This window comes from Pieris brassicae, chromosome 10 (assembly GCF_905147105.1).
Source record: "Pieris brassicae chromosome 10, ilPieBrab1.1, whole genome shotgun sequence".
Lineage (NCBI taxonomy): Eukaryota > Metazoa > Arthropoda > Insecta > Lepidoptera > Pieridae > Pieris > Pieris brassicae.
Window position 1 is genome coordinate 16,097,870 of NC_059674.1, and position 56,722 is coordinate 16,154,591.

The 56,722-nt window shown below is 32.5% G+C and overlaps 4 protein-coding genes across 4 annotated transcripts; 1 reads left to right on the forward strand and 3 right to left on the reverse strand.

Annotated features, from left to right (window-relative positions):
• Positions 1–2,530: 2,530 nt before the first annotated feature.
• On the forward strand, positions 2,531–7,365 carry LOC123715724 (cuticle protein 3-like). The gene is made up of 4 exons (XM_045670972.1): positions 2,531–2,587; positions 3,023–3,211; positions 5,689–5,887; positions 6,795–7,365. The coding sequence occupies exons 1-4, from the start codon at positions 2,579–2,581 to the stop codon at positions 6,893–6,895; spliced, it is 498 nt and encodes a 165-aa protein (XP_045526928.1). The 5' UTR covers positions 2,531–2,578; the 3' UTR covers positions 6,896–7,365.
• Positions 7,366–10,199: 2,834 nt separating this feature from the next.
• On the reverse strand, positions 10,200–12,227 carry LOC123715354 (pupal cuticle protein 27-like). The gene is made up of 4 exons (XM_045670328.1): positions 12,203–12,227; positions 11,811–12,015; positions 10,729–10,977; positions 10,200–10,355 (listed from the first exon to the last, which is right to left on the reverse strand). The coding sequence occupies exons 1-4, from the start codon at positions 12,221–12,223 to the stop codon at positions 10,252–10,254; spliced, it is 579 nt and encodes a 192-aa protein (XP_045526284.1). The 5' UTR covers positions 12,224–12,227; the 3' UTR covers positions 10,200–10,251.
• Positions 12,228–14,682: 2,455 nt separating this feature from the next.
• LOC123715324 (pupal cuticle protein 36-like) lies at positions 14,683–15,904 on the reverse strand. The gene is made up of 3 exons (XM_045670289.1): positions 15,831–15,904; positions 15,329–15,653; positions 14,683–15,144 (listed from the first exon to the last, which is right to left on the reverse strand). Exons 1-3 carry the CDS (start codon positions 15,837–15,839, stop codon positions 14,732–14,734), a joined length of 747 nt encoding a protein of 248 aa, XP_045526245.1. The 5' UTR covers positions 15,840–15,904; the 3' UTR covers positions 14,683–14,731.
• Positions 15,905–28,977: 13,073 nt separating this feature from the next.
• On the reverse strand, positions 28,978–36,850 carry LOC123715143 (pupal cuticle protein 36-like). The gene is made up of 4 exons (XM_045670003.1): positions 36,791–36,850; positions 35,317–35,651; positions 34,860–35,134; positions 28,978–29,978 (listed from the first exon to the last, which is right to left on the reverse strand). Exons 1-4 carry the CDS (start codon positions 36,797–36,799, stop codon positions 29,641–29,643), a joined length of 957 nt encoding a protein of 318 aa, XP_045525959.1. The 5' UTR covers positions 36,800–36,850; the 3' UTR covers positions 28,978–29,640.
• Between the last annotated feature and the right edge of the window lie 19,872 nt (positions 36,851–56,722).

Consider the following 56,722-nt stretch of genomic DNA (forward strand, 5'->3'; position numbering starts at 1 on the left):
AACCTAATTTAAAAAAAGTTTGGTCCCTTTGGCATTTCCTCGCTGTATTACGATACGTATTACTTACTTAATTAAATATTAATATTATGTAGGTAAAGAATATTGTAATTGTGTATTGCTGATTACAGCAAGCTTAAGTTTGCTATACTCTAACTCTTAGCCGCGGCATATTTAAGAGGTCGATAAAATAAGAATCTATCTAATTTACATAAAGTAAGTTTATACATATGCACGGGCCATAGTGCCTAGTTTTCCCCTGTTTAAAAAAATCAAAAGAATATAACTAAGCAAGAAGCACGTTTGAGCTGAGAGCATATGAATGCTGCATATTTTACCGAATTTTCCATGGAGTGTCTTCAGAGAAGTTGTTCGGATACGAAATTCCACCCGCCTTACATAATTTTTAAAGGAGTTTTTGCCGCACATCACCATTATGTGGAACCAACTGTCCACCGATCTTTATCCACACAAATTCAACTTAGAGCCAACAACGCAATTGCGAGACCCTGGAGAATGTAAGTGTCAATGTGGGGCGGCATTACTTAACATCAGCTGAGCGTCCTGCCCGTTTGCCCCCTGTTAAATTTAAAAATATAAAGTGTGATACAGCCTTCATAAAAGTGTTACAATAAGTCTAATTTGGATAAGCAATGAAACAAAATACGATAGCTCTTTTTTCATGTTTGACATTATTTTATGTTCTTATTATAAGACATTATAAAAATGTATATGACATTTGTATGCCTATTTATATATGGCTGATTGTGCGGATATTTGTAGTTGATCGATCTAACCACTGTTCCACTATATTGACAAATAAACGATTATTATTATTAATTTTATTACTTAACTATAATGTGATTATAAAATAATTGCTATGTGCGCATCTAACATAGTGAGGAACTGGCATCCCTTAGACTCAAAAAGGCCACATCGTAGTCAGGCTCCGAAGGCCGATCACCCAATTGCCAATAAGAGAAAAAATCACTACATAGATACAGAGATCTGAGGCCAAGACCAAGGGTAGACGACCCACTGTATTTATTTTAATGAAACGCTTTATTGATATCATATTTTAATATTTAATACAATAATTTTATCCGTAACATATAAGAATCCCGGAATTCCTATCACGTATCGTATTAATAAATCTAACGTCACTATGGTCTAGGTGAATGGAAAAGCTGACATTGAACTTTTGTTTCAACAGATGATACGATGACACCTGCCCTTTCTAGAATTATTAATATAATATGATTTAGTGGTAGATACCACTGGATTCGAAACAGCATAAAATCTTCTTCCTAATCCATGTTGTAATAAATTCCAACACTCTGATTTTAAAGAGGAATCTTTGAATATACAAAAAAAAATCAATGGCGCTACAACCTTTTTAGGTCTGGGCCTCAGATTTCTGTAACTGTTTCATGATCGTTTGTGAATTGAATAGGCAAGTAGGTGATCAGCCTTCAGTGCCCGACACTAACCGTCGACTTTTTGGTTCTAAGGCAAGCCGGTTTCCTCACGATGTTTTCCTTCATCGTTCGAGCGAATGTTAATTGCGCACATTGAAAGAAAATCCATTGGTGCACGGCCGGGGCTCGAACCTACAACCTCAGGGATGAGAGTTGCACGCTGAAGCCACTAGGCCAACACTGCTCTCTTTGAATATAAACGCTTAGATAAAAATATCCTTCATTTAGAACGTCCTGATGGCAATATCTTAGCGAATTAGTTTTTTTTAATTCTACAAAAAGTTATTTCATGGCATGACATATTTTTTTAATAAAACTGAACTTCCTACTAAAAATCCACGGAGCACGTTAGTAAAGAACCTTAAGCAAAAAGTATGCCGGTGATTATGAATATTCACCTATGGACGCGGAACAATTATTATTTCTCCGGTAACAGAACCAAGATCTTACGTGGGGCTTAATAGGCAACATGCGCAAGCCACTATTTCCAAGAATCTAAATTTACTATGAATAAGGGTTCATTGCATTTGTATCTAATATAGATTGTATGGTTTCTAGATTTATTTATTTTAAAAAGGTACAATAACGAACACAGAGAACACTAATATATACATGTTCATCAATGACAAGTGTGCAATGCATATAAAGGGAAACATATTAGTTATAAAAGAGAAAAGAAACAATAAAAAATAACAATAAACTAGATTAAGAAATAAAAATATTAAATCAAAAATGCAATTTTAAAATGTAATATATTTCTTCTCTGAAATTGTCATTGCTGACGGAACAATGGCAATAATTTATTATTAGTGTTACTAAACCCCGTACAATTATTAAAAAGTGTATCTGGTGTAGTATTTACCAATATCGTTTTAAAATTCTAGCCTTTGACACGTAGGTGCCATCTTCAAGGCTACAATTTCTTAGTATAAGCCCACATAAAAAAAAACTTACGCAAAACTGTCTAAAGTTCAGTTATTTATTGAGAAAAGCTGTTTCATTATAATCTAGTATAAATTTTGTAACGAATCGTATGTATAAATATGAGAGGAGGCGAAACAAGTCATCATTCGTGTCTCAACTTCGACCTAGCTCGATTCAACATGCAAGTTGTGAGTAGCCAATCGACTTTTATTAGTTTTTCATTATCATCAATTCTTGTTCATTTTACGTCGTTATTAAGTGCATAACACTGTTTATCATATGGGATAAATGAGGATAAAATAAATAAGAGTTATTGATCTTTTGATAATATAATCTCTTTTAGATTTCCTCAATTTGTATTTATATACATATTTGCTGAAAATGATTCAATCCTTTGAATTATTTGGAATTTGACATCATCATTTTTTTGATCATTAAAAATCCAAAATTTATAATAAATTATCACATTAAAAAAATATCATCCATATATATAATACTATAAGTGTTAGTAGTAAAACAAAATGTCACAACCAAAGAACCAAATATTTGGTACTTATTCGAAGCTAATGCGTCAAATTTTAATTTACTTCTGTTTTCTTGATAACATAAAAAATCTTTTCCAGCTCATCATCGCCTCGTTTGTCGGCTTCGCCGCTGCAGCTCTCCTGCCAAGCTATGACTCGAACCGCCCACAAGCCAGCTTAGAGAAGAATGCGCGAATCATCGCTCTAGACTCCGATGTTAAAGAGGATTCCTACAGGTGGAACTATGAAACCGAAAACGGCATTAAAGCTGAAGAGCAGGGTCGTGAGGTATGTATTATTTGTATTTTATTTTCATTATCTATATGTTAACGCTAGTACAAAACAACAGTAGTTTTAAGGACTTAAAGGGCATTCTAAATCTTAATGAATAATAATAATATTGTATATTATTGATTATATATATTAATAATATACTTATTGCTGTATAATATTGGTATTGATCTGATTCTGATAGTTGTTAGGCCTCTAAATTTTTTGTCTCTAAACGTTTTGCCACCGTAAAGTTGCAATAATGGGGAAAACGTAGACAAATATTTTAGATTAATATCACAGTACACAAATATATAATATACCTTGTAACAATATGTATTTGTCTGTATTCATAACGTAAACATCGTTCAGTTAAAAGGCACGGAATAAGTATATTAAGCGAATAGCCGTGCTAGGATTTTCTCTAGGCTAACCGAGAGAAAAAAAAATGTATAATTTATTTATCAGACATCCATAGACATAGTATGAAAGCATCAATTTACGACAATTATTAGTGTATTTTTGAGATAAATACTGCGACTATAAAACTGAAAAAATATGAGGCACATTTCATAATATAAACGTGAATAATATTAGTATATTTTTATACATTAAATTTGCCAAATATAAAATCAATACAAGCCAAACAATCATCTTTGTTAATACTTGTAAATTTTGCATTTATAGGTAAAAATCCAATTACCGCTTCGGGGCTACAAATCCCTTTTTATTCCAAATAAAGTTGTTACAAACCTTAAAATGTTCAAGGAAAATAATATTGTAAATCATTAGTCATTAGAATTCACATTTGATAAAATCTAAATTACTCAGTAATTGTCCAAAATAGCAACGTTATATCATATCCTTAGCGCATTCAATTTAAGTTAAAGCGCGATCCGAGCATTAAAGAGGCGTTAAACAATTTATCATAAGCCTGTTAATAGTTTATCGAACGCTTGACTTATAACGGTTCAGACCTAGACTCCCCAAGGCCATTTCCTATAATTCATAGGCAATCTCTGAAGTTGACCACATTGCGACCTATACAAAATGTCGATTTACACAACCTTAGCATTTTGTGATGTATTGTAACACAAGGGACGTATATTAAACATAATTTATTTTAAATTATGCCTAGTTGTGTCGTCATTATTCTATATGTCAATGTGATTAATTATTTTCGAAGGTTAATAGTGTTTGTTGTACTAGGTTAGGATTTTGGGTCAGACCGTTGACCAAGTTTAGTAAACAGGTACATTATTTCATTGCTTACATTTGAAAGCTTACAAATGTAGACAAAACATAATCACATGAGAATTTTACATTTTTCAAGAAACTTTATGGACTTAATCATGAACCTAGAAGCGAGCTACGAATTTATTATTCGTCTAAATGTAATTAAAAAATATATGCAATTAATAAAATGAACAGCTAAAAGGCCTCAGATAAAAAGCATTTGACCTAGTCTCAGTATTGTCTGTAATCTAAGTATCAAGTTGTTTAATTCTCGCAATAAATCATAATAGGTTTTTGTTTCAAGGACTTTAAGGCGTAAGAGTAAGATTGTGCACAAGTTTTTTATAGCGTGTACGGTTTCTAGCATAGCATTGCAAAAATAGTATAACAGATATATGAATGTTAAAACAGATCGTGTTTGAATTAGATTTCATTCTACGGTCTAGACTAGTTAACATTCAATCCTCTGACTATGAACTTTGTCAGCCATGACGTAACAGAAACATTTAAGAAGTTTAGGTTCTCGTAGCTGCCTGACTGAATCGGAATTAGTCGAAAAGACAGGTGTTGTTTATAACTAAACGTACTTACTCTCAATAAGTTAAATAATGAAATTGGAAATAGAATATAATTTTGAGAGAAGAATTTACTCTGCTGTCATCGCGCCCAGTCTAGGGCGAGTTTGGTAGAGTTCTAGGGGGTTTGAACAGATGGAGACACATAACCTTCTGCACCAAGCCGTCGTGCCGCGTTTAAATAATCGTGACCAGAATAAAAATACAATAGCTATCGTAGGTCAATTAAAGTAATTGTGTGATGCGAAGTTAACTTGTTACCATTTATAGCCTCATATTTGAACTGGAAATCGATCCTTTTGAAGAAAACACACAGCTTCGTAATCGTGGGAACAATGGGATCTTTACAAGATTCTTTATATGTTCATTTGACTAGGTCATTCCAGCAACTTTGCATATTATAAAACATTTTAATTTATATTGAAACAACGTAATAATTTAATGTGTTTAAATTAGAACTAAATGTATACAAATAAGCTCAGAACATATTAAAGAGCCAGAATATATTAAAGAGTCAACATTTAGAAATTGCATTATTGACTTTAAAGCCTAAGTCTAAATTTTGATTGAGGTCCTTTTAATCCTTACCTTAAAAATCTATGAAAAATATGATTTTCTATTTACATATAAACTTGAAAGTTCGATAAAATACAAACATTTTCATAAATTATTCAAATTTTTCAGGCCGATGGTATCGAAGCTCAAGGTGCCTTCCAATACACCGGTGATGATGGTCAGGTCTACTCCGTGAGCTACCTTGCCAACCAGGGTGGTTTCCAACCCCAGGGCGCTCACTTCCCCACCCCTCCTCCTACACCTGAAGCCATCCTTAAGGCTTTGGAACAGAACGCTCGTGATGAGGCAGCTGGTATCATCGATGACGGTAAGACATAACAGATGCTATGGTCAATCTAAGAAGTCCAAAGGTCGAAACATATCGTACCCTTCTCCAATTCTAATTCTTACGCCTTGATTAGCGGCCTATTCTTTTGTAAAATACGACATTTATTTATTTAGATATAGCTTTTATTGCTCAGAGATAAAGCATATTTGTGAAACAGTTTTACTAATTGGTCTAGCAATTTATAAGTTTATTCACAATGATACAAACCTTTCCTCTTTATAACAAATTAATGTTTCATATATTTAAAGGATTACAACTCACTTAACATATATTATGATATAATGTCACCTTTACAGTGATTTAATTCGATTCAGTGATATTTGTTTAAAGTGTAATGTTAGATGCAATTTATTACACTAGGATTGAACCCTATTGCCAATACTATATCGTTTATCAATTTAGTCATAATTTATTTGATACCCTCTAAAATACGTATATCGCTCTTCAGATCACGTCGGAACACTATTCTTTTGTAAGATTATTGAACATATTCAAATCTACGACCAGCAGATTTTAGACTGTATTAAAATAGCATAAAGTCTGTTTTTGTTCAAGTCTACGATGTGACGGTTCATGAAATATTTGGATTTAAAGTTCATGTGAAATAGCTGATGTTTCGTAATTTTGATAGCGCTATACAGAATCACACGTTTTTAGAATTTAATTTTATCATTAACGTAAAATTTCACAGATAATTTATAATTATACTGATGTAGTCTCTAATAAGTCCTCTATCAATACCTTTTTGATAGTTCGGCTTTCGGTATTATATTTGTGGATTACTATTTGCATCGTGACCTCTGAATTTAACATTTGTATCAAAATTAAAGATGATTAAAGATCATGTTATCTTTTCAATTTCTATAATCAATACTGTTTATTACAGGTCAATACAACGCTGCTAAATACGGTGCTGCTCCAGCTGCTCCCGCCTACCAACAGAACTACGCTCGTGCCCAGGCCTCAGCTGGATTCAAACGTTTCTAAACTAATTAAGCTCAAAACCTATACATTAGATACTATGTGGTATTACTTTTATACATTTCAATATTCTATGTCTGTCTAACTGTCAAATGATCGTGACAACTTCAACTGTCACTCGATTTTGACAGCTGACAATTATATGAATTAAGAAATTTTTAATTGTAGGGTTCTGTGGTACTTTTGTAATTATCTGTTTATAATCTACTTGATCTCTCATTCCTCTTCTCAACTGAATACTCGTTTCCCAAGCTCATGATAACCCAGATACTATATTTCCACTTTTTTTATCTTATTTCACAAATTAACAAGGATTACACATATTATCTAAATGTAAAAGAGGCTTCCCAATCGTGATATTTCAATTATAATTAAAATGTGATAGAAAATAATCTTACTCTACTAGTATACTCTATAGTAGTCATTGATCCAGTGATCGAAATAATATTTATTCTATGAATAAAATCAATTTCTTTTATAAACTTATTTTTATTTTTATCCTCCTAACGTGTGTTAATTTTTTTGCATAAATTACCAAATATAACCAAGAAAAGCGTAAATAAATATGCTGGCTTGCATCGTTAGCTGTGTGAGTAACGTAACGTAAAATAACGTTCAGCCTTCTGTTTGTCTACGGTTCAAATATACGTTAGGTTCTTGCAACATTAAAACAATTTTAAAATTCGTTTTTGTGCCGAGAAAGTATACCTTTCTAATAATTATAAGGTATATTTTAACTACCAAAGTGATTATATCAAGGAAGTAGTAGCAGAGCATAGAAAGTAAATAATTTGTCTGTAACAAGGTTGCTCGAAAATTCTATCAGGTACAAAAAATGTATACCAACACCATATAGCTTCTAGCAGTAAACAGCTGAGTACATTACACAAAATAATATCGTGTAACCAATTATTCGTTACTCGATTTTAAACGCAACGAAAAAATTATTCGCAATCAATGTAATAAATTTGCGCCTGCTAGAAATTTAGAATAAACTTCAAAGCACTAAATACTAGGAATTTAGAAAACGAACCCGCATTCGTCATTTCTGCATTTTTTTTTGCGTAGGAGTAAGTTAATTCAATGATAATTTTATTTCCCACAATATTTTTTCTGTAGTTTGTTTTCGTTCTTTTACGATTTTACTACGTTTCTACGTTAGACGTCATATATCATAGATGGCACTATGTAAAACTACCATCATACAATTGACTTTCGCAATGGTGAAAAACGAATACATTGCTATCAAAAAATTAAATGTATACGAAAATTTTGTAGTAAGCAAAAGACACTTCTCAAATGTTGACAGAATCAATTAGTACGCACCAAAATATTTCTTCACCCATAGCCAAAAAGCCTTTACAATATTTGTAGTTTTACACCAAATTTGTCATTTTTCAACTAGATTTTTATATAACTCCATATATTTTTATTGTGGTAATCATTTAGTTACAAAAAAATATAGAAAGTTTATTCGTCCGTCCACCCTGCAAGGTCTTTTAAAAAATCTAATGCGGAAGGATCTTTGACAAACCCAACAAACAATATTATTAAGGATAAATGTTTGAAATGTTTTTTCTACGAATTAACAAAAAAGTTTTATGCTCAAGTTTTAATCTCCCCGCGATCACCTCCATAAAGGATTTATTTGTTCTAAAAATACTAGAGATAACAAAAAAAAACTAAGAATCTTATAATCAAAGTTGGATGTTTTTATGTTATTAGTACGTTAACATGATACGTATTATGATTCGTAACTAAGTCAAGGCTAAGATTTGATTGCTGGCGTCTAATGATATTGCATTACGTGTTTTTACCTCTAATAGATGATTACGACATCAATGGTGTTTTTTGTCCTTAAAAATTTGAAAAGTGTTGGATAAAACCTGCAGGTGAATTTAATCATCGGACGTCGAGGCATAATACGAAATTCCATCCGTAAACCTCGACGTCCGTTGTTCCACAACAGAGCGTTTTTTTAAGGCAGTGTTTGCCGCACACCACCACTATGTGGAACCAGCTGCCCATTGAAACATTTCCGAACCAATTCTTAAAAGGCCATGTACTTGTGAGCCCTCTGGCATTGTGAGTGTCCATGTGCGGCGGTATGCACCACACAAACCAACCGCTTGAGGGGCCAATGACCTGTCCCCTGTTCTATAATTTTTTTTTGCGTGATATAGGTTCCACCGCCTGAATATGTCGCTAAATACGACCGAATTAGTTATTGTAATGTAAAATTATTATTGTATTGCCGGTCGTACTTTTGCACGGAAAACGGAAATATCCTATTATATCAAGATACGCAACGAAAGATTAAAGTACGAATACGTATATACTGCATTAATTTGTTTGTCAAGAGAATTTCAGTTTAATTCACAGACAGTAGAGACTTTTAACTAATAATAGTAGTCGCAACCCTTGGTCTCACATTTCGGTAACTGTTTCATGATCATTTGAATTTTTTTTCATAGGCCAGTCAGCTGTCCATGTCGGACACAAGCTATTTTAGTGTAAGGCGAGCCACTCTCACATATCCTTCTCCAGGTAATGTTAAATTTGCACATGAAAGAAAAGTCTTTGTTCTCCAAAGTTATTGAGTTCATTATATTCAGCCTGCGGTATCAAGAGGAACACAAGTTGATTATGACCGTCACCGTCGACTCAGCAGGCGATAGAAGAATAAGAATGGCGAATAGTGACGGTGAATAGATCGATAAGCTTTTGTCCGATGGGAACATCATGTACATGTTCGGACTTTACGGGTACATGAAGGATAAATGCTGGAGTTCCTCAAAGCTCTGTACTGTATCACTGTTCGCCCTGCATATCAATGTATGCAGGCAAGGAACGTTCATTGCTATGCGGATGACTGCATTGGGGATACCTTTTATACTGGCCGTGCAAATAATTCTCGGGTTGATGACGAGCACTGTCGGACACTTGTGACTGATACTGGGACTGGGATCAATTTAATTTAGTCAAATTAAACCCAAAGAAGAACCATGTTTGAGCATCAACATTATTAAAGCCTCAGCTAGTCTGTAAGGATAAATTCGCCCCTAAGAAGCTTGGTGTGTTCGAAATGATACTTGACTCCGGGTCACCGCTTATACTTGTGTTATACAAGTGTAAGTGTATTAAGTGAAAATTCTGCCCCGAATCGGTACGGTTCTCACGTCCAGAAGGAAGCTTTGAAGATTAATTAATTTTATAGATTAATTCACACATTCAAGATTCTAGGCCTACACTCCGATAATTGTAAGGGACACTAACAAAGATAATTTTACTTCAAGACATACATTTATTATCGAAAATTATTACATGATTAGCTTTTAGATATTTATTAAATACCACTTCACTTAATATGAGTAACCAGAGTTAGGTTTAAAATTTCCCTGTCTGTTTGCAGAACCGAAGTCGCCTTGTTTTCCATTTGACCCTGAGCTCTCAGCACGGTACTGTCCTGTAATGATAAAATTAACATTAAACGCGATATTTCGTCTTACCTAGTTCTGTTTTTATTAAGACATTTGAAAGATGATATAATATGATAGACAACATACCCTTTCTCAGATAAAATATAACTGGTTTGCATGAAATTTATAAACAAGAAAATCTTTCACAAAAATAACTGCATAATTTATATGTAATGGATGAAATTTTTTATAGTAATTTATAGTTAAATTAAATTGCGCCTAATATTTTCTGAATAGCAATTTCTTAAGAAGTATTAGTGTTGTTATTTCCGAATTCATTTTCAAGCTAAGTCAGGTTGTTTGGATAGAGAATGCCGAACTCTATCATCTATCTATTATCATTATTAACATAAATATTACCATCATCAAATATCCCAGCCGCCTCATCCTTGGCATTCTGCTCCAATGCTAAGAGGATCTCTTGTGGAGTTGGAGGTGGCACTGGCAGGTGGGCACCTTGTGGCTGAAAGCCACCTTCGCCAGCAGTAAAGCTCACACTGTATGTGACACCATCATCACCCTTGTATGAGAAACTACCACGACTTTGCGACAAATCACCAGCCTCTTCAGCTTGAATTCCATTAGAGGTTTCAAAGGTGTACCGAAAACCTAAAATTTACAAAAATATTATATATAATATCTACATTATTTGCAAGTAATATTAAAAAAAAACAATACGTTGAGAAAAGTGTGTGTAAAACATAAATGTAATTTTTCTTCACACTCGGGTGTGTTTTAACTTTAATTCAATACAAAATAAATATAATGTACACGAGTTATTGTTCGCGAGATGTCGCGAGGAATCAGTGTTGTCCTTAAAAGCGAACATACCATAAGGAGCTCCTTTGTATTACACTATATTGAGATAATTTAACATATCATTTGAATGGCTCTCTTATTAAGCATACTGATGGTGGGAAGCAAATTATTTTCTGTATAGGCATAATAACGTTATGGTTATAATCAATGGACTACTAACAATTTTAAGCGTTGTCGGAACCTTGTAAAGGTTTTTAATGTAAATTTAATAACTCTGGAGGCTTTTTCTCGATTACCGTCGTGATTCACGGTTAATTGCTTTCATCGATTAGTTATCTTCCTCAGTCGTGATGAACCAATATATAGTGAGTTCGCGTTCCTACCGGTGTTGTAATTTGAATAAATAAAAATATTATTTAGGTAGGAAAATGTAAATTACGTCATATGTAAAGACAATAAAAATTAGCCGAGTCTAATTACCCACAGTAGTTATTTGTATAAGTAGTATTCTACATATATATTTCTATTTATACTATCTCTATAAGTTTTTGTTAAGAAATGTATACGAAGGCCAAACGTGTTTTTTTGATGTTGCGTGATACCACAGCCCAGGGACACACAGAGCCAGTGGGCTCGTAAGTACGATGCCGGAATTTTTAGTTTAACTTACTTTTACAACTTACCTTGTTCACCTACATCTTGGTCGAGTTTCAAAATGGCTGCACTCCTCTCAGCAGCTGCTTGTGGGCGATTATTGCCTTCCGACCCAGATGGCCCAGAGCCAAAAACCGCTGAACCTTGTCCTGGGGGCAAATATGTGGCACCCTTTGATGGTGGAAATGGTGGCAGCTGAGCACTGTAAGCGATGCTCACAACTGATAGTAGGACCTGAAAACATTTAAAAACTTGTTACCTTTGAAGTTTATCAGGGACTTTTAATTTGTTTATAAATATTGCGAAATTTTATATTAAATGGAGCTTTTTTCAAACCAATTCGTGATCTTTTATTTTCTTAAAAAAATTAAGCAATACTGTATTAAAATTTTGAATATTTACTAAAATTTTATTAACTCACCAAGCTGAACATTTTAAACATAATTTGTATTGTTTGTTTAAAGTAAACAAGTGCACTGCGACATACTTAAAAAAATCAGGCTTTTATATGCGCTAAAATAATAATAAAAAATATAAAATTACTATATTAAAACAATTGAAGATGTCCCTGAAAACATTTAACTTTCTGTAGGATCACGTACACCAGTACAATCTTTGACCTTAGCTACTATATTTGTATTTTTATTTTTATTGGACTGATATTCGTTGTTGTTTGCTCTAGAGCGGTGTTCTCTTTAAACACCATCGCTGTTGCTATTACATAGAACATCTCGAAGATGTGTACCTCTGAAGCCACCACACAGTTTCTAAGAAAAATCGATGATACACTCCGAAATATACTAACTCGACACTCTTGTTTTGAAATGGTTAAAGAAATCTAGTAGTTATGATGACGTTTATTTTTGATAGAATCTTAATAACCGAAGGTAGAATTAAACGTGTAAGTAATTTTTAGTTTTTATTTAATTAATTGAATGTAATTAATACCCATTGTCAGAGGATTTTGAAGATGCCGAAACGTCAAATTATAACACCTAAAATAATTGAATCATGTTCCGTATTCAAGCTTCAACTTGACCGCGAAAACTTACGGGCAATTACTATTAATACACTAAATGGTTGTAAAAACTTTAAGCTTTGATAACTTAGGAATATTATACGCAAGACGATTTAACCGGTAACTCAATGCGAAAGCTAAGATGGTTGTTGATGTACGGATACAGATCTAATTCAAAAAAGCAATCGTGCTGTTTGATTTTAGCTTCAAATAACTAGAAATTTATTTAAGAAGACATTCGGAAGTAGATTGGGTTATTTTTTTATTAATTGAAGTGGGTGCAAACGGGCAGGAGGCTCCTGAGACCTGATGTTAAGTGTCGTCAAATCTCAATGCCAAAGGGCTCCGGAGGTCTAGGCCTCATAATTCTATCTGTTTCATTATAATTTGTCAATCTAATAGGCAAGTAGGTGATCAGCCTCCTGTGCTTGATACGCCGTCGACTTTTTGAGTCTAAGGTAAGCCGGTTTTCTCACGATGCTTTCCTTCACCGTTCCAAAGAATGTTAAATGCGCAAATTAACATAATGTGCACAGCTGGGGATCGAATCTATGACCTCAGGGGTGTGAGTCTCGAGCTGAAGCCACTAAAGGAAACACAGCTCAAATAATTATATTTTTTTAGTATTATACTTTATAATATAGTCCTAAATATTATACAAGTAAACGAGGTATATTCCGTCTTAAAAAAAATGTGTGCATGTACTAGTGTACACAGGAATAAGTGAAACTACTTTATGACCTTATTGTTGGAAAAATGATTTTCAGAGTTGGTTAAATAAAGTTAGATAAGATAAAGTTTAATAAAAGGCCTTTATTATCATAGACATGAATAAAAATAATACAATTATTTCAATTTACCTTATTATTACAGAATTTCATTAATTGTAATATAATTATTATTATCATTGTTATCGTTATTATTTATTTTTATTATTAATGGCTTCGAATCTCTTCGAATCAACCGTGGTAGTGACAGAAAAAGAAGGCGCGTGACGGAAAAATGTGACGGTAAACATTTTTCCAACGCCGATAAAGAAGTTTCACTTCAAAATGCATAAATATAGTAGTATAAATTTATTTATTTCACAAGATTGTAAAATTTCATGTGTACACGGCACTACAACCTTTCAGATCTCTGTATCAGTATCTGTTTCGTGATCATTTTTTTATTAGCTTTATTAGATTTAATAATCATTTCCATGTTTACAAAATATTGTAAAAACTATTTTAATAGATTTCATTTTGGACACAGCTACGTTCTCGGGTATCAGAGTCTACTAGGTACTGCAATTAAGATTGTAAAAAGCAACGATAGTATTGCTTTTTTAATCTTACATTTTGAAGAAGGGCTTTTAAATTTTGAAAACTATATTGCCAGAACTTTTTCATGTTTTTTTTTTGATTTTTTACAATTTGTAGACATTGTATTGACTGCCTGCTTCTGCGTTCACATGTAAAACACAGCGCGTATAAAAGCCTAAATCTTATTTTAAACCAGTTATTAAATGATGCGTATCTAAAAGTAAATAGGCGTATTAAATTTACGCAAAAATTTGAATTCAACATTTATAAGTTATTTAAATTAAAGCAGAATAGTACTAGTAACAGCTAGTTTTCATATAACTTTTATTATAATACAATACAGTTTAATCTGGCACCTTCGCGACATTAGTCAATTGTTTAGGATAATTTTTAGTAAGCTAAGTCCTAGATTAGACAAATGTCAATTTAACGTGTTTTCCCATACGTTATAATGTTTTATATCTTATTAATCAATACATAACATCCCAGAAGCAAAGAAGCCAGATTTTTTAAAATCAAATAACTAATGTAGAAATGAATTTAAAAGTTTTCGTGTACATAAAGAATACTAAATTATTTTTAAATATTCAATCATTTATTTACATTGAAAGATACATTACATACATTTTTAGTATTGGTAACCAGTTTGTTCGTCAAATGGCTGTTGAGGGATCTCCTGAGCCTTCGGTACCAAGTATTGGCGGCTGGCGGCAGAGTTCTGCCCGAAGCGGGATGCAAAGCCGTTGGGGCCAGTGGTCGATGGAGCTGATTGAGGCTGGTTGTATTGGGAATTGGCACCAAATTGGTTTTGGGAGCTAGATAATCCAAACTGATGGGAAGGGCCGCCGATTGGCTGGCTCTGGTGGTTAGGTTGGGTACCGAATTGGGGTTGCCCATATTGGTTGCTAGGTTGAGCAGCGAGTTGAGGCTGGCCGTATTGGTTGCTAGGTTGAGCAGCAAATTGAGGCTGGCCGTACTGAGTGCTTGGTACCTGGGCTCCGAATGATTGTTGACGTGCGAATCCACATGATGAACAGGCAGCTGTACAGTGACAATTTATTAATTCACGATTCATTAAAAATATTGACTAATTTCAAAATTATCGATATTTAACAGATGTTAACCGTAGAGTTCATAAAATTTAACTTCTTTCATAGACGTAACATCTGTTGTACGGATGATATATAAAGTTTTAAAGGGTAGCGCATGAATTTAAAATCCTTACGTTTGATAGCAGATCCACCGAAGTTAGATCCAGATTGATGAGGAGGCAAGTATTGTTTCAAACCGTCGACAGCACCGTTGTTGCTTGATCCAAATCCATTCAGAGATCCAGAGAAACCACTGTCCACCCCAGCTCCAGCATTACCTCCGTTAAAGCCTCCTTGGGATCCTCGAGCACTAGCGCCAAAGTGGCCAGATCCAAATCCATTGGACCCGTGGGATCCAAAGCCTCCAGATACAGAGTTGGAGTCTGGTGGAAGGTAGGACCTTTCCAGATGTTCAAGACGGGCGGCTGATGATACAGCGATGACAGCGGCAATCAAAAACTGAAATGCATAGATTGTTATAAAATTGAGCAAAGAGGTATACTGGCATTTATAAAGTTCGAATATTTTTTTCTTATATATTCATATTATAAATACTTAGTTAGTTAAAGTTATAAAACTTTACAAATTAAATAATAAAAAAATTCAAACAAAATGTACAAAGCAAAATTTCGTTACCAATTTCATTTTGGGTTCTTGGAGGTGTAGTACCTAAACAGAGGCTCACTTAAAACTGTGACTCTGTGAAGAAGCTGACCTATTATATACCAAATGACCTGCTTCTAATCCTGATACATCTTGCGCGTGCTCTGACGTCATGCAATAACTCCAAGATATCACATACGTGGCCAAGTAATTAGCTACCATCGTTTTTTGGACCCGACCTCGTCAGTCAATTCAAGGGTACTGGGCTTAATTAATTTCAGCGCAATCCGCATTCGAATTCATTATGAAAGCTTTTGTTTGTTGCAGTAATGACGAGATTGTGATTTGATTGTGTATTTGTGAATAGGAGACCATTAGTTGAAATTATTAATTCGCTGGTAGGATTTTGCAATGTCAGTTTTTGTATTGACGGAATCATACGTGATCGTTGTGTTTCTGGATATGAGACATACTTTATGATATATTTTGATAATGATATTTGACATTTAAGCTAATTGAACATGTCAAAGCGTTTATGCGTGTTTGTTAAAATGACTTGATATTGTAGTTGACAATTTGGGACTGTAGTCAAAATAAGGAATTATAAATGTAATTAAACTATAATAAATTTATGAATTTTTGTCAATAATTAACATGTTTAATAACGTTGACAAGTAAGTTTACTAGTAAAAAAGTCCGTATTTTGAGATCTATGAATTGATTTATATTCCTATCGTCGTGTGGGTTAACACGTAGGGCAGTTCCTTGTTTCTGGGATCCCAATTTTTCTGATTATTAGCAACTAAAGGCTAATCCTCATTAAATTCTTCCCCTATCTTGCTTAATAAATTTTTGATACGAAAAGTAATATATATGTGTTTTTTAAAAATGTCTAAGATACAATTCGGACCAACAGGTACCAACGTAAATGTAGAATTAGAAGCATTTAATATCTTTATAGACGTTTATAAGTGTGCATTGCGTTACCGAAATGAATAAATAATTTTAATTTTTTTAATGATAAATATATAATTGTAGAATAAGTTAGGAGTTTCTGTAATATTTAATTATAAAATAACTAGCGAACCTGAATAGTAAAATCCTGTTTTTCAGCTTTCTAATAGAAATATTAAACCTATACGAAATAGCTATTTTTTATTACCCTCTTTAAATACTGCAATAGTACTGGACCCCATAAGCTATAAAAATCAGCCTTCAAATCGTTACAAAATACAGTACATCAAAAATGGTAATGATCTTCATAAAAGTACTTACAATATTTTATTACATAATACATAATAGTACTCCTAAGGCTATCATGTAAATTGATCGTGATGTGCGCATACGATGCTCTTGTTTCTACAATATTTTGACAGCGCACGTCAAGCATATTAGCTAATATTATATATTTTACATTTTATATATTAACTATGTCTTACCGTCATAAAATATATATTTAAATTAATAATAATTAAAAATAATTATTAATAATTAATTAAATTTATATTTTTAGCGAAAACGTTTTGGTGTCTAGAGAGTGATTTTATGTTTCTTTGTTTATTTTTTATTTATTTATTCACAGCCCATGGATAGCCAAATTCTAACTAAAAATAAAATAAAATATCATATAATTAAGTTATTTTACAAAATTGACAGAAAACCTCTTCTTATCCGCTTAACTTTTCCAAGTATAATTTTAAATCACAGTATATTAGCCCCTATTTGATAGAAGGTTCTCGAATGTATTTGATAATAGCACTATATTTCTAAAACTTTCCCTGCTACATGCACATTCGTTAGAAGTAGGAATATGTACAAACGTCAATTGTAAATTTCGTAACCCTACATCCATTTATTATATTTAACAAAAAACAATTATACCAAAGATAAAGCCAAAGAAAGGAATACATTATATAGATAAAAAACATTCGAACATTTACAAACATTTAAAATTTCAATACTTAATACAAATTTATTATATTTTAATTATGTCCAAAAACTTAACGCTAAAGATAGAACATTAATTATTTATACAAAAGAGTGCAACTGTTCAAATTTGATATTAATTGTTTTATCAAGACATGAAAATGATACACAATATATTTTCGGATAAAAGGGAAAATTTTTCTTATGATATACATAAGAACACTAGTCAAGGAAACATAATTATGAAGACATGTGTCAGTATTGCTCACTTGTATATTATTAGAAAGAAAAAATATCAGAATCAAAGTTTGCCCTAAGTCACGACTATGAGTTTAACTTTAAAATAAACATATAGTTACACACATAACGCCTTTATAAAAAGGTAAAAAAGAATCAATTCAAAATGTACGTCTATATGTTTCGAATTTTTTTTCTGCCTTTTAATAAGTTACTGGCAATGAACAATAAACCAATTTTGCTATTAGTAGAGTTAAGGCTCGTTAAATATAATATAAATCACCTCATATGTTATCCAGTGTTGATATAATCTATAAAGGTTTCAGTCTCAGTTATAATCATATAAAAAGGTAGGCAAGCCAATGACCAAAGGTATATGTCGACAATTTACGAATATGCTGTATTCTTTAGAAAGCTTACATTCATCGTACAAGAAATTAACACACATTAACCTAGGCAATCACTGCTGCACTGAATACTAGTATATCATTTATATATTAAAAGATGCAATTGGATACTTAATTCGTTTTTTAATTACAGTATGAGTAATCGTAACTTTATATGACATTACTTCGTATATGGAGTTCCAACGTAACTGTACTGTAGTGTGTAGAGTAGTTGGACTAGTATTTTCCGCAAACGACTCTCATCCTCTGAAACCTGGCAGCGCACCAATGGACTTTCTGTCTATGTGGACATTCATTACTCGCCTCTATAGTGAAGGAAAACATCGTAAGGAAACTGGGATAACTTAGATCCAAAAAGTCGACGTGTGTCGGGTACAAAAGACTGATCACCCACTTGACAGATTATAGACATTTTTAGATTTAGACAGTTTTAGTAATTTGTTACCCAGACCTGTACTTGTACTGAAGAGAATTATCTTTACAATAATTTCTGGAGATCTTTGTGCTATAAATCCATTAATAAAAACGCCATTATATATTTTTTGCCTATATTAGGCAAAAAATTAAATGCCTAATAAATTACAATTCAAACTATTTTTTATTAATATTAATATAGGTGTTACCGACGATATCGTGATGCATGTTTTAATCATCATGTTTAGTAATTGGCATTGAGTATTTCGTACCGCGTCTATAGAGACCCGTATATTAACAAATTTTAACAGTTTTGTCAAATATGTCGAACACCGTAAAACGTTGCGTTAACTGAAACAATATTCAGAAATAATGTTGAAAGAAAATGTATAAAATACGCCTACCAAACCAATACCAATACCAAAATTTGCAATAAATGTTATACTATAATATTATAAAACTCATTATAAGTTAAGTTGTTAACAGAAATATGCAGTACTTAATCTTAAATGGTTACAAATGCTGTTTTGGTAACACATTCTTAATACCTCCGTCGAGAAAATAGTCGGAGATATTAGCCAAAGAAAATGTATATTTTAAGAAATCTTGCTATAACCCATTATCAGGTTACTTTCGAGAAAATTGCGTGTCTCAGTAAAATTCTGATTAACCAGGCCGCAAAGTACTGTAAATATAAATGTAATTTATTTTGTTTATTTCGCCACCCAGGTAGGAATGTAAAAAAAATCAGGAAGTATTTTACGACAAATACTATGGTACTATATACGTAGAGGAATTTTATCAAATTTTATAATTTATTTAATTATACAAAAAGTTTTTTTTATTTCCCGTTTGTTGTCAGATGTGAGAGACTGTGACAAGTTATTGAGAAATTTGACATATCTATTGTATTGTGCGTCTTCTTAGTCCTTCCTTCCCATTTTACCGCTCTTTATAGGTTACTCCAGCTTATCGTGAAGTTTCCGAGTAATTGCCAAAGTAATGCAACAATCGCATAACACAAATGCTTTAAAGCGTCTTAGTGGTATGAATTGGCGGTAAATATACGCCAAATGCGTCGCCAGCGCATTTCAAAAGTGTTAACAATTATTGGCGAATTAAAAAAAAAAGTTAAAGCTTTAATTAACTACAGAACCCGATTATAACAGTATGTTGTACTCATACACATTAGAAATATTGATTTTAAATATCTTTAATTGATTGAACTCGATGGTAAATTCAAGGTCAACAAGTCAAGGTTTTTGATGACCCTATAAATATAAATAGACACTCAACTTGAGATCACTTTGAATGAATTGCCAGAGGGGCAAGTTTTGTTATTTTAAAATGAAAATGACCTTACAGCTTCTTGGTTCTTGGTGTCAATCTCGTTTAGATTTTTAATCAATATAATTGTATGCGTGAAACGTTCCATGATATTTTCGCCTTTTAAGAATATGTTATAATGGTATGTAATAACTGTTCGGACGTTACTGAAATATATTTTAAAGTTCTATACGAAATGTATGCTTAATTTTTTGCATACATTGCATACATGACTACATTGATTAAGTATTTACTTAATTGTTATTTTATTAATCAGCCCCTTTGCATATTCATTGCATTGCATATTGCCCCTTCTAATAAAGAAGTTAAGTTAAGTTTCATATTTGAATTATATGACACAATTCACAAGATTTTAGAGCTTTTCCTCAATAAAAGGATACAGTATTTGTACCTTTGGATTCGGGAATCCAATCCTTCAAGAAAAGAACGTACCAATTCTTAAAATGCTGGCAATGCACTCGCGAGCCCTCTGGCATTGAAAGCGTCCATGGGCAGTGGCATCACTTATCATCACATTAGCCTCCTGCCCGTTTGCTTTCTGTTCTATATAAAAAATGAGTTCATGAGTTACGTTGCTTACAGTTTTTGGATATATAGATATTATAAAACATATCGTGAAAAATATTAAAGACTGTACATACATCTAGTGGCTTTGAGAGCTTGATATTTGCATTTCTTTCATCAGTATTTTTTCTTATCAGGTAAGGAGGTGATCAGCCTTCTGTGCCTGACATTAATTTTTTAGTCTAAGACCTGCTGGTTTGCTCAAGATTTCTTCACCGTACGAGCAAGTGTAGGCCTTTTTATTTACTAACGCTATTTATTAACCTTCTTGTATTTTTCCACGAGAAATTATAGTTTAAATGATGCCATATACGGGTGTCTACAATAAATGCAGGTAGCTTTGACCATCAAATACGACAATTATCACATATCTATGAGTTAACAAAATAAAATTGTTTTTAAGGTATATTATTATATATTTAGGTATACAGGTCGTCCCAAGCCTTTGGGACATCAATGCAAAGTACCTTAACATATGATTTTATTTTGAAACGTAAGTATTATCCCGTTTAATGATTTTCCAAGAAGTATATAGAAATTGACTTCGACTGTTTCATGTATGTTTTTAATTGGATTAAAAAGATTCTTCCACTTTATTACTTTCTATAAAATACTATGTTACTTAAGAAGTAATATTATTTTTTGTACATTCCCTTTGAATGGCATCAAAAAAATAAGCAGTGTTTTTTTTATATTTGATTCGGTTCGATTCCCAGACGAGACAAGTTATTTTTGGAAAATACCTACCTTTTGGAATATAAAATAGTTTTTTCTGATGCTTTCCTCACTCGACGTGTAAGAGGGACTGCCAGTAGTAAGGGTTCTCTCTTACAGGGACCAACCTTTTTAAATTTAGTTTAAAATTTAATTTATTTGTCGTATTTTTTTTGTACAGCTTAGGTGTTAAAATTAATTGATTTTTATTACACACATTAATGTAACCGGTTAAATTAAATAACTAGTATAGAAATACATAACTACGACTTATAATTCAATACAAATAGAATGAAAAAATATCTATTTCATCAATGTTGCTTAGATAATAAAATAATACAAAAACACAAATGCTGTCACTAGCAACACTGTTCGTGAGTGACAAAATAAAATCGCAGGCAAGTAAATCTGACGGTATAATTATCGATAATGGACCAGTGTAATATACTACAATACATTAAAACTTACATATTTTGCAAGTAGTAAAACAAACAATAAATGTACCAATTTTAGGTACGACCTAGGTCAAGCCATAACAGTCTAACAGGATTACACATCAGAATCTCAAACACGAAGACTATACAGATAATATCGTCGTAAATCAAAGAGACATAATTACGCCCGATTAACGGAGTATTTAAATAGTAGTATAATTGATTTCTGTGGTTTCAATGAATGCTTTCAATACATATCTAAATATGGAAAAGTATTTATTTCGTAATCATCATCATCAATGGTTATACAGCGCCTTGTGGGCCTTAGCCTCCTCAAGTACACTTCCCCATCACAATATATCCAGTGCTTATCGCTTCCAATTGCGAACCCCTATTGTCTCGAGGTCCTTCACAACTCCGTCCCACCAATGCAGCCACGTTCTACCGGTTTTTTTCTTGCCACCGGGTTGCGAGTTCAGTAAGGACCTTGGGGTTCTCTCTCTCTTCATGTGCACGTCACTGTCCCACTTGAGCCTGTTGCACTTTATGAATTGGACGATGTTGGCCTAGTCTAGGGTTCCTCATGGTAGCGAATACGTCAAACACCGTCATCGCAAACAGGACCCAGCCATAATAAGGAGAGAAGTCTCGTCATTCTTGCTAAGGAGCCAGGTTTCAGAACCATAAGTGAGCACTGGTCGCAGAAGAGTTTTGTACAAAACTAGCTTGGTATTCTTCCTAAGAAGTCGTGATCGGAAATATCTATAAAGGCCAAAGTAGCAGTTATTTGCCATCATGATGCGTCTACTGATATCTCGGTTATTATCTCTAGTCACCATGGAGCCCAAGTAAACAAACTCCTCACATTGTTCAAAGCTTACGTCATCCACGACAAAGGAATTTCTTGTTCCTAATGGTGTTGTCGTCATATACTTTGTTTTATCCACATTTACCGACCATAGACCTAGCTTTTAGGAGGCTTTTAAAACATTCCGCTAATTGGTTTTTGTTTCGCGTGATTAGATCCAAGTCGTCTGTCTACTGGGGTACGACTTGGGTGGACTTAAAATATAGTAAGTAGTTGTAGAACTTGTAGAACTTGTAGTAGTTCGGCATCACTAATCCAGTTCTCTAACGCTAAGTAATACTTTTTAGAATAAGTTATGTTTTAAGTTAACTGTAGGCTATGTAACTGTAACTCTATTTTAATGAATTCCATATAGTAACGTTGTCCAATAAAAGTGATGGCGTAATTTTCCTTTACTAAATGTGATTTTTCATTCAGGTTATGTAGCGTTTTTGTGAAGCTAAAATTCCCTTTATATATATATATTAAATCATATAAATATCTTCCTAATCACTTAAAAGAAGTGTACCACGGTGACTACTGCGTCATCTTTGTCAAATTTTAGGTCCTCATGATCTTCTTTTAACCGAGAAAATTGACACAATATGACTTCAACTAAATATTGACTCTTCAACTAAATATAAGAACAATATAATACTATTGTAGAGGAAAGATGGTGTACTGTTCGTCTAATCTAAAGGGATAATCCTTGATGAGTCTTACCACTGACTGATCTAGAAGTTGTATATATATATACAAGGATAACCTTAGCGGCTGGAATAACTTCATTAGCTCGTTTCAGGGTATAGCGTCATCGCAGTATGCAGACTGTACATGTCGCTACATCATTAGAGTTTTTATAATATTACCTTTTATTTCGTACCATGGTATGAATACATATATGGCAAGTTAAAGATTTGCTGTCAATTATGAATGAAATATGGGACTGTAACGTATAGTCCAGACATATTTGATGATTAAAAACTTGCTGAAGAGTTTTGATTTTTAAATAACCTGGAACAGAACCGTTCATAGTTAGACTTTTTAGTAAAATGATATAAATACTATAGATGAATATTATAAATGAAATCATATTTTAAATGACTCGGCATCAAAATTTGGGGTCTTAAATTTACACCGAAACTAAGAGAAACACTTAGTGTCTAATAAGATCGGTTTTGAACGTCACATAACATTTACGTTACGCAAACCAGGATTAAGTGTCATAATAAATCTGTACCATGAAACTGAGTTTCCTTCATACGAAAAGCTAATGAATCATTCATATTTTGCAACTACATGAAGTTGTCAATTGATTCTGACAATCTAGATATGGATAAAAAGTAAAACTGGCCGAGCATCTGCCCGCTTATGGAGGGACTTACTACATAAAATTAAATTTTTTATAAGGCATTTATTACAAAACACAGACGTGTTTCTTAAAATGTTTTAAATTAGCAGTTATCAGTCTTTTATGCCTTCCAAATAAAAATAAGCTTCATTGCTGCAACTAAAGCTGTATATTATTAAACTTCAGATTAGAAAATAAGACGTAATACCTATTCACTCAACTTACTGTTTATTATTTCATAACTTTAGTCAGTTATTTTGGCGATTAAAAATATTACACAAAATAATCCCAGTGTTTGTATCATTTGACTCTAGACCTGAGTACCTATAGGTACTAATAAATCCGGCCTCGGTCAGTAATTAGATAGCTTAACGTCAGTCAATATAAATACAATATACCTTGCAACATTAAAGAATAATATCAAATATTTTGTATTTACTTACAGAAATACATACATTATCCATACATAAAAAAATGTACACAATATCTGTTTGAAATACATAATTTCGATTTAATAATTTTTGATGAGGGTGATCCCAAATATTTTTTCTCGGCCGATCGTCACATTTATTAGTTGGGTCATCTTTGAGATTTACTCGGGTTACGTTTAGACACATTTTTATTTTGATATATACTTTTTGTTAATTATAATTGATAATAGTTACGTCCACTATTTAGAATTTTATAGTGAGTGTTTAGTGCGTTTTTGAGAACTATCGCGAGGCAAGGTATTAGCATTAGTCTAACCTCTCTTAGTTCCCAAACTAATAGAATTTCTCCAAATCCTTACGGCTGATAATATTGTGTGCCTTTCTTCCTGGTAAAAAGATATTGTAACGAGGTTACATACCTGAGTACACTCAGGACTTATTATTCTAGTATAAGATTGTGTATCGACGGCCACCGAACCGTTCTTTGTGGTACAATATCACTACTGTGAACTGACTCTGTGAACAAACAAATATGTCGATAGTGTCGGAGACAGCATTTAGTAAGCGCCACGTCTTTCTTTGGATCTGTCCAACAGACTGGAATCAGCCTTTGGTATCGCAAACAACCTTGGCCTTCGCCGTCACCGTCGCATATATCCCATAAGAGAAACCATGTACTTGAAACACTTGGTCCCACAAGACTTTCAGTACATACTCGTAGTAGGCCAACTGTAAGACCCGTCTTGTTATTATCAATTGATTGTACCCCACCATCCCTATGACAAATAATGTTGGGTACATTAAAGGGATAGACCATACAGTCTGTAATAAAGAAATCGTGTAAATTTATTATCTACGCGCTGTCCTAGTGTCCAAACAGACGAGTTACACTCATACTTTTAACCAATGCATTATACCAGCTTGAGATGGACCTAATGTTAGTTTTAGTATTTACTTACAGAAATACATACATTATCCATACATAAAAAAATTTACACAATATCTGTTTGAAATACATAATTTCGATTTAATAATTTTTGATGAGGGTGATCCCAAATATTTTTTCTCGGCCGATCGTCACATTTATTAGTTGGGTCATCTTTGAGATTTACTCGGGTTACGTTTAGACACATTTTTATTTTGATATATACTTTTTGTTAATTATAATTGATAATAGTTACGTCCACTATTTAGAATTTTATAGTGAGTGTTTAGTGCGTTTTTGAGAACTATCGCAAGGCAAGGTATTAGCATTAGTCTAACCTCTCTTAGTTCCCAAACTAATAGAATTTCTCCAAATCCTTACGGCTGATAATATTGTGTGCCTTTCTTCCTGGTAAAAAGATATTGTAACGAGGTATGTACTCAGGACTTATTATTCTAGTATAAGATTGTGTATCGACGGCCACCGAACCGTTCTTTGTGGTACAATATCACTACTGTGAACTGACTCTGTGAACATACAAATATGTCGATAGTGTCGGAGACAGCATTTAGTAAGCGCCACGTCTTTCTTTGGATCTGTCCAACAGACTGGAATCAGCCTTTGGTATCGCAAACAACCTTGGCCTTCGCCGTCACCGTCGCATATATCCCATAAGAGAAACCATGTACTTGAAACACTTGGTCCCACAAGACTTTCAGTACATACTCGTAGTAGGCCAACTGTAAGACCCGTCTTGTTATTATCAAATGATTGTACCCCACCATCCCTATGACAAATAATGTTGGGTACATTAAAGGGATAGACCATACAGTCTGTAATAAAGAAATCGTGTAAATTTATTATCTACGCGCTGTCCTAGTGTCCAAACAGACGAGTTACATTCATACTTTTAACCAATGCATTATACCAGCTTGAGATGGACCTAATGTTAGTCATTGTTAGCAAAATTTATTTGAAAACTAATAATTACTATAATAATAAATGTTTGATGCGGTAAAATGTATAGATTACCTAATGCGTGAAGGATCTTGCGGTATTCCGACGCAAACCTAACTTGGCTATCGCAAAAACTCTGAATAAAACCGTATAAGGCTAAGATGAGTCTAATGACTATTTATGAGAGCATAAAGGTTATAAGATCTTCGTTTGAACTAAATAGATTATTGTGTTCGACCCTATACTAAAGTTATTTAGTAGGTGGTAGGTAGGTAGCCGAGGTTAATCCTGTCATTTTTGTTCATTCCTTCTTCGACCGCCAAAAAAGCCGCAAAATTATCTAAAGCTAAACCTAACCCACCTGTTGGGTTAGTTTAGGTTAGGTTAGGTTAGGTTAAGTTAGCGTTAGATAAATTTTGCCACATTCATATTTCTGTCATGATTAAAGTTTTATTTTTATTATTTAATACATCAGTCTTTTCTCCTAGCACATATGTCCTGCCGACCAGAAGAAGCAATTTTTTTAACATGAATAAATAAAATCACTGGTCATAATTACGGTCATGGTGTTAGAAATCTTATTTCATATCTATATATTTTTATTAAATTATGTAATGCCTTTATCACAGCCTATTTTGTATTACGAATTTATTTTATTCCTTATATACTCACCACAAATAACATCTAGTAATTACGAAATGAATTAAAATTTATTTGAAGGCGCAATGACATGACACAGATATTTTATAATTATTGGAAATAGCAACGATGAACTATTCTTGACTTGTTTTTTACATAATTGTAGTATTTATTTCATTCATAATTATTTATTTATTTACAGCTTATGTACGGCCAAATTTTAACTAAAATTATTATAAAACTGTTATCAAACAAGTGATTATTATAAAACAACTCGAAAACCTTTTAATATCCAATAATATTTTTGAAGATTAAATATACAGTATTTACAATTTTCGTAACTGTAATAAAAATATTTAAAAATTAATCAAAATAAAATTAAAATAAATTTTAAAAGTTTGGTCCCTATGGCAGTGTAACCGTGTGTTAACGCTGTCAGCATTTCCTAGCTGTATTGAGATACTTATTCGTTAAGCGAGAAAAGCAGTAGCTCTGGGGTGATCGGTACTATCTACCAGATGTCAGCTTAAATCTTTAATAAGCGCCATTGCATTTGAACACCACGGCGCAAGAGTCTCTACTCCAAAGGTAACAAAACGAAGTTGGAGGAAAGACTTTTATATTTGAGCCGTATATTATTTTCCGCCACTCATCGGCCGCCCTTAGCTTATTTGCTTGTCCGAGGGAGGTGTGACGGGGTTAACGTGTCCACAGAAGTAGCATCCCATACCAAAGCGCATTCCTTCTTTCAAGGAATCAACGACTTCCCATCCGATCTCTAGCGATGCCAGTTGGCTCCAAAGTGGCTGGAACATTGACGGAGGAAAGAGAGCGGCGTATGAGGTTTAGGTGTGACGAGATAAACGACCTTATCTTTTGGTAATGGTGGCCAATTAATGTACTTTTTTTAAGCCATTTTTAAATCATAGTATATCTTCCATACCTCACCAATAACCCACTCTCCGGCGAGTCGAGAAAGCTATTAAGCTGCGAGAATGGGAGCTTGTTGACGCTGGACTGTGCGAGTCGAATGCATAGAAAAAATCTTATGTTTCCGGCAGCGGTGATAATTGTCCAATCGCATAATCTTTTCCAGCAAATATCGAAGGAAGGCAAGAACTTTCAAGTAACTTCTTTCTTTTGAAATAATTATGTGCATTATTGATACATAAATAACTGAGAATTGTCTAATTTTACACGTACCAGAAGTATAAGACGCTAACGGGAAATGTGTATGTATCAAATATATATTGTATTTTAATTATTGAATATGATGTATATCTATTATTTATATTACGACTTCAGTACGGTGGCGGTTGTTGGAGGGATCTTCAAATAAAGGACACTTTGTTTTGTATAGCATTGGCATGTTTCTACATTAAGCAGTTTTTCATTTTCTAAACTATATGAAACTACTTACTGAAGTATTTCCCAACCAATTCGACTTAGTATCCTACAAGTTTGTTGGTTTGTGGACTCAGTTTCCGCACTTAGACTCTCAATAGGTCCGTTGTGGGTAATTTCCTTAAGAGCGTACAAATTCTTACAAGGCCAGCAAATCACTAGCGAGCCTATGGGCGCTATCACTTAACATCAAATGAGCCAGTAAAACAATTTTTAAGTTGCGGTACTGTTACTAGTCTTCACTTTTTCCATTCGATATGTTTACTGTGACTTATCAAAGGAACATGCAATCAGTGGGCAGTCCATAAAAAATGGCGATGCTATTTGCTTTCTATTATTTAAGTAATTTTGTAATAATGTATGTAGGTTTTAATTATCATTAGAATCATATAGATAAATGAATCCTTTGGTTACACATTTACACAATATTTTATCTGGAAATCATTTTAGTGTTTCGATTTCTTATTCGAAAAGAATATGTTTATATTGATTAAAAAACGTTTTTAAATGTAATTAGTAAAACTTCTGTCGGTCAACGTCAGTTGGTTGATAAATAAAAGTAAAAAATTTGCTATAAAACATTTATTTAGTTCATATTTACAATTAAAAGCTATATTTTATTTGTAATCCATCGTCATGCTTAAACCTAGTACTGTCCATTTACATTGCCAAGTAATCTATACTTATTTATAAGCAAGTATAAGAGAGAGGGAAGATGTTATGGTTGAGATCATTAATGAAGAGGGAAAGGAATGGGATATAGATGAAGTTTGTAGGACTATTTGATTTCACCACAGATAACACAATTTTGTATAGAAGCTAATATATGAAATTATTGAGTTGATAAGATGGTTTTGGCGAAATCAAAGCAAATCACATAAATGGTTCACAGCTTATTAGGAGTACAAACGGGCTCAACAATGATGACCTTAGCTTAATTAGTACAACTTAAAAAAAAAACAAAAAAAAAAACAAAATTTTCCTTGTACATAGAAACCAATGCCTAATAGGCAACAAATATAGCTTCATACGCTTTCAAAACAATAGCTATATTTTTTTTAAAAGTGGAATTTTTAGATACATTTACCTACAATATATATGTTTATTTAGGCTTTAGTCGAAATAGTGGTGTAATAATATTATCTGGTTTCAAATATTGTTAAACTACGTCATCAAAGAAATATCTGGTAACTTCAAAAACATTAGGTAATTCGGTGGTCAAAAGCAAAATTACCGAAGGATGCGTTTAGTAACGGTATCCAGATTGAGCGTTGAAGTTACCGTTTCCGGATCCACGTCCAGCGTTAGGTGTCAAGTATTGCCTAGAAGGAGTTCCAAAACTGGAACCTTGTCCGCCAAATCCTGAACCACGACCGCCGAAGCTTGAACCTTGCCCGTTAAACCCGGATCCCTGACTGCCGAAGCTGGAACCACGTCCACCGGAGCCCTGACCTCCGAACCCGGATCCTTGACCACCAAAGCCGGATCCTTGGCCACCGAAACCGGATGCCTGGTTACCATAACCGGATCCTTGAGCACCATATCCTCCACGACCAGCATCAGCTCCTTCACCGCGGTACTGACCTAAAGAAAATATAAATTTAATAAAACAAGTACCGTTTCAATTTGCCGAAGACAGGTAAGAGCGATTGATGTTGTGCAGCACCACTAACACGACCTCCAGAATGGAAGAGTGCAACTGAAGAAGAAGCATCCTTCAGGTTTATATACTTGCATTGTCTCAAGAACAGGCTGGTTTGGCTTGAGTTACATACACTGGGGAATTATGGTTCCCAAGTAACATTTAAGAGAGAAATATTTTTTGTGTTCATACTAAGAATTATGTATGAGGTACTCTTAGTGATATGAATAACACGAATATTCTATTTAAACGATAAACAAAGATATACAAGTAGCTCAAACGTGAACGATTTTAAACAGTTACAATAATTATGTTTCGCAACGAAATAACAGCACGTGTTTTGTGCATAGCAAATTGCAGATGACATGGAGCTTTGAGAATAGCGTTTTGGTTTTACATAAAATAAAATTCTTGTTGGTTAAATTCTTTAAAAGTCTGCTATAAAATGTATAATTAAATAAAAAAAGCTTTAGTAACTTCCATATTGAAACATCTAGCACAATAAACGAATAAATAAAAACATCTTAGCTATGTGCAGTAGTGTTCGACTAGTGGTTAAACTTAAGACTCTATTTTAAAATGATGACGTGTCTGGCTTCTGCGCTAACTTGTCTTCTTTAAATGAATCAAAAAAAAACAGCTTGGAAATGTGTTTGCTCTTTTGTACCGAGACTTTATATTAAAAGCTCAAGGTATATTTTGTCTTTTTGATTATAAACACTTACACAAATATAACCTGGGTGTTGTGGCCACAACGGAACAGTAACATCCGAAAGCTCAAGGCTGTGTCCCGTTACAATTACAAAGCTGTACTGTTTTAAGATGCAATTTAAGCTAATCATCACATAATATGTAGTCCAGGACCAATCAATCTGGTTTACTACGCTGGATACCCTGTGGGGGCACTTAGGTCAAGTCAATGTATAATTAATTATTTTGTAAATGTATAGAAATATATTAATATGTATTATGTACAGATAATATAATAAAATTTTAAGAGCCTTCAGGAAAAAGGTGGAGCTAGGGTTAATTGCAGCACGCTTGCGGTGCATACTTGAATCTACCTTGCTTATATTTTTCTTCAATTTCTTAGTCAGATATTTTGCAATAAATAGTGATTAAATGTGTCAAAGAATGATATTTCACACTCGTTACACTTATTGTTATTTAAACACAATTTTGAAAAGATTCGTGTATGTTAAGTGATGCGAATTAACCTAAGCAACCTCTCTCAGAGGTAATGTGTGAGATTTAGTACAGAGATCAGCGTGTGAATCACACACAATGTCCGTCATTAATTGCTCATTTTGTCATACATTACTTTACTATAAAAGTATTAAACTCTCTTTTATAGACCTTGACAAGATTTTTCAGATAGATACTAAATGTAACATGGTTATTTGAAATGTAAAAAGACCTTGTTTTAAATATCCATTCACACTATTATCAATGCTACAAAAATCGCTTATGTATAAAGTACGTTTTGTTAAGTATTTTTTTTAATCTCGGTTGAATTAAAATTCCATTATAGAAACTCGGAACGGACTATGTGCCTGTAATATCGTTCATAATATCTTATTATTATAAATTAAAACAGTTTAAAGATAAACATAGTGGTCCTTTTGAGTCCGTTTCAAAACATGTAAAAAGGTTTTAAGATTTACGCGTAAAGTTCGTATAGTATCTTTGCTTGAAAAAAAAAATGTTTTGACTCTATATTTCAAATCGTGGGAATCGCATTAAGGGAACAAATTTAGTAATTCGAGCAATCTTAAAATTCATTTGTGGCGTATGATGCCATAATGCAACTTGCAACTAAGAATATTGTAGTTTCATCACGATGAATTATACGTATTATAAAGATCGGAATGTCGGAATATGTGCTTAAACCTAATATTTGGTTTTTAATTTCTATAGACAGGTATATCAGGTAACAAGTAAGCGAACAGCTTTTTACCCCAAAAATATCCTTTTTTGCTCACTCTAGATTTATTTATACGTATAATCATGAAGCTCCGAACACGAAAAAACATACATAAGGTTTTTTATTAATTAAAAGAGGACCATAATCTCGGAAAACTTTTCAAATAGTTATGCTTTTAGTAGAAATAAGAGTAATAAAATAATAAACAAAGAAAAATTTATCAAGCGAAACTAAGATTCAAAGCTTCTTATTTTTCTAGAAGTTTTCTAGTAATATTGGTTATTACTAGAAAATGATAGCAGCATGACTCATTTAATTGCAGCCACAAACGGATGACAAGTAGCGACCTTTTCTAGTCACGATCAGAGGTGCAAACTTATTCTGATCTCATTCCTACCCTTTAAGTTAACCATTGTGAAATATGATTTTGTACGGTTGAGAATTTAAACTAAAATATTAAAGAATTATAAATATTAATTGGCAATACAAAACTAAGATTATCATATATAATTGCAAAAGGAAATATTGAAATGATATTTTCAGTTAAAAGCCATAACATGGAAATTATATTCTAAAATTATAGTCTAATACGCGCAGTGCCTTCATTGAGATTTTTCAAACTTGTAAAAATGTAGCATAATCTTAATAAGTGATATTATACATCATTCTTTAAAAATACGATGATAATATATATGCAAAGATACAATATAAAGATGTTATTTATGCCATATACATATGCGCTATATTTGGGCACGAATAATGAAATCTACATAGAATAACAAACATGGGAGCGATCGCCTCAAACTGCACCAATTTTGTGAGTACGTCCGGTTACCGCAAAATGTTTAAGCCTAATTGGTTCGTTGAAGCATCTGTAATCGACATTATTGCCCGTATTCTCATTAAATGTCAACGCTAGGGCTGCGTCGAAGGAAAATCAGATTTGGCTATCGGCAGCGATACGCATTGATTTCTACACATTGCATGACCTGTCAACTTCGCGAAATTCGAAAAAAGTTATTGACTGTCTCTGAACTTTATGTAGCAAAACATTTGCGTTTACATTATATGTTTGAAGTACAAACATATGTTATAAACATCCGCGTTTAATTATTATAAAAAATTACCTATTTCTTCCTGTAAAATGCAAATGCAGAAAATTCGAATCAGTCAGCCCTATTTCACAGGCTTACGCGGTCTATTGGCACGCTTAGTGCACAATTAGGCGAGTGACCTATCACCTGAGGTCTACTTAAATAGAAGTATAGACTGCGTTTGGTAATTAGAACGCATACAGCGCATCTCGACGTATTTGTATGAACTCGAAATATGGCCATCTTGTGCAAGAATGTATTACAGAGAAAATCAGCTACGTAAGTCCGATTAACGACTAATTTATGAGAGCAGAAAGAACTAGATTCTTGATATATCGTAAACCAATTTCAATGTATTTACCACAATACGTTAAAAGTTCTCTTAACACAACGATTTGTCATTCACCTGTCTCTTGTTATCACCGCTTAAAGACAATTGTCAGTAAGACGAAACAGTTCTTTATTTCAGAGTGCAACTAGACCAATATATTTTTTATCTATCAATAAAGTAATATATACCAGACACTATTGTTATATATGACAATGTTACAATAAATTCTGATCTCTATAGATGCAATCGTCAGCTAACATGAAAATTTTGACTTAATAAAAAAGCGATTATTTACCTATAGTAATAACGACCTAACTCGGCTGTCTGTCTCTATATTACGCATTGATTCACTTTACGTAGGGTAATCTAAAGTTCGTGAGAGTCGTGGAAAAACAATAGACTTTTATCTGGACGTGTACTATATAGAAAGGGAAGGGATGTAAAGAAACCTAGCACTAATAATGAGAAATTGATTTTAAAATTATTTTAGCAATTTATATGTTTCAATTTTGTATTTTACTGGATTTGAATTATTGTGACGATTTTTTAAACCGAAAATAGCCTTAGTTAATAGTCACGCTATCCGTCATTTGATGTGATGAAGGTCAAAGTGTGGTTCGTACAATTTAAATTACCAAAACGTAAGCACTTATGTTTTTGTATTAAGTAGACCAGAAGTTACATCACTATCATTATTCGTAATTAACAAAGCTTTTTATCATAACATAAGTGTCTTTAATACAGTTCTATAATAATGGAAATATCGACCAATAAAATTTACACATTATTATAATTGTCACCGTAATTTTTAATTATTGGAAAATGCTCTCTAAAAACTTTCAATCTACTGGAATTTAATTTCTCCCATATTAACAAAGATACGTCTGTTAGCAAAGATTTATAGCGACATAAGAGATAGTGTTGATTATACAAATGCAAATGAAGATATGCAAATGTTACGTAACGTAGAAGCTTATTTGGATACTATTGCCAGCATCTACTTCTTACTATCTTTGTTAATTGATTTTTTTTGTACGTTGTACGTAACGTAACGACCTTAAAATGACTAGCATTTTGAGTGAATTAAAGAAGGTTGGAATGTTAAAGTCCGGTGGAAGTCCAGATATCGCTGGAAAGACGCCGTGGAAAGGCAAGCAGCGCGATCGGTATAGATGACGTTCTCTGGTGTCTGAGGTTAAGATTCTTTGGGTCTTTGTCAGTCAGTTTATATCGTATCGTATCAGTTACTATAGAAAACTGCGTCGATATAATTTTAATTAGAAGCCAGTAGAAAGTTAGTGGAGTTGTTATTAACCGATCTCATTTCCAAAGGTAGACTGTAGGATTACCAATATTCTTACTAACGCAGTTTTGTGACTTCGCACCTGTGCTCTTTAATATATCCGTGGCTACATGAGCCCTTCCTGGCTTATGCCAGGGAATTCACAGGAACACGTTAACTATTATAACTTACCATCATCAACAATGCCGGCTGCTTCATCTCTCGCGTTCTGTTCCAAGCTCTTCAGAATCTCTTCTGGGATTGGGGGAGGGGTAGGGAGATGAGCACCACGGGGTTGGTAGCCGTTCTCATCAGCAGTATATGTGATGCTGTAGTCCTGACCGTCATCACCCTTGTAGGAGAAGCTTCCCTGAGACTGGACACCATTGGTGGCTACACCGGAAGCATCGGCTCTGATTCCGTTTGAGGTTTCGTATTCGTAAGAAAAGCCTTCGGCGGTGACTTCACTGTTAGGAAATTTAAATATAAAAATGTGTAGTTTCTTTACGTAACTTGACTATATACGTATAGATTTCCCTGTCAGGACAGGATGATTTAATATGCAATATCTCAATACCCAGAAATCTAATAATGTAGAAACGTAATTGTAGGTACTTAAGCATATGAAAACTTGCCCTAAATACGTTACCTGTTAAGTTTCAGAATTTGAGCACTAGCGTCAGCAGATTGCCTGCCACCTCCTACACCACCTGCGTTGTAACCACCAGCGCCTCCAAAACTGCCTGCGCCTCCCGCTCCGAAACCGTTCCCGGCACCGTAACCTGCATTTCCAGCTCCGAAGCCACCATTTCCAGAGCCGAATCCACCGCCGGAGCCGAATCCACTACCGCCAGAACCAAAACTGGATCCTCGGAAACCGGAACCTGTGGCGCCATAGCCTGCACCATCTCCTCCTCTCGGAGGAAGGTAGGCGTTGTCTAAGCGGGCTGCTGAGCAGACACCAAGAACGGCGGCAACGATGAACTGTGAGAAAAAAAAGGTAATGCATGCCATTATAAGTTTTAAAATTGTATACATTAGCAAATGAACTGCTTTGATAACTTACACTCTTTTCTCATATTATTAAAATTATCAATCAACATTTTTTAAACTTAATTTGAACTATTAACCTATATTAGCTACGAATTAAGCATTGCACAACTAGATCCAGACAAACTAATACTCTAATATAAGTGACCTTTTGATATATTTCATAAATTGATGAGTTGGTTGGTCCGATAACCAAATGCATTAACAAATGTAGTTCGTGTCTGACAGTTGGCTTGGGGCAAAGTTTGTAGGGCACTTGCTCAAACACTCGATTTGCACTTGTGAAATCCGATGTAATTATACCATCTTTATCTTACGTATGATTCGATATCTTATAGACGAAACTTTGTATTAGAAATATTTAAAAGCAAATTAGGTAGATAAATTTTACGACATTGTTTTTTTGATCGACAATTTTTATATTACTCATGTTTCGAGATATGACTAAAAAGCATTTAAATTTAAGATAATGTTATAAGGGTGTTAATATAATACAAGAACATTTAAGTATTCAAACAATTATTTCGAGTATTCGGGACGCGAGAATATAAGAAAATTGAGAAGAAAAATTATTATAAAAAACCTATATTTTATATAACTTGGAAAATATGCTACTTGTCAACAAAAATCCAATATTGTACGCCAAAGAAAATCTATCTAAAGGTAGATACCATGAAAAATAGAAAAAATAGACTAGACTAAGATTTTATGGTTGAAAATGGTTACACACAAAGTTAACAGATATCCGTTACATATTTCTGACATTTGAAATTTCACAAAATCTTTTGATATTCTACTTTGATAAAAGTTTTAAAAGAGTATATCAGTTTATAAAACTGATATGCTTTGTAAAAATATAGTTTGTAAAAGTAATTTGCATACAAACCACAAGAGAATCGGAATTATATGCAAACCCCACACAAAAAACTTTTATAAGTATATTAAAGAAATAAAAATATAATGATAAAATAAATAAAATATTATGTAATACTTCTAAGGTTTTTAACCACCCTTTAAAATTAAAAAAAATATATATAAAATCTCCCTAACTACACAATATAAGTATTACTTACCAGTTTCATATTTATAAATTAATAAATATATTAACTAAGTGATGTTTGCTCCGGTTAGGCACAAACTGTGCTGATGGATGCAAGGAGCTAGGTTTTATACCACTAAGATTGCCATACCAGCTTAAATGGTATCACGGTCGATTCGATAGTAAGGTCTTCTAAGTGAACGCATCTTTAGCTGCGATAAGGACTGGAATTTTACTTTTTTGCAGCCGACAAAGTCTCGCATCCTTATTATAATCTGTTATATCAAGGTTTGTCAACAGACTTATTTAAGGAATCATACGTAAGAAAAATTAATAATTATAATGTTATTCTTGCAATTAATGGTAGCATTTGTTGAACTCTTTTGTATGACAGACTTTAATGGAAATTGCGTAGGTACATATTTGGTTCTAGTCTTTAAAGATGGACTCAATAGAATATTTATAGGCTTAAGGCAATTGGGTATTAATAAAAAGTGTTTCATAACTTTCGTAATTATGGCAATTATACCTACGCTGTATAATTTATTGTCGGCTGGTTAAGGATATATTATAATCAATTTGATACGATACATTCGATTAATATAAATTTATAAAAAGTTTTTATATTCTAATAACACGTGCAAGTATTTATCATTTATAGATTATATATTATCATATTTTTGTAGTCTTGTATACAATACATACATTTTTTTTAGTTAAATTTATCATTTTGTTAATTTAAAATTATTAATTGTGTTGTATTGTTTCCCGTACATATGAACCACGAAATAGTATCAGGCACTACGTGACAGCGTAAGGACTAGCGCCTGTATGATATTTTTTTGTAATTTTTATATAAATGAAGAAACTGTCAAAAGCTTAAAATATAATAAAAACTATTTTTGTTTTGTTTAGACCACGACAACGGAACAAAGTAATCTTTAATATAAGAAGATTCTGTGTAATTTAGTTTTAGATTTCTGTAATTCATTAAATGTTACTTTTATAGACTAGTAGGATATTATAAGTATGATCTGTCGATTTTAAGGTTAAGTTTTGCTAATTTTATCCGACAAGCGTATAAAGAAAATATAAAAATAAATTGGCATTCATCCGGAGTAAAAACGTTTACCTGGTAGTTATAATATTTAACACCAGGCATTAATATATAATAATAATTAGACACTAATAATAATTAATCTTGGACATAGTTCCTCTAAAAGCTTCCACTATTCTAGGTGTCAAGCTTTACGTAGCCACATATCGCCAGCTCTACTTATATCATCATCCCATATTTTTGTTTTTCTCGTTTTCTTTTGTTTTAATACAGTATATTAAATAAAATGATTATAATATTTTCATAAGCTTCAAAGGTTGTATAAATGTACGAAGTAATCGCGTTAGGAAACAACGGAGATGCGAGTTATATTATCTATTATGTTACTCAGGGGACAGTAATTACTTAGCTTCTTGCTGTGAAAACATATGGAGTAGTATTTTTTATATGTTTTTAATATATTTAAAAATTAGAGCCTTCTAGTTTGTAGTAGCGTATACTGGTTTGTTCAAGTGTAAAAACATACATTATTTCAAGTTTTTCATAAAATTTTAATAATTATTGGAGTTTACTCCTTAAGAAACGATTTGAGTTATAAGGCCCGGTACGGAAATTTTATAAGGAGTAAAATCAAGTGTAACACGAATAGTTGAGGCGTTACGTAGAAAGAGACAAACATACATATATATCTGTAGGATTGAACGTGTAAAAGAATGATTCCATCTCATTCTCTCTCTAAAATTGGATTTGTATAAATTGAACACAATTATTATTGTTATTATTATTATTATTTATATTGTTTTGTAACATACTTTATGTAATACGCTTTATTGAAGTAATATAAATAATCCGAATAATTACAGATATATGTTTGTTTCTCTTATCATTTTAGCAGATGCGTTCATTTACCCTTTTTTTCTATTCGATATATATCATAATTATCGTTCGTAAGGAGTAAACTTCAATCGTGCGTCGTAGCTGACACACACACACACACTAAACTAAAATACATACATATATATCTACGTACTACGCCGCCAGTTGTCCTTCTTTTTCATTTAATTATGTTCAATTTTTATATTGTAATGTAACGAAGTGTTAATAAATATATACAAAATAAATATTTATATTCGGTTAGGGTCATAACATTTTATTTTTTTTAAATAGAAATTATCCTTTTTTTATAAATTTTTGTTTTTCTACTAAGCGGAATCATCTGCCCGTTGACTTATAGTCTTTTAAAAGAAGAACGTTCTTTTTTTAAAAGCCTGACAACGCACATGTGAGTCTTACAAGATTGTGAGTGTCCATGGGTAGCAGCATCTATACGTGCAGGAGTTTCACCCGTTGTTAACACAGGATTGCTCTCTGTTCAGTAAAACAAATGTTAATGAAGTATTGTTTTATGCTGGCAGCATTTTCTTGCTGTATTGTGACGCTTATACGCTGTTGAAACCAGCTCTAGGATCACGGCTTCTCTCCCCCAGACGAGAACTCCATACCCTCGCAAATCGAAAAAAAAGTTCAAAATAAAAAAACTTTTTGTTTGACAAGTTTTATTTCTGTATGTTCGCAATCTAACGTGAGAATACAATGAATGGTTTTGAAATATTTTTTATACAAGTTATTTGAACGATTTCGTGCACTTAAAAGGGTACAGTCATTTCGAGATTACTCTTGGTGCAAATTAGCTTACTTTTTGCGTATTATCTAGTTAATTTTATTTTAGTTTGATTATGTCTTAATGAGAAAACCTATTATGCAGTTTTATCTCGGGCATCTATTCGGTAAAGGTAAAAAAGACTTTTGAATCCAAATATTTTAAAATTATTTTAAAATATGTATATTTGTTTACAATTACATTATTAACCAATAAAAAAATTGGAATGATTTGATTCTTTGACAACTTCTAAATCTATCTATGGTTATATTTAGTGAATTCCAGTCAAGTCAAATTTAATATTTTCTATCTTAAATATTCTCTTTTCTGTGTGTTCAAGCCCGAAAAAACCTTCGACCTTTTATTTCGACCTTTAGTTACTTTAGATTCGTTACCGTGGTTAGACGAAGATGAGAAGACATGATTCGTAAGATCGCCTTTGTTTCATACTACAACTAAGAGGTTCTAAATTTTATAAGAATAAAAAAACAAAAAATGAATTAACTAAATCACTATGCTATTTTAGGTTATTAACAAATCGCTTAGTGGGTACGATTTTTTCCTCAATTACATTAGTTGAGTTAGTTAATAAAAACAGTCTATTCGTAAAAACTAAAAACCTTCAGGCTTTTTTAAATGTTTGGTACGGTAATTATTCAAACTACTCTACACTGCTCTAAACTAAACTACTCTACTACTACTAAAAGTCATGATGAGTAATTTGAGGCAAAATAGTAATTGAGTTGGCTGGCATAGAAACCTTAATACAGTATCATTTCCTTAAAAATACGACAGACGAACGAAGAAATTTCTCTACCCCATACTAAATTAACGCACGGTATTATATCTCTAATAGTTGGAACACGCCTGTATGCTTTAAAAAATCTTTTTATCCAAACGTTGTATATTCTGTACTTTTTATAAATGTCGCTTCAACCTTTTAGTCTAGGCATCAGATTTGTGTATTATTTTCGTGATAATTTGTATTTTTTCTAATAGATGATGAGCCTTCTTTGCCTGACACACGCCGTCAACTTCGGTCTACAGCATGTTGGTTTCCTCACTATGTTTTTCTTCACCGTAAGAGGTTCCATTATGGCAGTACCGAGTTCGATCGCAGAGGGTGTCGCACGCTGAAGCCACTGAGCCAGCCCTGTTTTATACTAATGATTAAAATTAAGACCTTACTTCATAGGATAATTTTGTACTTATGGTATACAATAATGAGAACATTTCTACATAACTCGAGATGGTCTATGAGAATCACGAACGATTGAATATTCATGCAGTGTAGGTGTCTGTTAAGGTGACCGGAGATTTCATATTTTAATGCGAATATATTATACTAACCAGCCTTTTTTTACCTGTTCGTTTTTATAGGAAATTAAATATTTAAAAGCAATGCAACACATGTAGTTTTACCAATAGAATCTTTTTAAGATTACAGAAGCATTATTAACAAATAATTTTGTTATATATAAGATAGCGATACAAAATATTACTTCATATTAATATAAAGCTCCAAGTGCGTGGCATTTTAAGAATTGGTATGCTTCTTTCTTTAAGGATCTTTAAGACCCTAAGTGTGCGGCAGACCTATGAGCACGAATCTTTGTCCCTTCACTAAAGGTTAAATTAATATCATGAAAGCGCATTCTTTGATCGGATTCTTGACGAGAATTTGACATCGTGACCGAATCGACGCAGCAGGTGTGCCGAATATTATTAATATATGTATGTGTACAACGCGAGTTTTTATTATGTCTTCTATTTACATATGAGAACTATATTAGTTCAGTAGTTAAACGTCCTAATCGCTGGGGTTGGCCAATACACACAACAAAGGAACAGTGGAAAAAATCTAACGCCGAAACTTTAATAGAAAAAAATGACTAATAAAACAGATCAACCAATCTGTTTATTATAAAAATCTCTTTACTTTGTATAATTCAAGAGGTTGTTTGCATGGACCTTTTTATGTTTAGGAAGGTAAAATAGCAGTAATATTCTATTTATTAGTAATCTTAGTTACCTAACACATGTCCATATAATAAAAGGAAACACCTAAACAATACATAAAGCCAAACACATAACATTGATAAACAAAATATATGAAACAGAAGACATATGTACATTATTAGATAAAAAGAAAATAATTAAATAAATTTATATATTTTTGAATTCATTTGTCACAAACATAATTATTTTAAAATAAACAAATTTAGAAGATTCTTAACCTTCTTAGTAATAATAATGAAACATGGTTTAATAGGAAACTAAAATAGATTTAAAAAGTTTACTCCCTGTGGCAGTGTAGTTAATGTTGGCAGCATTTCCTCATTGTATTGCGATACTTACTTGTTTATAAAATTAGTATTGATTAATATAACTATTGAACGGAAAATCTTAATTGTAATTTTACATAGTACCAGTACATGGTACCCGGTGACCCCAGAGCTGGTTATTTCCTCGATACAGCGAAGAAATGCTGCCAGCGTTAAAGGTACACGGGCACAGTGACCAAACTTTTTAAATTTGTTTCTTTTTTTTTCATAAATTTTTAATTATTTGTATTATTACTATATAGGTGAATATAATTGTAAATTCTGTATATTTGATTGTTATGATTACTAATAAACATTAATAGAGATTTATTTTACAAACATAATTTACAAGTTTCTACATGTTTATCAGAATGTTGGTAACATATAATTTGCTAATATTGTTCCTAATCAACCTATTATAATAATTTGTATATCGTACAGTAATCGCTCAATAATAAATAGAACGTAAAATCGTTATATTTGTATGATTATCACATTACATAAAGTCCGAATGTTTATTCCATAGCGTTGAGGTTCAATAGTATCGCAAATATAATTGTTAAAGAATACATAATTATTTTGTGTAATTAATAAAAATTAATTGTGTAGTATTTACAATATTTTTAATATACAAAGTATAATAGTAATCAAAATAGAAAATTAAATCAAATTTAAAAAGTTTAACCAACTTCAACTTTTATTTAACAGTTTAAATAAAAGTTAATCTTCCCCATACCATATAACTTTTACAGAACTTTAAAATATTTGTACCTAGCCTGTGAATAATTAACATGTATAAAAATGTATGTATATCATGTAAAGATTGTTTAAAACCTGTCAATTTTTAAATTATTTTCATCACTATGCGTTAGTAAACTGCATATCAGAGACGCTCTAATTTTATATGAAGCTTCGAGCAAGGCTGAACGGGTCACCAGTTCACTGAATTCAAGGCCACGTAATTAAATAAAACGGTGCATCAAAAATACCAAAGCACTTAACACTTTTAAATGAATAAAATTCGTAATGAATTTTATTCATTTCACCTTAAATATTCATACATTACTTTCTTGACTCTTCAATTTTTACGCTACGTTAAGAGTACCATTCATAAGGCGATTATATAAATGTTCATACACTAAAACTCTAAATTAAATTTGCATAATTCATATAATTTTAATATAACCGAAAGCTTTAGAGGCATCCTTTTACTTCCTTGGATACAGAGTGGCTTAAGAATGTTCGAATCACGACTATACTACATGCAGTGTAAAGTCTTTATAACGTCATTCGTTATAACGTAAAAATGAGTTAAACTGCTTTAATACAAAACCCATACATTAATTCACTCTTTATAACGCAACAGACCTTCTCGATTACGAAGAAATATTTTCATATTTAGACATCAACAACATGCTTACAGCTTACAAAAGTAACTTCTTGAGGTGCTGAAATTTCTAAAAAAGACACCTGATGTGATGTCATGAACAGCCGTCTCGCCTATTTATTGTTAATTGCATTAACACGTGTGCCATTAAAAAATTGTTTCATGAAAATGATTCCACCACATCCCAAGACATGCACAAAATACTAAAAAAAATACCAAACAAATATTGGCATAACAGAACACGTTAGGCTTAGTTAACAGAATATATATGGGTTTAGAATAATTTACCTATAATTAGTTATATATTATATGAATACAATTAGAAATTATTGTAATAGGGTTTTTTTTTATATTCCCTCCATAAAACGAATCTCTATAAAATAAAAGTAAAATCGTGAGGAAACGGTCATACCATAGACCTAAAAATTATTGTCATATAGAAATCTGTTTCGACACAGCATGTTTGTTCTGCATGTTTTTTTTTTAATTTGAAAGCGAAAGGTACTGTCAAGTAGAACCCTGCATTCAGAGGTACAAAATTTTAATATTTATTAAAGCTCTCATGAGTTTGATTGAGCTTTAAATGATTTAATAATTACTTAATAAAACTAGTTTGCGTTAATCGTGACCGAGACTATTCCAAAACTACTTTTACTGTTCATCTTCATGACTTGTTGAAATGTATTGCGAATTCACTTTGCTTCTTGATGTGACCTTTTCAAATTGTATCGCTCGTTTAATCTCGATATATTGGACTATTACAGGGATTATTTTGATCTGAGAATTTTATCAAAGCAGATGAATACTTCTTGGAGATTAACAAAACTGGCTGGTAATAGATTTTCCGAAGATGTCATTTAAAAAAAGATTCCCTATTAAGTATAACAACCTGATTATACACTCATATTAATAAGGTTTATTTTTTTGCTTAGAATTATCTAAAATTGGATTTTTTTATAGGACAGGGATGCCATATAAATCGCTCAGTTGTGGAACGTACGTCGAGGTGAGACGCATGGAATTTTATATCTGAAGTATAGAAATTGTAATAATTTTTAGTTATAAACATCGATGCCCAGCAAAATAATAAAAACTATGAATACTTTAGATTACGTGAAAAGACTTAAATGTTTTTTAGTTAATAAATGTAGCAATGTATGAATAAAAGTTGATTAATTTACAAGTTTTTCTTTAATATATTTCTTTCTGTCATAACGCGAACACAATTTAACATAATATAAATAAAAATAAAAGATCTAAGGGCTAGTTTTTGTAAACAAAGGTTATTATTGTTTAACTAAAATAATAACAATATTACTTAAACAGGATTAAATATGAACATTCTAAATTAACCTTTTAAAAAATAATTATTGAATCAATTTAATATCAAGTCAATATCAATAAAAGTTTTAATTTTTCCTACGGATAGTTTAATTCAGTCTCTGTCATAAACGGCGTTATTCAGGTAATAAGGTAAAAAACTTTTTAAGAAGCGAAATACAGATGCATAGGTTTTATAATATAGTAAACTGCTTTTTCAAAGGGAGTTGATGAGCTTATGCAAGCAAATATACAAATTTCTTAAAGAAAAGATTTCTCTTTTTTTAATAATTTTAGCTGACCCTCATTTAAGGCGGCATGTGGCATTTAAGGAGCACAGCTTTGGTGTTTATTTTTATTATTATTACATTATAATTTTTAATTCAACTCACTAATATACAGTATACGATATTCTTAACATACGTACTAATAATAAAATCTTACGGTTTAAATATTATTTCCTCCAACTTTGATTTTGTTCCCTTTGGTAGAGCGACTCTTGGGCCATGGGGTTCAAGTGCACAGGTGCTAATTAAAGATTTACCTTGGCACCTGGTAGATAATACCGGTGATCTCAGAGTTGGTATCCACGCTCAACAAACAAGCATATTTATATATAACTTTTTAAATTTATTTTAATTTTCTTTTTATCAATTTTTATTTATTATTAGTTTTCATTGTTTATTTTTATACTAAAAAAAGTATCTAGACAAACTTCCACTCGTACGTTTATTTGAGGGCATTTAAAAAGCTGTTGATGATAGTAAATTTTCTTTAATTAAATTACATAATGTACAGTAGATGTTGCTTCTTATATTTCCTACATAATAAAACGTTACACTTATAACACATGCCTATTTATTTTGTCATTTTAAGACAAGCTTTATACGCTTTAAAAGCCCTTATGATATGTGAATAGGTCTCTAGAGCTAGTTACATTAATTGGTCTACACACCTAGATTCCTCAAGAAGACGCCACTAACAAGTAAACGTTTCGCCCACAATATCATTTATTTTTGATATATAAGTACGACTTGATGCTCTAGTCACGATTCTTTCTCAATAACCAGACATTATACATGTAAAATAAATACTGCCAGATACGGAATTAGGAAAACTACCAGAGATACAATGTGATTGTAATATTGTACGTACAGGAGGCTAAACATATCGTAGTGTATATAACTGTTGTTGTACTTCTATATATGTACGCCGAAATGGTTTAAGCAGGCTGTCTAGATGGGTAAAAGCTGTTTTTTACAGGATAAGAGGCATGCCGTCGAGTTACTAAAAGTTCTAAAGTTACAAAAACAACACTGAGATTTGCAAGTGCATCGCAAGCCTAAGGTATGCTCTTCTTTCTTCTCTCCTTTTGGTATTAACAAAAGAGTTAGAGAGATTAATGTATAAGTAAACTAGAATACAACATTAAAACTCATTAAAAAAATCACATTACTACGCAAGTCTATTTTTTTACCAAAAAATAGGGACGTGAGACAGTCATCATACAGCGGCTTTGGAAATTTTTAATTAACGAAACTAAAAGGAAACACAAAATAGAAGTAAAATGAAAGAAAAGTCTCACCCAACCCACAAGTAAAAGGAACAGCCAAAGTTTTATGGAAAATATCTCTACATACTAACGTCACTATCAGACACAAAAGACCAGATTTAATTTACATTGACAATAAAATATCAAAACTTATTTAATACAGTTACGACATACCCACATAAGACCCAAAGAAATAGAACTTTTTCTAGAACTAGGGGCAAACGGGCTGGAGACTCACCTGTGCTAGGTAATACCGCCACCCATGCACACTCTTAATGCCAGAGGGCTTGCGAGTACGTTACCGACCTTTTAATAATTGGTACGTTCTTTCTTGAAGGACCCTAAGTCGAACTGGTTCGTAAATACTTCAGTGGGCTGCTGGTTCCACATAGGGGTGGTGCGCGGAAAAAATTGCCTTGAAAAACGCTCAGTCGTGGAACGACTGCCTTGACGTCCTATTATGAAACTCAGCTGCAGATGTTAAACCTAAGAACTCCTCTGAACATCCTCCATGGTAAATGCGGTAGAAGATGCAGAGTGATCCCACATCTCTACGCAACGCCAAAGGATCAAGCCGCTCGGCGAGGGATTGGTCATCGAATGTAAAACAGAAGTCAATCGATTATGGTATAGCCAAACGACTGACATACAACTTACAACAACAACTCATAGCAACATAATTACTAACTAAAAAATATATTCATCAAACTAAATACTTTTAGAAACATTACTATTCCTCAAACACAGGCTCAAAAACATCTTAACGTAACCAATGAAGGACATCTACCTTAAGATAAAAGAAACTATGAAAACGTAGCTGTATGAAAGTTTTGATCAACCTACCTAATAATGATAAATATAATTAATTATAATTTAACGTCACAGAGTTCTTGCATCGAATTTTTTTTTTGGTCTATAGTCTCTTTTCTCGGTCGTATCCTTTTTTGCTGAAGGTCGCGTATCTGTAAGCTTCCTTAGGGTTTTATTAATCATTAGTAATGCTTAAAATAGCACTTTTGCATACAAAACGTGAAGTGTAATTTATATTCAATTTTCTACATAATAACCGATGATTTATTTGTTAGGTGCGCTTTGAAGCCTTTCTATGGCTATTACACAGACCAATAATTTGAAAATTACTCAATTTATATAATATTTATCCAGGGACCGACGACGTAGGTGCCATTATGTATTGTGTACATGTAGGTTTAAAAAAAATCTTATTTATAGAAACAATCCACACCTTAGATTGATAGAATTTCAATTATTTCAATTTCAAATTAGACAATTTCTTCGGTTGAATCAAGGAATATTATTATGTTTTTCTATCGCTTTGTTATATTCCTAAGTTCTATTTATAAATTGACTTTTTTTTTTGTAAAAGTGGGGTGCCAAAAAAGTCCCCTTCGGGAGTTGTGTGCCGCGATACCACGGGTTGCTCGATTGCGAGGGAGTTGCATGGATCTGGTTGGCACTGCGCATGATTCATAAGTTCTCATGTTATTTTTACACGTCTGATGTTTGAGAGCATAAATAAAATAAAACCATCGTTCTAAGGACGGTTAGTTATTTGTTTTTATTCAGTGATATACCGTAATCTTAAGACTACAGATTTGGGGTCGATCCCCTACCCATTGATCTGATCAAATTAAGACAATTATGGGCCTCAACATCCCTAATGCCCTTCGGTAAGACTACAAAGAAGAAAAATATTACAAATGCCACGAGGCGCATCTCACGACACCATCGAAAATTTTAAACTGTAATAAGTTTAACGTAATATTTTCCGTTAGGTTAGGTTAGTGTAATCTTTAAGGAGAAATCAAAGCTAATAAAAAAATATGCACATCTCTTTCTTACTTGTAGGTCTATTAAGTAATAGAAACTATAATACATTACGGTGAACTATATATGAACTGAGTTTTACAGAATTTAATTTTTTAAATAAATAAACTGTGAACTTATATACAAAATCACCAGCTACTTCGTTTTATAGTAATAAAACAATTCTTCTATCATATTAACTAAATAACGTAACGTAAATAAATAACGTTATTTGTTTAGTGAGAAATACAATTATAGTTACGCAAAGTACCTACCGAAGCTATGTAATACAGTCTAAAAGCAATAAATAACAACAAATATGAAATGCCCTCCTAATAGATTCTATTTGTTAAACGCTATTAATTGTATGGTCATTCGTTAATTGCGTTGCGTTATTAATATCGTTACGTTAAATGTTAAGATAGTTGGTCAGAGTTTGAAATTAGCCGAGTCGAAGAATGCTAAGGTGAATTGTGGATGACATCGGTCCTAAGCTCTTGGGGTCTCATACATCTTATCTGACACGTACGTGCACGAACGTATCACCTGTTACGTCAATAAACTGCTGTCAACAAATTACTGTATTTATACTATGTGTGACAGTGTCAGTGTCAGTGGCATTGTGGCGGTATTTTATTAAGTAATATACATCTCTGGGGTCATGGAATATTGTCCTGTTTATGTCCTTGCTCTTGCGATGCTCTTATGGAATATCGTCTCTTTAAGGACAGGGATAGGATAGGGATAGGAAGGACAAATAGATACCCAAAAAAGAGGATTTTTATTGCAAATAATAAACGATCCTACAGGATGCCATCTCAGCCCATTTGCACTCATTTAATTAGGTACGTTGCCGGCATTCGAGGAATACACACTTTATTTATACAATTAACGGTTGTATCTCTAGGGAAGTCGCTTAATTAAAATTAATTAATTAATCACGCTAGATAAAAAATCTATATACAAGAGAAGTTTTTTGTATTCGACTGCACTTTGTTATTTTCATGTTATTATTTTAAATGAGAGTTAGTACAAATGAGAATGTATAAAAAGTCCCCCATATTTGCATGTCATTTTGCGTGATCCACTTACATAGTACAGCGTTAATGTCAAGGGTCGACAGTCCTATCCAAGTTTCTCTGTAATTAAACGAACAAAAACTTTATTGTGCTCAGGGCAAACTGAAGATGAGGCAACATATATTTTTAAGGTTAACTAATAAGGCTTGTATTCAAAGAGGTAAATTTATTAAAGTGAGTTTAGTATCGAAAAAAATAGAAAAAAGATTTTGCATTCCGTGTACTTAAAGTTAATCACGGTAATATAATTATTTATTTTTATTATGAGGTCTGTTTCCCGAAGGCCTATACACCACGAACCTCCACTCGATACGTTCCTGACGTACCTCTCATGACATTTACCATGCATACTCTTTGGTTATGAGTACTTTTAACTTGTACTAGGTTTTGTCCAGGTATGTACTACCTCCTCAGTCCTCAACCCGTTTTAACTATGCACTGTTGTCATATCCTACTTGGTAACCGCTTCTCATTCATCCGTTCTACATGGCCAAACCACCTAAGCATACAAACTCAAACTCAAAATAACTTTTTTGATTTAGGTAAACTAGTATAGTTATGAACGTCAACGAAAAAGATGTTAAAAAGATTCTAAATTTACATTTACTACCATTTCGCAAGTCAATAGCGTTGAGCGGACAAGAACAACTGGCGGAAAGAAACTCTCCGCCACTATTTTTAATCGCCAAGTTTTGAGTCACAAATTGTTTGAACTGGATGGATAATCCGAAGGATTAAAGTCATTTAAATATTCGTCTAATTTATGAAAAAACATGTGTAGTTGTGTGTGTGTACACGCGTTAGAAGTTATACTTCTTTGGCGTAACAAGATAAAAGTCTTTTCGGAAATTTTATTTTACGTTAGGAGCATTCTAAGTTTATTTAAAAATCACAAAAAAAAATTCTACATAATTAAAGAAATTGACATTGATTAATTTAAAATGTTGACTATGCTAACTCCAGGGTGTCGGTTTTTTGTGATGGTGTGCGCGCATCGTAATCATATCATCGTTTTTCCCTAACGCGCCAAAAGAACTATATCTTCAAAAGCTTTATTGATTAATTTACTACTATCCATGTCATTGCATCCTATTATAACTCAAACTTGTGCATAATTATAATAATAATAAAATTTTACGTCATTTTAATTTTGCCCTTTATATCTGCAGTAACAGGATCAGGATTTCAAAAAGGTTAACTGTATCATTGTGACTCAGACGTAAACCAAAAATAACCTCGCAAATAACACTTAAATAAGTGATACATTGTTTAGTAAATTGGGCAATTATGAAACATTTATTTCGATAATCTTTGAATTACGGTAGATGTGGTATCTGAATTACAATTTTTTTATCATATCATTTTTAAACAAGTTGAAGGTTCACAATTCGACGCATATATTTTTACTCAACTTCATAACATAACATTCAATAACAATACATTCAATAAAACTAACACGACACTTAAACCAAGCTAAACATTTTGAGTTACTAGTGTAGTAAATAAAAGTGCAAGTGCGGTATCTCAGATAAACGTACATAGTGTCAAACATTATAGAACACTAAGACTGTTAATGAACATTAACTTAGTTTTAGCTATTCAGTAGTATTGCCGAAAATTAAATCAACATAATACTTATTATCCATAATTATTGTACAGGCTAGTGCGTAATTCATGCAAAGTCCCGCTCTTTTGTAAACTTTACTTGTAAAAGAATACATTGGCCATGTACCAAACTCGAAAAATAAATGTTACAATTTATACATTTTGTAGATGTTTTCACATTTTTGTTATAAACAAATAGATTTTCCACATTATTTTTTACCCTACTACCAGTAACCCCCATTATTTTATAGCGATATTGTTACTATAATAACCTTTATATGGTAGAGTCAGCGAGTCGTTAGTAATTTATATTATTTCCTCTGTAACCGTGTCGATGATGTCTGGAAGGATGTTCTGTAATACTCCGGGCTTCCCCTGGGTATGAGAATTATGGAATTTTACTTGACTGTAACAACTCCTGTAATCCCAGTCAAAATAGTAAGGCTGTTGTGGCCGAATGCACTCGGAGTTCATTCATGTTATTTAAATATGTATGAGCAATTTTTTAAGTTTTTAAAAGTAGTATTATAAATAAAATACACATTCTATGATAGGATTGAGTAAAATTACGAAGTTATATTTTTTTTAAATAATAACTAATGGATATCTCATTCATAAAGTAACCTAGACTTACTTTCTAGTATATGTCGCGACCGTAATCTTAAACGATGCAATATAATAGTTCAACTTCAGTAATTAGTGCAAATCGTTTGCGCATCCTTGAACGCTCCCTTCTTTAGCAATAACATAGATACAGTTACGAAAATATTATATTTATTTCAAATATATGTTTCAATTTGGTCAAATTATATATAAATGTTAAATTTAATAAGCGTTTCATGTTTTATAGACCAGTGTTGGCTTAGTGGCCTTACTGTGTGACTCATGTCCCTGATGTTCGACTTCGAACCTCAGCTGTGCAAGAATGGACTTTTTGTCAATTTAACTCAGCGAGTGTTGGTAATACGGTAATGGAAAACATCGTAAGAAAACGGGCATATGATCTAAAAAGAGGAAAAGGGTGATGCCTGAGCATATAATATACATAGAAAAAACAAATACGAAAATCTGAGGCCCAACCCTTAAAAAGTTGTCGCGACACTGGTACTTGACTTTGCTTTGAAAAGTAAAAGACTCAATATTTATCATTTATTTTATTGATAAAGATACATTTAAACAGCCACATTCTCTTCAAAATACAATTGAAACGTAGATAACAACACAAAATACAAATTAAAAATTCTAAATGCTTTATGGCTTCGACATGCAAGAGCCTCTCACGTCAAACAATTTACCTAACTAAATCGCCTATTTCAAATAGCTAAGTACACTATGGTGCAAGAAGTTAAGATGAAGCATTATCTATCAAGATGCCTTCATTAGCGCTCGCCCGCAGGTAAAACTTAATTAGCTTAGCTCACTTTCCCATGAGCCTTATATGTACTATCAGCAAACGACTTCTAAAATATTTTAGATTTCATATAAATTATTACGACATAAGCTTACTAGATGGCGTTGTTCAAAAAGGATTAATGTACGGTTCCTATGACATATTATGGAGAATTCAGCAGCAGGGTGATTGTTCGTCATTATGACTGCACTGTATGATAAGGAAATGTGTATTCGGAAATCTCGTTTGGTATACGTTAAATTCATAATATGTATTTTACTACCTTATGGGAATTTATTGATATATATAACGTAAACGACCAATATTTAAGACTTCACTTGTTTAATCTATCGCGGAATATGCTTAAAAGGAGTATCAATCAAAAGCGTTAAATCATCTGCATCATGAGCACTCCCCGTATACCCCCACGTACATACCCTCGGTGTCACAGCATCACACAACACAGTCGAATTAGGGATTGCTTAGTTAAATATATTTAATAATTTTTAAATATTATATATTCCATGTTTGGCAATGTCTTAGTATTATTTTTTTTTTGTTATAAATAATTTATGACAGGTGTAGAATTAGACATTAGAATTTCGATAAAAGTATTGGTATTTCTCGAAAACACATTAAAATGTTATTTTTTTTAATCTGACAAAATTTTTAAACCAGGTGCTTTTTAGGAAGGAAAATAGCCTTTTGCTCTCAGAGGAAGAGATAAGTAAATATTACCAAAAATATATAACAGAAAAAAGTGAATCAAAAGATTAATTTCCTTGCTGATAGTACTTTGAGAAAATTGCATTTTCATTTATCACTCTTTTGATTAAGAATATTCTAATTTAAAATAAGCTTTAATCGAACAAATAGAACTACAAGCTTCTAACTACGGTGGTGTGCGTGTTAAAGTACGTGAGTATAGTATAAAATTTATAGTTTACATTATTTTCATTCTATCTGTGGCCGATGAAGTCTCTCGTTGACGATAGCCAAAAAGCGGTAGAAACGTTGATTTATATTAATTAATTATATCCGTTAAAGTTTAATTTAAATTAATAAAGCCGTGCCTGGAACGGTTCTGCGAAAAAATCATTAAATATTTAAAGGAGGCAAACAAAACCGAAAGAGCGGGTCTAGCGAGGAATTGCGCCCCGGCTCGCCCATGAATACCTATTGTAAATAAAAATATTACCGATGCAGCCGGGGCGTATTTCGCGACGCGTAGCCTGCCATTCGCGAACTAGTAGAATTAATTAAATTTATGTTGTTTTTATTTTTGGAAAAAATGTGGTATAAAAAGTCCCTGGACAATATGGCAGGGGAGTAGAGTGTTATAAATTAATTAATTAAAAAAAAGCCAAATATAATATAGTATATGAAGGCATTGAACATACAATTTTATTATTATAGACGCTTTGCCATTTTGTTATTAAAAAAAATTAATCTTTTTGCTTAGATAAAATAACATTAAGGGTCAAGATTGCTTTAGATTTATTCACGCTTAAAGAAAAAATCATCTTATTTTCCAATAAATGTGTAATGTTTCATAAATATATATTAATGTTTCCCAATGGGCATACACATTACAAGGCTGCAATTTAATTGTTAAGGGGGGCAATCGTAATCAGCTGGATAAAACACAACGATAAGACTTGAGACTGAAGCTAATAAAATTAGTACCTAATATAAAATCTCTGTGCACCAAACGCAAGGATCTCATTGAAATAATATAGAAAAATCTGTATTAAAATTATTTGGAATTTGATTTTCAATTTTAATTATGTTACGAAAATCTCTTATCAGTTCACTTATATAAATCAGTTGTTTCATTAACAATTTCCTACTGATTTCTTCCCAAAATCTATCATTTAAATTTCTTATCTGAAAATAATTTTATATTACATAAGAATTTTAGGTAGGCTAAGGTGGTGCATGGTACAAAAAAGATTTGGAAACACGATCTTAATCTAAACCACCTCCTCAACTATTCATCGGCGTAAAGTTTGATGTCCGATGAAGAAACAATTGTTTCGGGACGCAAAAATATGTCTGTTATATGCCTTCTGAAGCTTTAGAGCAGATTCTTTATAAATTTGTTTAATAGGTATATTTTAATTTAATAAATTTATTAAAAATCTTCATAAATAGGTTATATATATAGTGTAGCTACTAAGATACAAAGTTAAAAGGTTAAAAAAATAATTTATTGAAAGTTATATTTACTTATTTGTATTCGTCGCTACACATCCACATATTAAATAAGAAAACACTTAGACAATATTCAAAGCAAATACAGATTACATTGTTGCACAAAATATACGAAAGTCAAACGTACACGAATAGATAAAAAAAGAAAAGTGAAATCCAACATTAAACAAACTATAATACAAATGTTTTAAGGAAAAAATAAATTGTTACTACTGTTAACTCCTAATTAATTCCGAAGTCCATCCGCTTCCTAAAATTAAAAAAAAATCCTCACACCCCCTGGTTTTGGTTTCATAGTCAGCGCATAGCCTTCGAGATGACCAGGTAGAGAAATACTTACCATAGTGTGAAACTGGCTCACATCGCCTAATAAGTAGTCTCATGATTTATTAATGAAGACATCTCTACTCGCTTATGGTATTAAACCACAGACGATACAATTTAGTGTTACAAAGGTCATTTGTTACGTTACATCACCTGACAATTTAAATACGACTAACGGTCCCGACAGACGTTGTCCTGTTTCAACTATGATTATTGATTTCGAGTTGGTATAATTAACTAAAAATGCTTTATGATATACTATATTCTTTGTTTGTTTTTCTAGAGTATATAAATAGTTGTGTTGTAACACGGGAACACGCGGCATATAACTGATCATGTGAAAAACATGGATTTTCAAGATTAATGCCACAAACAATTAGCGATTGTAATTATTTTATCAATATAATAACTACGATCGAAGCATAATGTTTAAAACGATATTCATTTTTATTACATCCTCTTTGACAATATTTGCAGCACACATTATGTCAAACGCCATAAGGTTACATCAAAATCAATTCTTTTTCTTATGATACCGCTTTAGGTTTTAGGATGTATATGATTTTATAACTAGGAAAATCAAATCTAAAAAAATGTTAAATAATATTTTCCCATTATATGTATTTTGCAAACGGGCTCATCTGATATTAAGTGATACAAGGACTCTCACACTGTCAGAAGGCTCGGGAGTGCGTTACCGGCACTTTAAGAATTGGTACGCTCTTTTCTTGACGGATAGTATCCCAGTCAATTATAGTTCTATTAGGAGTTACAAACAAAGTTTATTTAAGGAAATACCAAGGTTTTATAGTTTCATAAACGGTATTGTTACCGATTTAAAAATTTCTCAACACGATATTTGACCTTACAAAGTTGCCTTAAGGAACAAGTTACTGGCAATTCAACGTAGAAAAAATTCTCACACATTCTTTGTTAAATATCTTTATTGAGCCGATAAATCCAATACTAGTGTAGTGTGACTCAGTTTTCGCACATAGACATTTTGTCCGTTGTGAGTTATATAGATTAGTATCAACTTAGACTAAGGCGTTACGTAAGTAGGCATAAAACATCAAATTCAAAATCATTTATTCATTTTAGTAACAAGAATGTGCACTTATAAAGGACCATAAAGAAATACATATTAAATGCTTCTAATTTTAAATTTTACTGCCAGTTCTTAAATCAAGGACTCAGAATGAACGTGAAGAACTGGCAATAAACTGTCCGCCTCTTTTTAATCGCCAAGTTTTTTGTTTTATTAAATGTTTGGAAGGTATGCCATTACACCATGTTCCACATGACAACTTTAAGTAATTAATAATAAAAATAAATTAACAACAAAGATTTGTCCTCTCTCCAGGAGGCATGGTGAAATAGGAGCACGCACATACATTCTCGTGGGAACAACACGCAAAATTCCTAGACGAAATGACTAACATGTGGCATGAGTAACGCTTTAGATTTCGATTTGTTTTGGTATCAACGACATTGTTAATTATAAACATAATTTTTATCCTTAACTGTTTGCTATCCCGGCTTCAATAATTAAGTTCTGTACCAAGGTTGCGACCTCAGCGTAACGGATTTTAGACAACATTAGAAATGCAATCAAAACGCCTGGTTCGCAATCTCTCTGTTAGCAATTACAGAGAACACTGTCCTCACTTTTAGTGTAGCGAAAATTATATCAAGCTATTCAATATAAAGAAAATTATCTACAAAAAATTCTCATTACAGAAACTACAGGCTAATTTAACACTTATATTTGACATTTCAAGTTATCAATATCTAGAGCTTGAACAATGGGTGCTTGAAATAAGTGTCATGAAGGCTATCTGATACATCTAAATAAAATGATGAACGTAAAACAAAGGCTTCTAAAATGATGATGTATGAAGCCCTTATCGGCAAAGACCAATCCCTCTCCAAGCGGCTTGATCCCTTGGCGTTGCGTCTACTCAACGAGATGTGGTGAAACCCCACATCTCTCACTTTGCGTCTTTTACCGCATTAGTTACCATGGAGAGTGTTCAGAGTAGTTCGGATTAATACCTGCAGCTCAGTTTCATCATCGTAGGTTGAGACTAAATACGAAAAAACCACCGGTATTACCTCATAAACCACCTAACTAAGATGTTCCACATCAAAGCGTTTTTTAAGGCAGTTTTTGCCGCGCACTAGCACTATGTGGAACAAGCTGCACAGAGAAGTATTTCTTCCTTCAAGA

Excerpts from the sequence above, each read along its gene's own strand:
- LOC123715724 (XM_045670972.1), top strand. Across the intron at positions 3,212-5,688 it reads CTGAAGAGCAGGGTCGTGAG|GCCGATGGTATCGAAGCTCA; the intron begins GTATGTATTATT and ends CAAATTTTTCAG. Across the intron at positions 5,888-6,794 it reads AGCTGGTATCATCGATGACG|GTCAATACAACGCTGCTAAA; the intron begins GTAAGACATAAC and ends TGTTTATTACAG.
- LOC123715354 (XM_045670328.1), bottom strand. The coding sequence starts at position 12,223 with ATGTTTAAAATGTTCAGCTTG. Across the intron at positions 12,016-12,202 it reads TGTTTAAAATGTTCAGCTTG|GTCCTACTATCAGTTGTGAG; the intron begins GTGAGTTAATAA and ends AAATGTTTTCAG. Across the intron at positions 10,356-10,728 it reads GGCTGGGATATTTGATGATG|GACAGTACCGTGCTGAGAGC; the intron begins GTAATATTTATG and ends TTATCATTACAG.
- LOC123715324 (XM_045670289.1), bottom strand. Across the intron at positions 15,145-15,328 it reads CGGTGGATCTGCTATCAAAC|CTGCCTGTTCATCATGTGGA; the intron begins GTAAGGATTTTA and ends GTCACTGTACAG.
- LOC123715143 (XM_045670003.1), bottom strand. Across the intron at positions 35,135-35,316 it reads CAAATTCTGAAACTTAACAG|TGAAGTCACCGCCGAAGGCT; the intron begins GTAACGTATTTA and ends ATTTCCTAACAG. Across the intron at positions 29,979-34,859 it reads AGCCGGCATTGTTGATGATG|GTCAGTACCGCGGTGAAGGA; the intron begins GTAAGTTATAAT and ends TATTTTCTTTAG.